This window comes from Chanodichthys erythropterus, chromosome 2, assembly GCF_024489055.1.
Source record: "Chanodichthys erythropterus isolate Z2021 chromosome 2, ASM2448905v1, whole genome shotgun sequence".
In the NCBI taxonomy this organism is placed as follows: domain Eukaryota; kingdom Metazoa; phylum Chordata; class Actinopteri; order Cypriniformes; family Xenocyprididae; genus Chanodichthys; species Chanodichthys erythropterus.
The window spans coordinates 30,009,062-30,068,673 of record NC_090222.1 but is presented as its reverse complement, the minus strand read 5'-3'; the positions used below and the strand labels follow the sequence as shown (position 1 = coordinate 30,068,673).

Below are 59,612 nucleotides of genomic sequence, written 5' to 3'. Positions count from 1 at the left end.
ATACTGGTATGATAATGTATGGCTAATGTAAGAATGGCTGTTTTTATGGGTTATTTTATGTTTTTAATGCATAGGATAGAGAATAACAGGAAAGAAGTGGGAGAAAAGAATGGAATATGATCATGGTGTGACTCATCCGTCCCTGTGGGAAAAGCCTATGTTCTTTACCTGCACTGAGTATAATGTTAGTGTGTTGTAGTAATATGGTATATGCAGCTTGTCATTTTTACAGACTGTAGAAATGAGGTAATATTAACTGAAAATGAATGCTGCAAGGGGCAGTATTGTGTAAACAAAAAATATTATTGTACATATAGTTAAATTTAATATGCCATTAAACAAAACATGTAAGCAGAGTAAATTTTGATCAGAACAATCATCACAAATACAATTCTGTCTATTACAGGATATATATGTATATATTATATGTTTTATATGTTTTAATACTTTTCATTTTCAATGCACTACAGCCAGCAGTGCAGCAACCTTTTGTTTTCTTTCTTTCTTTTTCTTTCTTTCTTTCTTTCTTTCTTTCTTTCATTTTTTCTTTCTTTCTTTCTTTCTTTCTTTCTTTCTTTCTTTCTTTCTTTCTTTCTTTCTTTCTTTCTTTCTTTCTTTCTTTCTTTCTTTCTTTCTTTCTTTCAAAGGTGCCCTAGATTCAAAAATTTTATTTACCTCGGCATAGTTGAATAACAAGAGTTCAGTACATGGAAATGACATACAGTGAGTCTCAAACTCCATTGTTTCCTCCTTCTTATATAAATCTCATTTGTTTAAAAGACCTCCGAAGAATAGGCGAATCTCAACATAACACCGACTGTTACGGAACAGTCGGGGTGTACGCCTCCAATTTTTGCATATGCCAGCCCATGATCAAGAATCAAGACATTAGACAAGGGCAGGCAGTATTAACGTCTGGATGTACACAGCTGAATCATCAGACTAGGTAAGCAAGCAAGGACAATAGCAAAAAATGGCAGATGGAGCGATAATAACTGACATGATCCATGATTACATGATATTTTTAGTGATATTTGTAAATTGTCTTTCTAAATGTTTCGTTAGCATGTTGCTAATGTACTGTTAAATGTGGTTAAAGTTACCATCGTTTCTTACTGTATTCACAGAGACAAGAGCCGTTGTTATTTTCATTATTAAACACTTGCAGTCTGTATAATTCATAAACACAACTTCATTCTTTATAAATCTCTCCAACAGTGTGTAATGTTAACTTCAGCCTGTTAGCCACGGAGCATAGCCTCAAACTCATTCAGAATCAAATGTAAACATCCAAATAAATACTATACTTACACGATTAGACATGTTGCATGACGAACACTTTGTAAAGATCCATTTTGAGGGTTATATTAGCTGTGTGAACTTTTTTTATGTTGTTTAAGGCAAGCACGAGCTCCGTGGGCGGAGAGCATGAGATTTAAAGGGCCACACACCCTGAATCGGCTCATTTCTAATTATGCCCCAAAATAGTCAGTTAAAATAATTAATTAAAAAAAAATCTATATATTTTGAGCTGAAATTTCACAGACACATTCAGGGGACACCTTAGACTTATATTACATCTTTTAAAAAAAAGTTCTAGGGCACCTTTAATATAATTAAACCTGGTTGAGAACTAAGGCACTACAGCATAAATCCTCATCACCATTTTACTGTTTTTGAACGAAAACTATTAAAAATATGAAATATTTATCTTCTCTTCTACACCTGTTGCAGGCCTGCATTTAATTATTTCTTTATTAAATAATGCTACTAATAATGCTAATTTCATAGCAGTTTATGGTAGCCTAATATAGAAATAAAAACTACAAGGACTAACATTGGCTGAATCAAACAAATCCATAAGCTTCTCAAGTCTTTCTACAGATTATTCATCTTTCTTTTCTTTTTTTTTTTTAAATGGAAATGATCACACTTTTGTGTTGCCGTGTAGCCGGTTTTATGTCCTGAAGCTTTTTTTCGGTATTGTTTTTCATATATACAAGGAAAATTCTTTGTCATGATGCGATCACTTTAAAATCATTTTACAATAATTTATTTTAGCTCCATACAATTACAGAATTTGTATGAAACTATAGGTTTCCCCATAATAACAGCAAGCCGGTAGATGTTATGAAACTGTTACAAAGGTATATATAAAGATGCTCAAATGAAATACAAGAACAGTCTGGAGAGTAGGGAAAGCATTTTTTAATATGGCGTATTAAGTATTTCATATTTACTACAATTTGCATTTTCCATTCCAATTTTCATCAGAGGTCTCAGTCTCCTCCTGTCTACTGACAGTTTTTTTTTTTTTTTTTTTAATTATAAATCTTTGATGTGAATCATTGAGGCTCATTCACACAACCAACTTCCAAACACAAGAACCTTGGCCCCAAAAAGGGACACTTAAACCAAAAGTATAGAAGTCATTGCATTAGATTACAACGTTTTGCAAAGACTGATGATTGTTGAAAGCATGTATCAGAACACAAATAGAGAGAGAAGTGGTACCAGTAGTACCAGCATCACAAAATAAACTCTCAAGCTCTGAGCAGCGTTACACAGGTTTCCCTCACAGCATTTCATGTAAACACCAAAGCCAGCCTGTAATCCCAGAGATTGTGTTGCATTCGTCCCACAGAACAACTTGCTTGTACACCCTTTCCTGGTCGCCTTCTTGCCATCGATGTCAACTGCGAGAAAAAGAAGAGTCGGTGTAAAGTCCTAATTAAGACTATTAATCTTTTGCAGTGACATTCTATGTATGATTTCAGTAAAACATGGCTTCACCTGTTGTAATAAAGCACTGAGTCTCATCACCCTCACAAGCCAATGTTTTTGAGCAGTCGGTGGCATTGCAGGTGAAACATTTCTTACCGTTGAGAGGCTGTTGTGGCAAGTCTGTACAGGTTACATAATAAAGGATGAGAAAACAAATCAAATTGACCTCAACCCCATATAACACCTATATATGAATATATATAAATTCTATAAATTCATATTTAAAATACTATAATTAAATAACTTAAAAAAAGGACCTCATACACAAAGTACCTGGTGCATTTTGAATGTTGCAAAGCTCTGCATTACAGCATTGGGAGTTGAAGGTCACTTTGCTTTGTCCAGAATTCAAGCTCCCGTTAACACACAAATAAGGATCTGCGCAGGTCCTCGTGCTGTTACTGTCTATTTTTCTGCCATCTACTAGGACCAATATTAAAACACCTTCAGTAACAAAACCTTAACTTACACTTTTTTCATAATCATGTTATTCTTACACGAGTATATGTTTGTGGTCATGGAGCCACAACGAGATGGACAGGTTACAGTATTTGTGCATACTCCTGATGGGCCTGAACATCCGAAACACTTCAGTGCCAGTGCTAAAAAAATTAGATAAATAATACATTGATAAGTCCGGTATTAGTATATGTTAGCAAAAGAAAGAATCTTTTATTTAAACAAAATTAAAACAAATAGTAGACATTTAAAGTAAACTGCGCACACTTTACCTTCAGAGAAAAAAGCACAGGTGAGAAACAGAGTGATGTGCAGTGCCATAGTTGGATTGAGTGAAGGATCTCAGTCAGCTTGCCAGGATGAGTTCTTATATATGCATTTCAACAGGCCTGTTTTGCATTACGCAAAGCACTTATCTGCCTAATTTCATCCAGAAAGTACATTTGTTAAGCAGAATGTTAAGAACTTGACCTCAAGGAGGAAAAGTACAAATTTTGGAAAGGTCACATTTATTTATATGGCGCGTTATGAAGGTATGACAAACTAACAAAAACATTTTTACAACATTTATTAATCTTGATGAATATACTTGTATTAATATAGTACTGATTGATGATAATTTATGTTTGTTTTTAACACATTAGCCTATAGTGAGAAAATAATATCACAGATTAATAAATGATTGATGTAAAATCTTCATGTTGACATGAAACCTATGGATTATGTTAACAAGCTAAACCTTGTTGTGAAGTGTTACCTGAATTTCTTGGGCAACATTTGAATAATGAAATGAAAGTGAGGTTCAGTGTTGTTTTGGGCCCCACTGACTTTCATCATGTAGACAAAAGTGCTTCAAAATATATACTTTTTTGTATGCATTACATATAAAGTCAATATAACACATTCATAATATTTTCCCTTTAAAACATCACATCATTTCAGAATTGAAAACACAGTTTGAAATGTATTTTATTTTTGCATTTACAGATATTTCACAAAGAAAATGACACTGACTATAGTGCTTTTTTTAAATTACACTTTATATTACATGTCTTTAACTACTAAGTGTTTACATAAAAAATGTTAGGTAGAATGTGCTCAGTGTGTTCATGTTGTCTTGGAAAAAGGTTTTGCTGCTATTGAGGTGAGATACGGGTAAGGTTAAGGTCAGGTTTGGTGGTCTGGTTAGGTTTAAAGGTGCTAAAGAGGATGTTTTGTTTTATACATTTTTGCAATATTACTTGAAACTGTCTTTACTAACTGATACAAGACTATTTATTAGGTGCACTGAAAGAAATAATATTAATATTCATCATCTGTGCACGAGGTAGGGCCTTAAAAACACCAGCCAATCGTTTATGTGTGATCATCGCGTAAACGATTGGCCCTCTGGCTTGTCAGTCACTGCCATGACGTTCCTTGTGAGAGACGTGCACACTCCAAGTAACTTTCCACAAGCGCCGCATGCAATGTTTTTGTCAGGAGTAACAACTGTAGATTATGAGTTACCTGCGGTGAGTCCGACATAATGAATCCACTAACAAGACACAGCGAATCCCGGTGGTAAACACTCGTGTTCCAATACTCGTGCATGAGTTTTGGGAGGCGTTCCCTTGAAATGAGCTGTGAAGGAGGGGGGTTGTTCTTACGCATGTGCTCATTTCAAAAACTCACTAACAGTCTTTGGATTCTCAGTCAACGAAAAGATCCTCTTTAGCACCTTTAAGTGTGGGTTATGGTGTAAGTGCAGGGTCAACAGAGTAATTATAGATGTAACAGAAATGGATTACAGCTGTAATTACATGCAAGTATGTAAAAACGTAGTGCATTGTATCAAATTATTAATTTAAATACTAGTACATAATAAAGAGCTAATATAAAGAGGAACCTTTTTTTTTTTTTAAATTTAAATAGCCTACATGAAATGTGTCACACATTTATCACAGATGGCTTGTCTTATCCTATAACTATGCATTTTTTATAAGAATGCAAATGTCATGTTTACATAACATGTATATTTATTCCCCTGTTTTTGCATTTTTCTTTGACGCTGCCATAGTTAAAACAAATTCTTGGGATGATTCAAGGCCATGCGTGACTGATGCTAAGACTTTCGGTGTGTCAAGGTTACTGAATGCTTTCTATTGTAATTTTTTCATTTAATCATTATTTCTGTAAATAAAATGGCAATTGAATCGTGAAAATGCAAGTTTGGATCATAATTGTGTCAAAAAGTTATTTTTAGAATAATGTAATTATTTTTTGTAGAGTATGATCGGAACCAAAAGGCGACATTGCGTTTCCTCATCGGTCTATTTTCGGGTTCGTACCGTTTGGCTCACACAACAGTCTGGTACCTGTGGACGCTGACATCTTCAATTTAAATACTACAATATTGTAGAAAGAATATAAATGGGTTATGTTGCTACATAGTTGCATCATGTCAGTCGACATTGCTATTTAAACTAGGATTGCCGAGTCATTTATTAGTAAGTTATGGCTGTCGACAGTCCGAATATGTGAGCTAATTGTCATTAGTCATAGTTTTGATATGTAATGTTCCTACCTTTTTTAAAAACTATAAACGTTAGAATGGCAAATATTCGTTTTGAACATTAAGAAAGTGCTTTCAAAGCTCTGCAAGAATAGTCATAATAGTAAGAAGTCCAGCACTCAGTATATTAGTATTTAGCAAGCAAGCATGTCGGAGTCCGGTCACAGTCAGCCCGGTATGTACGGACAGGGAAGGAGGAGGAGGCGACGGCGAGACCGAGACCCAGGACCGCCGGGTCAAAACCTCTCCGGCCCCAGTCGTGATCGAGACTATGTTCCCCGTGAGCGCAGGGTGAGACTGTGTCTAAACTTACACAAACATGATTTTTCAATGATAAGCTAAATATATAATTGATATAATTTTTTCTACTCATTGTATTTGCTATTATAACTCGCTTTGTGCCCTGGGGGTCCCTGGCCTCCAATTTGAAAAACTGGCAGAAATGTTGTATTATTATTATCATATATTCTCAGGATGGGAGTGAGGAACCTACAGGACCTCTTCTACAGAAGACCCCCATTATTCTTGCTAAACCTCCTGGAGAGCGAATAAGTGTATAAATATAATTTGTTAATCTTACACAAAAATTCAAGTGAATAGCTTAGGTTTGTTTTTTATATAAAACTACTGATGTGTAAAATTGTCTTTGTTCGGTTTCAGTCCAAATCAAGTGCTCCAGCGAGTGGAGCCCCGTCTTTGGAAAAGCCAATCATGCTCATTAAGACCAGAGATGAAGGGGGCAAACCTGGGAACACTCCTGATGTGCCTCCTTCAGCCTCAGGTGCAGGAAGTGTCAAACTTGAGAGGGAAGGTCAGCGGCCAACTCAACCTGTGTATCAGATCCAGAACAGAGGCATGGGCTCAGCTGCGTCCGGTGGAGCTGTGGATCGTCAGTGATTTTCTCATGTTTTGCTCCTTAAGGCCCCGATATACTCAAAGCGAAGTACTTTTTCGTTCATCACTTTGGGAGAAATGACGCTTAGATGAATATGTTAATATGAGCTACTCGCTTTCCTTTAAATCACAAAATAAACACAACAAAAATGACAGCGATGAGAAAACAGCAGTTAAGAAAGCATCTGATCATAGAGATGAGGATGTTTGCACAAGCTCTGAAATTCAACACTAGTAAAGTCCTGAAATGAACACCAGATAAACTTCATTTTGGCCTGATTTTTGCTTTAAGTATGTCAGAGCCTTGAAAGTCACCACAAATCTTCTTTATTTATTGACATTTTTAAACATAACAAAAGCCCACAGTACATATAAACCTACACCTACTTAAATAAAAAAATAAGAATTTGGATTTCATGGTGAATTAGACTCATCTTTATAATGACAGCGGTAGTTTCAATGCAAATATTTACACAGCTTTAAACCGTTGTGTGTGTGTTTTTACTTTTTGATTATTTCTGTGATAAACTAATCATCTTTCACCATGTGATTTTCAGCTGTGATTGGCCAGACTAAGCTCCTCCCCCCTGAGAAGATGAAGCACAGCATTAAGCTGGTGGATGACCAAATGAATTGGTGTGACAGCGCTATGGAGGCAAGGGCATGTTTATTCTGTTAATAAATTAATAATAGTTGAGTGAATGTATGCTGAATATGTGTTTATTGTGTATCTCAGTATCTGCGAGACCAGACGGATATGTTGGTAGTGGGAGTTATTGGGCTACAAGGCACTGGCAAATCCACAATCATGTCTCTCCTGTCTGCTAACAGCCCTGAGGAGGACCAGAGGTAAGTCCTTCATCAGAATCATGATTCTGTATTTGTTACCAATTTATTTGCCTTGTATTCCACTTCATTGTTATTACGTTTCACCTATCGATTCTCTGTTAAACAGGGCGTATGTATTCAGAGCTCAGACGCAGGAGATCAAGGAGAGAGCTGGGAACCAGAGCAGTGGAATTGATTTCTACATCACTCAGGAGAGGGTCATCTTTCTGGACACACAGGTCAGACTGTAGAGTCACACAGAACCACGCTGTTTTCAGAATGCAGGCTACTCAATAACATGTTTTTTGTCATCTTCAGCCGATTTTGAGCCCTTCTATTTTGGATCATCTTATTAACAATGACCGCAAGCTTCCGCCTGAATACAACCTTCCACATACATACGTGGAGATGCAGGTGTGTTGTTGTCATGTACCATTTTACTAATAATTTTGTATAATATAAAATAATATTATATATTAATAATTACTACAGTATATGTTTTAATATGATTAATAATGTCAGATGTTTACATGTAGTATTCTATAGTTTATATGTCATGTACCATTTTACAATATAAATAATAAAAATATTCTGTAATTTTAAGTAAACTGAAATTCTCCCTTTTCTTTTTCCCATTTCCAACTGTTTGGTTTAGTCTCTGCAGATCACTGCCTTCCTCTTTACCGTATGTCACGTTGTGATTGTGATTCAGGACTGGTTCACTGATATCAACTTGTATAGGTATGCTGAAATTATAATGACATGGAAATCATTTAGCACAACATTTCAACAGTTAGTTTCATTACTCTATATATATATATATATATATAAATAAATAAATATATAAATATATATATATATATATATATATATATATATATATATATATATATATACACAGTCCAAAAGTTTGGAACCACTAAGATTTTTAATGTTTTTAAAAGAAGTTTCGTCTGCTCACCAAGGCTACATTTATTTAATTAAAAATACAGTAAAAACAGTAATATTGTGAAATATTATAACAATTTAAAATAACTGTTTTCTATTTGAATATATTTCACAAAGTAATTTATTCCTGTGATCAAAGCTGAATTTTCAGCATCATTACTCCAGTCTTCAGTGTCACATGATCCTTCAGAAATCATTCTAATATGCTGATCTGCTGTTCAAGAAACATTTATGATTATTTATATATATATATATATAAAATTTGTGGACGGTAAAATATTTGAGTCTCATATTTCATTGTTCAAATTGTAATATAAATGTCTTTACTGTAATTTTTTATTCATTTAATGCATCCTTGCTGAATAAAAGTATTACATTTATAATACTTTTAACAGTAGTATTACCAGCAAAACTGCAAAAGACAATTTGACATCCGATTTGAGCATTCATCGTGTCCAGACTGAGATGCATCTGTAAAAATCTGACTGGAAAAGCATTTCAAACCACCTCCATATGTGGTTTGAATCAGATTTGAAAAAAATCTGATTTTCTGTCCAGACTTTAAAAAATACCCCATCTGGATAAAATCTGGATATGCAAATAATGCAGATTTTTGCTGGCAGTCTGAACATGGCCTTGGTAACAAATAGACAATAAATTATCTTAGGGACTACAGACATTCACAATTCCAGCATAGGAAACTGGTGACTCTGTTGCCTAAAAATGTTGCCAGGTTTCTGCAGACTGCTGAGATGCTGAAACCCTCGACTCCATCTGCCAGTCACGACAGCACAGGCTCCTCAGGGGCAGATGATGGCTCTGAGTATTACCCCCACATAGGTAGGAAAACAATTAATGTTGATTATCATCCAAGTCATGTACTGAGCTATAATAAATTGTACTTTAAAGGTGCTATAGAGGATGTTTTGTTTTATACGTTTTTGCACTATTAAACAATATTACTTGAAACTGTCTTTACTAACTGATAAAAGATTATTAGGTGCACTGAAAGAAATAATATTAATATTCATCATCTGTGCACGAGGTAGGGCCTTAAAAACACCAGCCAATCGTTTATGTGATCATCGCGTAAATGATTGGCCCTCTGGCTTGTCAATCACTGCCATGACGTTCCTTGTGAGAGACGTGCGCACTCCAAGTAACTTTCCACAAGCGCCGCATGCAATGTTTTTGTCAGGAGTAACAACTGCAGATTATGAGTTATCTGCGGTGAGTCCGACATAATGAATCCACTAACAAGACACAGTGAATGCCGGTGGTAAACACTCGTGTTCCAATACTCGTGCATGAGTTTTGGGAGGCGTTCCCTCAAAATTAAAAAAAAAAACCTCACTAACAGTCTTTGGTTTCTCAGTCGACGAAAAGATCCTCTGTAGCACCTTTAACATTCATAATGTGTGAAGCTGCTGGCAAATGCTCACAGATTTGGTTGTGTATGAGAGTATAACTCGTGTCTTTTCTTTCTGTTTTCATAGTTTTCTTGCAGAACAAAGCGAGGAGGGAGGAGTTCTGTCCACGAAACCTGAAGAAGATGCATATGGCAGTTGACAAGCTTATGGTCCATTCCCACCTAAAATATAAAGGTCAGTCCACTTTACATGACGGTAAACAAATTCATTAACACCACATGATTGGTGGTTTGGTGTTTGGCTGATTGACTTTTTTTTGCTTCTGGTTGAAGGCACATTATCCATGCTGGATTGTAACATATTCCCAGGACTGAGTCGAGACTACTTGGAGGCAGAAGTCAATCTTTTCCTCTTACCTATGATGGAGAATGATGGTGAAGATGCTTTGACAAGAGCAGGTCAGAAAATAATTGTTGTTAGGCTAAGTTTCAGAATTGTAGCATAATTTCAAGGAACAAGCCCAAAGAAATCATTTTGTGTGTCATAACCAAAAGTCTTCCCGGATGTCAAGAGCCATTTTCTGTACTTTTTTTCTTTTTAGTGAAATAACATTTTTAGTGCTAAATACTGCTATTCATTAATATGTTTATTAATTAGATGTTTTGTTACCTATAAGGGGCTTTCACATCAGATGAATGTTTTCATAGTTCCTATAACTATTGGCGGAAATTTTTTGGAATGTCTGCTAATTTAAGTTCTTCTTCAGAGTAGCGTCTAACACAGCGCAATAGGAATTACCAGTGACGTAAGTGTACGTTGATTGGCCGAACGCATGCCATACAAAACATCGGCACCCACCATATTTTGCCCTAGATTAAAAAATTTAATTTACCTTGGCATAGTTAAATAACAAGAGTTCAGTACATGGAAATGACATACAGTGAGTCTCAAACTCCATTGTTTCCTCCTTATATAAATCTCATTTGTTTAAAAGACCTCCGCAGAACAGGCGAATCTCAACATAACACCGACTGTTACGTAACAGTCGGGATCATTAATATGTACGCCCCCAATATTTGCATATGCCAGCCCATGTTCCTAACATTATGAAAGGCATTAGACAAGGCAGCTGACATGATTCATGATAACATGATATTTTTAGTGATATTTGTAAATTGTCTTTCTAAATGTTTCGTTAGCATGTTGCTAATGTACTGTTAAATGTGGTTAAAGTTACCATCGTTTATTACTGTATTCACGGAGACAAGAGCAGTCGCTATTTTCATTTTGAAAAACGTGCAGTCTGTATAATTCATAAACACAACTTCATTCTTTATAAATCTCTCCAACAGTGTAGCATTAGCCATTAGCCACGGAGCACAGCCTCAAACATCATTCAGAATCAAATGTAAACATCAAAATAAACACTGTGCTTACGCGATTAGACATGCTGCATGACGAACGCTTTAGATCCATTTTGAAGGTTATATTAGCTGTTTGAACTTTTTTTATGTTGTTAAGGCAAGCGTGAGCTCTTGGGACGTGGAGCACCAGATTTAAAGGGCCACACACCCTGAATCGGCTCATTTCTAATTATGCCCCAAAATAGGCAGTTAAAAAAATGAATTTAAAATAATCTATGGGGTATTTTGAGCTGAAACTTCAGACACATTCAGGGGACACCTTAGACTTATATTACATCTTTTTTTTAAAAATGTTCTAGAGCACCTTTAAAAAGCAGTGTAAACACACAGTTCTCACATACTTACTCCACAAACTAACTCCACGAACATGGAAAACAGATAAATTGACATTTTATTATTGACATTGTTGAATGCCATGCTTAAATGACGTCACTGTTGGCCAGCTTATGTCACCTCAGAGTTCCTATCGCCGGTGCGAATGCAACCAGGAAAATGGCACTAGGGGAATTTTTCATTCTCGGGGAGTCGCCCTGGTTGCTAGTTGTTCCTATAACTAACCAATGAATAAGCCCCTATATATAGCTCTCATATTGTCAGAGAGCACATGCATGTAGCTCTTTAAAATGACACAACAGATTTTTGTATCTTTCTCATGAACACTATGGATAGTTATCCTTTTCCATGATTCTCCATTGTTCTTGATGAACCTACTAAGTTCAGTTGAATTTGTTCTGTATCTTTTGTGCACCAGGATCAGGCCCCCCTCTTTTCTCTCTGCTGCCTGGTTACAGAGGTCATCCCAGCTTTTCTTCACTGGTTTCTAAATTCCGCAGTCAGATCCTGGCTATGTCCCGCAGTCAGCTCTCACACACAATCCTCACTGAGAAAAACTGGTAAAGCACATCCCAGACATAATGCTTCTTCCTTTTGGAACTGTATTCTTTATTTAAATGTACATTTTTACGTCATTTTGAATGAAATATTTCAATTTAAAAAACATAATTTCCATTTATGCATGTATATTTGATGTCATATTAAGAGAATGGATGTGCTGCATGTGTTTTTACAGGTTTCACTATGCAGCTAGAATTTGGGATGGTGTGAAGAAGTCATCTGCACTCTCAGAGTATAGCCGGCTGCTGTCGTAGACATGATGGTGTCACAAAGCCGTTCATTGTTAAAGAGGACAGGGCCTCTGCTCAGATGATTTCAGTCAGGAGGCATTTCTCAGAGAGAAGATTGGGCTGCTGAAGGGCAGCAGCGTTGAATGAGGTTCAGGCTTCTTCTGTGAGGCCTGGATCACAACAGTGGAGTGCTTTACAGTTTGGGAGGAGTTGTATTCTGAGTTGTTTATTTTATGAAAACTAGCAGGTGCTTGACGAGGTCCATCCAATCATGTGCTAAACTCATTGTTATTGCATGAGATGACGTGCAAAGATGTTAACAATTTTATTTATATAGTAAAAATGTGAAGAGGCCTGTGATTTTTATATTTTATTTAGCTGATGTAAATGAAACAGTATGATACAGCACATGTTGTGTTTGAACAAAAACTTGTAACTTAGATGCAATTGCAGCATGATTTTTTTCCATATAAATGATTTATGTTAATAAATAAAAATGTTACTTGTTTCATCTTTAATTTCTAGGTGGTTTAATTTAATTTTATCAGTCAATATTCCATTTTTTTCCATTTGTATCTACTTTTTTTTTTTTTTTTTTTTTTTGTGGAAAATTATTAAATCATCATTAATTATTTATTATCACATATTTGTACTCAAAGTAATCATAATTACATGAAATCCTGTATATGATAATAAAAATAATTATATAGGACAAATTATTTTAAATTTATGGTTTTAATACATTTGTTTTTAAATGTTTGAGCAACATAACATCAATGCGTATATATATATATATATATTTATAAAATCTTATTGTAAACTTTAGACACCTGTAATCAAAATGCTAAATGAAGAAAAAAAAAAAAAAAAAAAAAAAAAACGTCGCGCATGCGCAATACATAGACTTGTTGTCCGGACGAATTTAGGAGACGGACTCGCGCGTGCGCACATTGTCTGGGGGAGGAGCCAGAACCAAAACACGAAAATTATTAATGAAATCGTTATGTTGTAAGTATACGCGTTGGTAAGGAAGACTCCCGTTTTCAACTCAGTTTACATACTATACAATATGTGAGAAATATACTACAGTGAAAGGTCTGGCACCATCTTGTTCTTTTAAATGTCAGGTTGCTTATACAGGTTAAGATATGTTATTAATTATTTAATAAAGTGTGATATCCGCCCTACCTGGCATAACGTGATTGTTATAATTTGACAGAAAAAAAATTTAACTGCACATACACAGACCACACCCTCAAAAGTTCCTGGAACAAGATTCAAACTGATTTTAAATTGAAGGAAAAGTTGTATGATATTGTGGGTCGTTGAGATACTGTAAGTTAAACAGGGTACGCCAGTGCAGGTATATGTAGATTGTAATAATGTTACACCTTTTTGTGTGCTGGTTACATATAGTGTTTCCCCCTTTTTTTTCAGCCTAAAGTAGCTGCACAAGAGTTGGCATGGAAGTCTTACCATGTGAGGAGGTGGAGCGTGTTACTGGTTCCAAAATACATTTGCAGCAAGGTGGTTACAGTCAACAGTCTGTAAGTGGTGCTATGCATTCCCTATACACGTGAAAACATCTTAGGGCTCGTGTCTTTCAACAGATGTTCTGGATTGGGGCAGAAACGTTCCGAATTACATGCTTTCCAAATCAAAGTCATGCACATGAGCAATGAAGCATGCTAAATGTTCTAAAGCCGTTTTTAGATTGCTTCGTAGTAGTGTGACACAAGTATTACTTTCAGGGATCTATTCTAAAAGTTCTGGTGGAATGCACAGTCAAAAAGATGATTGCTGTAGTTACAATGTTGCATTTAGTGCCATTGTGCTCTTAAGCTAAATGTTTAGACTATTCTGTTATATAATTATCATTTTCACTAGGAAAATAAGTTGATAAGAAATACAAATGTTTCTGCTGATATATACAGTATCACTGAAGTTTGGGGTCAGAAACTTTTATTCAGAAAGTCTATGAAAAATACAAAAATGATACAAAAATATTTCTATTTCAAGTAAATGCTGTTGCTTTAAACTTTTTATTTATTAAAGAAGCCTGAAAAAGGTTGCACGGTTATTAAGCAGTACAATTGATAATAATAAGAAATGTATCTTGACACCAAATCAGCATATTATAATGATTTGTGAAGGATCATGTGACACTGAAGACTGGAGTAATGATGCTGAAAATTCAATTTTGCCACCACCGCAATAAATTACATTTTTAAAATATATTAAAATAGAAAACAGGTATTTTTAATTGAAATAATATTTCACAGCATTACTGTTTTTACTGAATTTTTGATAAATAAATCCAGCTTATATATTTACAGCATATATGTTTACATTACTACTAATCTCAGTTTAACAATTTTCTACATTTCTTCACTGAATGCAACCAAACCTTAATATTTTTCTCTATTTTTGATGTTTCACTCACTCCATCTCCAGGCCATCCAAACAACTTGCGCTAAAGTGGAAGCATGACATCATCCCCCCCATTTTCTGCTCTCTTATCAAATGCGCACTGCAGAAAATACTAGTTTTCACTGAATTGTTTTCTTGGTTTTTAGGAGTATTACAAAACCACCATCTCAACATATTACGGCTTCTCGGACGACTCCAGTGATGAGGATGACTACAAAGCGCCACTTGCAGTTACAAGTGGGGAAAGCTCAATGTGCTGTGTTTGTGGAGACAGCATCCCCTTTCTGGGTAACATGATAGAGCACTTCAAGACGCACACAGCCGAGGTGCATTGTCACCTGTGTCGAGCAAAGTTTGGACGCGTAATGTCGCTGGCGTTACACTTAAAAAATGCCCACCCAAAGCACAGTCTCTTGTGTGAAATCTGCGGAGCTGTCTTTAGTTGCACGTGGCATCTAAACGGACATTTGGGAAAGCATCGGAAAGCTGCAATGGAGTTAAAAACTGTGGTTAAAATGGAAGAGAAAGAAGAAATTCGCATCAAAGAGACCATAAGCTGCATTGATTTGAGAAGAACAATCTTGAGAGATCATTCATATTGTATCTCAGCACAAGCAGCTAAGAATAACACTTCCAGTGACATCCAGAAACGCATTGACAATGATACAAACTGCACAAATCAAGCCCCACACATCAAAACAGAAACCGAAAGTTTGCCTATTATTAAAGATGAACAAATTGATGCCTCCAGCTTGTCCTCACTCCCTTCGAGCCAATCAGAGCCACAGCATCTTCGCTTTGGACTCAAGAAAGAGAATGATCATGAGGATGGGCTTGGAGAAACTGTAGCTTACGTGGTGGCTGCAGAGGAGGAAATTAGGCTGGCAGAGGATGGAGAAAGTACTGATTCTGATGGCGACGCAAACCCTGATTCACTACCCCCTGGTGACACGGCGTACAACCCAGACGAGGACCTCAGCTCAGGGTCTGACGACAGCGACTCAAACTGCATCTCCAACAGGCGTCACCAAAAGATAAAGAAAGGGAAGCAACAGACACCCAACAGGAAAAGACCTGCAAGTACAAATCTAGGGACAATCAACATTGCAGAGCAATTTGGGTTTCAGTCTGATTCTCCCTTTTGTTGCTATGGCAAATTCGCTAATATGGAGAAACACATGGACGATTGCAGGAATAAGGTGATGTTTGCGTGTTGCCTGTGCAGTGTGGTATGTGCGAATGAAGAGTTGCTGCTGAAGCACACAATCGAAAAACACCCAGCAGCTGGGTATATCTGTGCGTACTGCCACAAAGTTTTCCCTAGACAGGAACATTTCAAAAGTCACATCTGTGGGAAAAGATCTACAGGAGAAATTAACTTGCCAGCCTCCTCTGTATCCCATTTACCCATCGTGCCTTTATCTGATAGCAGTGGTCAGGGAAGACCTTTCCCCCCTACTTTGAACGCCAATCAGAATACCATTAAAATTATCAAAATAACTCAGACAGTAACCAAAGCTTCAACGGCACCTGATCCTCCACCTGCGGTGGCCACTTTGGGATCAACCGAAGTTCTGACGCTGCACCACCTGCTTCAGACAACTCCTCTTGGCACCGCTAAGGTGACTGATTTGGTTCCTCAAGTTGTGGCTATGCCGCAAACTCTTGTCAGGCCCAATTTTCTTCCAAGTTCTTGTGTCGCTCGCCCGAAAGTTCCCGTCCATACACCTTCAGTAGTGCGTCCCTTGCTGTCAAATCCCGCCAGGGTGACTCTTCGTATCCCTACCTCTTCCAATCCACCTCTTCTAACTCCAGTCATCGTATCCTTCTCACCCACTGTGAACGTCTCTGCTCCCACTCTTGTATCAGCCAACAAGCCTGTTCTGAGACAAACATCAGTGGCTAATATTAGACCTCTACCTGCAAATATCCTGCCGATGTCCTCCGTTACCTTTCCCACCTTGGTTAGTGCTCTTACCGGGAACAACCATCCTCGGGTTCCTCCTGCCCAGGTTCAGGCTCCGTTACAAATAGTGGCCATGTACATGAACCACAGCAGGGATTTGGCTCTTCCTAAGCAATGTGAGCAGAGCTGGCGCTCCAAGACCATCTTCTCCTGCCGTCACTGCGGTGCCGTCTCGAGACAACCATCGCTAAGCGTGCGTCATCGCTACTTACACCGCGGATCAAGGTTGTACAGATGTCAGTGCGGAAGGTCGTTCCAGCAACAGCTGCATTTGCTGAGGCACCAGGTCCAGCATGCGGAGTCGGTCCGATTTGTTTGTGCACGGTGTGGAAATACGTTCGAAGGGGCGCATAAATTGACCTGGCACAAACGGAAGCATAAAAAAGGCAGGCGGTGCGCAAAAAAGAAATGCAAGGTGGCTTTTGACTGTAGATGTGGACAGATGTTTGCAAGGCCGTCTGCATTGTTGTGGCATATGCTTAAAAACTCCAAACGTCCCAAACGCACAAGAAAAAACTCATCATCTGTCTCTCTCTGAATAGTTTGAGTAAATGAGACACAAGTAAGACTAAAAACTGTTCTTTGTATCTACAATGTTTGTTTTATGTTATCAATGGTGGTGGACCTGATCCTTTTTTGTACACTGACGACTTTGAAGGCCAAATCCATAATATGGTAAATGGTGACAATTTATAGGGTTAGTTCACCCAAAAATGACAATTCTGTCATTAATTACTCACCCTCATGTCTTTCCACACCCGCAAGACCTTCGTTCATCTTCGTAACACAAATTAAGATATTTCTGATAAAATCCGATGGCTCAGTAAGGCCTGCATCACCAGCAATAACACTCCCTTTTTCAATGCCTAGAAAGCTACTAAAAACACATTTAAAACAGTTCATGTGACTACAGTGGTTTAACCTTAATATTATAAAGCGACGAGAATACTTTTTGTGCACCAAAAAAAAAAAAACGACTTTATTCAACAATATCTAGTGATGGGTGATTTCAAAACACCGCTTCATGAAGCTTCGAAGCTTAATGAATCATTTGTTTCGGATCAGTGGTTCGGAGCGTGTTTCAAAACACTTAGAATGTAACAAAGCCTCGTTTACTGAAATCATGGGATTTTGGCTCTCTGAATCACTGATTCAAAACAAATCATTCGTAAAGCTTCAAAGCTTCATGAAGCAGTATTTAGAAATCGCCCATCACTAGATATTGTGGAATAAAGTCGTTATTTTATTATTTTTGGCGCACAAAAAGTATTATCGACGCTTTACAATATTAATGTTGAACCACTGTAGTCACATGAACTGTTTTAAATATGTTTTTAGTAGCCGTCTTGGCATTGAAAAAGGTTATTGCTGGCAATGCAGGCCTTACTGAGTCATCGGATTTCATCAAAAATATCTTAACTTGTGTTCCGAAGATGAACGAAGGTCTTACGGGTGTGGAAGGACATGAAGGTGAGTAATTAATGACATAATTTTCATTTTTGGGTGAACTAACACTTTAAGCCCAATGAAAATACTTGTTTCAAAAGAAATGTAATGTGAGCAGTGCACTGGTAATCCTTCATATAGATTTCTTTCACAAGTTGAAGGGATGTGACTACTAAAAGAATGCTCACTAACTGAAAATATTTTAAGCAAGCACTCATTTATTAATGACCAAAGAAACATACAACACATTTTTTTTTTTTTTTCATTTTTATAGGGTTTTTCTGTCATACGTCAGTGATTTGATTCTAACCCATTTGTAATAAAACTGTACATAAACACACAGAGAAGTTTATCTCTTGCTGTGTTTTTTTTATGGCTTATTCATCATAATATAGTTGGGAAAACACAAACTTGTGTTAACATGAGATGGCTTTATTAAAATGTGCAAAAATAATGCTGTAAACTTTTTTCATTCATTTTTTATGCAGATTTCACAATACAACATGCAAAACTGAATTCCTGATCAACTTATCTCGAATATAAGGCAATAAAAATTTTATGTTTTGCTTCACTATATTTGTTTTTAGTTCCTGTATAAGCAGCAACGGTTAATGATTGGTCAAATAATGAGTTGGGTGGCATTCATATGCTTTCCTTATATCAGCAGTTTCAGATGGGTGAAGACTAAAAGAAACAGGAAAAGAAATAGGCCTACATACAAGAGATCTGACCTCTATTCTTATTCCCATTGCCCTGATATAGTCATTATGCTGCATATACATCTAAATATTCTGTTCTGAAAATTATTTATCCCAAACAATAAAAGACAAGCATAGTCTTAATAGGAATGATGGCCAAATGTGCAGCACTTACTTTTGTCCACCAGGAGGTGTTATCAGAGAGGACTGACAGCCTCTGTCTTAATGAACAGGCTCGAGCAATAAAGATTTTTCCGTTACACCAATATTCTGAAGACCATAATGTACGAAACCTTTTCATGGTGCAATTAGAGCCGCCACATACCATCATTCAACAGATGCCCTGTCAGGTTAAAGAGCTGATGGAAATTCAAGTCATTCCCAGATTTTTTATTAGTGAGCTGTGGGTGCAGGTGGTTCTGCCTAAATTAGGGTCTTTTTTAATATAACAGTGTACAAGGGCAACAGTCAATGAGGAGGTCTGGCTTATTCTTGGCACCTAACTACTATTTATCCGACTTACCTTTTAAAAAGTTGCCAGCAAGTTACAAAAAAACCTTCATCAATGTGTCATTCCCAGGTTGTATGCACATTTAAATGTAACTGTAAAATAGTTTATCAAATTAGATAGCCTACATAAAATTATAATCAAGCTGGTCAACGTGATTCATACTTCCAAATTTTGAGATGAACAACTGAGCTTCAGGTGTTTTCTTCAGTTTGGGAATGACTAACTTCCCCAGTATCACCTAGAAACAGGAACTATAAGAGAAGCTGATAGTTTGTAAAAAAAAATGTACATCCTTTCTGTGACTTTCACAGTGATATATCACTCTGAGACCTGTGCGATTGTGTTACAAGAAATCGGAATTTGTTGCTCTTCTTTTTGGTATCAATTATGAACTGAAACTCTGAATCAAAAGTTTAAAGTAACCAAAATGGCCTTTTCTCAAGTTCATGTTTGTAGAATTGAGGAAATGTTCATAAATACTCAAAGCAGAAAATAAAACAAGATGTCTGCTCTGGTTCGTAAAAAGTTCCCATCATAAAGTTCCTTCTTCGGTTCAAGTGGTTTGATTGAAGAACACTCAGAGGATAGCCTTCCAAAGAGATGTCACAGGTCACCTGTGTAGAGACAGAGCCAGACTTTACACCTTATTTGTATAGGATAAGCTACCTACGGTGGCCGAGAGAGCTCAACGCGCTGCAACTGAAGAAAACGCATGCAAAAAGAAAAAACACCAGCAAATTAAGAAAACATTTTCTTCAGTTTGACAACACATGCTGCAAATTCTCACAACGCAACCAAATACAGGAATGCGCTGCAAATACTTATAACGCAAATATGATCAGGATGTTAAAGAAAACCAAAAAACTCAACTTTCAGGTCATCACAACACCAATGACGGGTAGACAATCTAGACATTGAACAATAAGCATGGTTCGTCACTTGTTGTGAGCAGGCACGTGCACACATAGACATCAAAGGGGGCTTGAGCACCTGCACTTTTTCTTCCTCGAGAGAAAATGCCCTTTCAAATACATTCATTGATTAATATATTCAGAAATATATATATGGAACCATTTCTGTTGCTAAAAAAGAAACCTTCATTCTATATTAATATTAACATAAACATAAATAGAAAAATTTTATGGTGAACGCACGCCACACGGCATTCATTCCTGCATGCACCCCACCTCATGTTGACTGCTGGCTGACAAGTTATAACAACTATGCCCGGGGAAAGACAACAGCTGTCTGCCGATGAGAAGTGAAAAAAAAAGAAGAAGCCCAAGATGAATCTTGTGCATCACTTTCAGGTAGCCTATGTATGTTCACAAACATGTGAAAATTTTGGCTATTCAAAGGTAAAATTATTTATACGTGTTTAACACTGCGTTAATAATTTGACCACCAGCAACGCATCTGCCTGATTTGACACTAATGCAATTTTTGTCATTTTATAATTTCAGTTATTTTAATGTGCTATGCATTTTCTAAGGATGCACAATTTATTAAAACCATTTAAAAATCATAATTCAGCATAGCATAGTGCTAGCATTTTATTTATACACAATAGAATACATCAATAAAAGTTTCAATCCTCACTATGAGTTTGCATGTTTTGATGTCCACATATTCTTGTTCAATAAATTACAGTGGCTACAGCATTTCTGTCATAAAGAAGTGGCCAAATATTATTATTTTTTAAATTAATATTACATTTTTAATTAAATGCTGTTTGGCCAAAAATGGATTTGATCATGTGTAACAACAAAAATCATCAGGCTTTTGGCGCCCTCTGCATGTATTTTTTATAATACATATTATGTACTTGTAACATTTCAGGGGAATAGACTCTTGATGTGTTTAAATATGCAGATTAGCTTGTTTTGGTTAATTTAGAAGAAATCTACAGATGCAAAGAGACGGAGGGTAGTAGGCTTATAACAAACACTATCTAAATGTGTATTTTGGAAGTTTTCTTTACATTAGAGTAAAAGAAGACACAAAAGCATAGACCAAAATCTCAAAATTGTCCACTACATACTTGAAAATAGCAGAGTAGAAAACATGCACATTGTGGCAGAGTTTCCTTTTCCATTGCCTGCTCTTGTGATAAACCTAGTGAATACTAAAGAAGACCATAGTATCTGTGTGAACTGATTATTTTCTGAAATCTGTTGAGTATAAAACAATTGAGTATAAGGGAATTAGATTAAATTGGTAAGGAAGTCGGAGTTGTGTTATTATTTTTAACGTTTTGTTTAATTTTTTTTAAAATAAATAATTATGAGAAGTTCCCTTTTTTCACTTGAGCCATTGCCCCCCAAAATGTCTGTGCATGCCCCTGTTTGGTTGCGTTGTGAGTATTTGCAGCACATGTGTTGTCGAACTAATGAAGATGTTTTCTTAATTTGCTGGTGTTTTTTCTACTTGGATGTGTTTTCTACAGTTACAGAGCTTTGTGCTATTTGTAGCATGTTTCTACAATGTAGCATGTGGCATGTTTGCGTTGTGAGTATTTGTAGCGCATTTCTGCATTTGGTTGCGTTGTGAGTATTTGTAGTACGTTTCTGTATTTGGTTGCATTGTGAGTTTGTGTAGGGCATTTCTGTATTTGGTTGCATTGTGAGTATTTGTAGTACGTTTCTGTATTTGGTTGCATTGTGAGTTTGTGTAGTGCATTTCTGTATTTGGTTGCATTGTGAGTATTTGCAGCACGTTTCTGTATTTGGTTACGTTGTGAGTTTTTGTAGTGCATTTCTGTATTTGGTTGCGTTGTGAGTATTTGTAGCACTTTTCTGTATTTGGTTAGGTTGTGAGTTTTTGTAGCGCATTTCTGTATTTGGTTGCGTTGTGAGTATTTGTAGCACGTTTCTGTATTTGGTTGCGTTGTGAGTATTTGTAGCACGTTTCTGTATTTGGTTGCGTTGTGAGTATTTGTAGTGCATTTCTGTATTTGGTTGCGTTGTGAGTATTTGTAGCACGTTTCTGTATTTGGTTGCGTTGTGAGTATTTGTAGCACGTTTCTGTATTTGGTTGCGTTGTGAGTATTTGTAGTGCATTTCTGTATTTGGTTGCGTTGTGAGTTTTTGTAGCGCGTTTCTGTATTTGGTTGCGTTGTGAGTATTTGTAGCACGTTTTTGTATTTGGTTGTGCTGTGAGTATTTGTAGCGCGTTTTTGTATTTGGTTGCGTTGTGAGTATTTGTAGCGCGTTTCTGTAGTTGGTTGCGTTGTGAGTATTTGTAGCGCGTTTTTGTATTTGGTTGCGTTGTGAGTATGTGTAGCGCATTTCTGTATTTGGTTGCGTTGTGAGTATTTGTAGCGCGTTTCTATTTTTGGTTGCGTTGTGAGTATTTGTAGCGCGTATCTGTATTTGGTTGCGTTGTGAGTATTTGTAGCGCGTTTCTGTATTTGGTTGCGTTGTGAGTATTTGTAGCGCGTTTCTGTATTTGTTTGCGTTGTGAGTATTTGTAGCGCGTTTCTGTATTTGGTTGCATTGTGAGTATTTGTAGCGCGTTTCTGTATTTGGTTGCGTTGAGAGTATTTGTAGCGCGTTTCTGTATTTGGTTGCGTTGTGAGTATTTGTAGCGCGTTTCTGTATTTGGTTGCGTTGTGAGTATTTGTAGCACGTTTCTGTATTTGGTTGCGTTGTGAGTATTTGTAGTGCATTTCTGTATTTGGTTGCGTTGTGAGTATTTGTAGCACGTTTCTGTATTTGGTTGCGTTGTGAGTATTTGTAGCATGTTTCTGTATTTGGTTGCGTTGTGAGTATTTGTAGTACGTTTCTGTATTTGGTTGTGTTGTGAGTTTTTGTAGCGCATTTCTGTATTTGGTTGCGTTGTGAGTTTTTGTAGCGCGTTTCTGTATTTGGTTGCGTTGTGAGTATTTGTAGCACGTTTTTGTATTTGGTTGCGTTGTGAGTATTTGTAGCGCGTTTCTGTATTTGGTTGCGTTGTGAGTATTTGTAGCGCGTTTCTGTATTTGGTTGCGTTGTGAGTATTTGTAGCACGTTTCTGTATTTGGTTGCGTTGTGAGTATTTGTAGCACGTTTCTGTATTTGGTTGCGTTGTGAGTATTTGTAGCACGTTTCTGTATTTGGTTGCGTTGTGAGTATTTGTAGCACGTTTCTGTATTTGGTTGCGTTGTGAGTATTTGTAGCACGTTTCTGTATTTGGTTGCGTTGTGAGTATTTGTAGCACGTTTCTGTATTTGGTTGCGTTGTGAGTATTTGTAGCACGTTTCTGTATTTGGTTGCGTTGTGAGTATTTGTAGCACGTTTCTGTATTTGGTTGCGTTGTGAGTATTTGTAGTGCATTTCTGTATTTGGTTGCGTTGTGAGTATTTGTAGCACGTTTCTGTATTTGGTTGCGTTGTGAGTATTTGTAGCATGTTTCTGTATTTGGTTGCGTTGTGAGTATTTGTAGTACGTTTCTGTATTTGGTTGCGTTGTGAGTTTTTGTAGCGCATTTCTGTATTTGGTTGCGTTGTGAGTTTTTGTAGCACGTTTCTGTATTTGGTTGCGTTGTGAGTATTTGTAGCACGTTTTTGTATTTGGTTGCGTTGTGAGTATTTGTAGCGCGTTTCTGTAATTGGTTGCGTTGTGAGTATTTGTAGCGCGTTTCTGTATTTGGTTGCGTTGTGAGTATTTGTAGCGCGTTTCTGTAATTGGTTGCGTTGTGAGTATTTGTAGCGCGTTTCTGTAATTGGTTGCGTTGTGAGTATTTGTAGCGCGTTTCTGTATTTGGTTGCGTTGTGAGTATTTGTAGCACGTTTCTGTATTTGGTTGCGTTGTGAGTATTTGTAGCGCGTTTCTGTATTTGGTTGCGTTGTGAGTATTTGTAGCGCGTTTCTGTAATTGGTTGCGTTGTGAGTATTTGTAGCGCGTTTCTGTATTTGGTTGCGTTGTGAGTATTTGTAGCACGTTTCTGTATTTGGTTGCGTTGTGAGTTTTTGTAGTGCATTTCTGTATTTGGTTGCGTTGTGAGTTTTTGTAGTGCATTTCTGTATTTGGTTGCGTTGTGAGTATTTGTAGCACGTTTCTGTATTTGGTTCTATATAATGTAATATAAACATCTTTATGATCAGATATTTTTATTTTTTAAATACAACACTGAATTATTGAACAGCTACACATTTTTGAACAATTACATTTTCCTATTTTCTTATTAACTAGTAACAATACACATTTTGAACAAATACAGTTTTAAGCAGTATACTGGTACTTAGTGTGCTATACTCAAAAAAAAAAAGTCTGCAAAAATAGGGCACAAATTCTGTGTTAATATGAAGGAATTATCCGTATTGATTTTTCACAGGTGTTTTACCAGTGTTTTAAAATCACACATTACATTTCGTGTTTTAGGGTAACAGATAATGTCCTGGCAGAAAATTATCACTACCTTCTCCATTTTTCTAGTTTTTTTTCTTACAGTGTACCTACCTGAACAATTTTAGGTACAAGTTAATAACATGCTGTATCATAAAAGAACAATTATTATTGAAAAATTGCAAATCAACTTAATTCAAATATGATATGTGTACTGTTAGGCATCTTCGGCTCTCTTCAGGCTGATGTGCTGCTTGGCTGGCTAGCTGTTCAATAACTTACTCTTTTTTGTGTAATTTAGATGAAATTATGCGCTTTTTTATTGTTCGAGTCACTTTTTAAAAGTTGCTAAAAGTTGCCAAATAAATTTTAAAAATAGCTTTATTTATTGCTAGGTGCTTTTTGGAAAAAAAGTTGCTAGGTTAGTCTGAAAAGTTGCTAAATCTAGCAAAAAAAAAATAATGCTAAGTTGGCAACATTGGCATCAAGTGTTGTCAAACTGATGAAGATGTTTTCTTAATTTGCTGGTGTTTTTTCTATTTGCATGGGTTTTCTTCAGTTGCAGCATATTGAGCTCTCCCGGCACACCGTAATAAGTACATAAAGACAGACTGTTGATTGCTGATGCCATTGAACTCAAAAATTGGTGTACAATTTTCACTAAGAAATTTCACTGAAGTAAATTTCACAGATAATTACAAAGAAATGGCAAGAAATGCACTGAATTTTAAACATGACATTTTGAAATTGAAAAATTGAAATAGTTTTTCTTGTAAATGGACTACAATAATCTGTTTATATACAATTTGGAAAAATCATTTTTACAGTGTACCTGTGGTCCAGTCTGCGGCGATGTAGGGCCTGTGTGAGCAGCTCAGAGGTGCTTTGAAAGGAGCGTCCCAGCTCATCTAGCTTCTGCTCCATGGAGATGATTCGCTGCTCAAGCTCATGATAAGAGCTGTTCCAGTTTGCGCTCAGATCACACATGATCATCTGCATCTGTTTGAGGACAAAGTCCATTTCCAGACAATATCCTTTTCTTAGATTTGCTACAGCTGTATTTCACGAGTGTAAGCACATGGGTATAATAAGACACTGGATATTTGGTCATTTTCTCACTCAAAAAATTTGGGATGTACAGTGTCTGGAAGATGACTGTCAAAGTCTAGTTTTATGTGCACAGCCATAAGTAGCAGACGAGACACTGTTAGACATTAAGGTAGTTTTTACAGTGATTTTTATGGTTTCAAAGAACATTTATATGTCTGGGTTAGGTGAATTCCTCTTTTTAGGGCAAAAGGACCTAGACACCCAGTCCGATGTATGTCTTGACTTACCTTCGAGAGATCCACCATCTCACTGGCATAGTCCCTTAACTTCCTCTGCTTCAACCGCAAGTGACGAAATCTAGTCAGAGACAGAAAGACATGTGTTCACTAGTTACATTCATCATCTGGTACAATGGTTTTAAAGGAATTCTGGTGCAATACAGCTGCCGTTGCATCGTCCAGGTGATGGATGCTGCACGTTGGTGGTGGTTGAGGAGATTTAACCTTCCATATGTAAAGCACTTTGAGTACCCAGAAAAGCGGTATATAAATGTAACCAATTATTATTATTATAATTAGTGTTTTTGGACCTTTTTACAGTTAAATTCATGATCCTTGTAACTTCAAGTAATGAAAGTTTTAGCAGTACATTTGTGTATTTCCTGACTTTTGTTGATGTCAGGTTTTTCAACAGGCTGTTATGTCTCTGAATATGCTGTGGCCCAAAAAAGCAAAACGGAAACCAGTTATTGTAGGGGAACCATTAGCAACTGCTGAAGCATGCAGACATGACCAGCGTCCGTAAGTCATAGGAGCAAAAAGAGAACACACCAAAAAAGCACAAACCAGAAGAACCTCTGAACTATTTGGCGGTCTGCTAACTGGCATGCCGTTTTATCTGTCAATGTAGCAACCACTTTCTTTCCAGAGTATTCTTGGTGGTTCTGCTAACTTTAAAACAGGAAGTCAGAAATCCCTCCACCCTAACAAACACAGATCTCATGCATACACACATGGAACATTCTAAGAGCCAGATTCCTGTAGTCATTAACGATGCTAAACTGTGTGGTGTAGATTCACACATCACAGCTTCCTATGCACTGGTCATAAAGGAACTGCAGCCAAAGAGGGCAGCCAGCTGAGCAGCTCTCCCCAAACTCAGCCCTTATCTGCAGGAAGATGTGAGGACAGACTGTAAACAATAAAATGATCAACAATCAGCTGAGAGATGGGGAACTGCCATTTTTGCAATGACCACCAGATAAACAACCACAAGACCACATATTATTCAAGCTGCTTCCACAGCATAAAGTGATCTCTGTGAAACTGACATGCCATGTATAATTTTATAGCAAATAACCAAGTGGAATATGAACAGTTCCCTTGAAGCAATGCAGTGTCCCGATGCAGTCTTACCCAGTGTTTATGAGGTATAAAGGTGATGGTCCAGATTGCATAGTTAACTATTGCATTAGTTTTCTCATATAAGCATTATGATATCTAATGTTTAATTCATATATTAAACATATTAGACAGTCATTCTCATTTGCTGTTTACGTTCAGCGCTTCCAGGATCTATGTCAGAACGCAGACTCATTATTGGCCGGCTCCTGCGTCAGCATCACACGCATGCGTCGTGCTGCTCACGTGATCAGCGTCGGCCAATACTGAGCCGGCATTCCGACGTAGAACCTGGAAGTGCTGAACGTAAACAGCGTAAGAGAATGACACAGAAGAGAGGATATTGTTGAATAAAGTCATTTTTTTTTTTTTTGCGCACAAAAAGTATTCGTGTCACTTCATAAATTTAAGGTTGAACCACTGTAGTCATGTTGACTATTTTAACAAGGTCTTTAGTGCCTTTCTGGACCTTAAAAGTGGTGGTTAAAGGTTTAGTTCACCCAAAAATGAAAATTATGTCATTAATGACTCACCCTCATGTCGTTCCAAACCCATAAGACCTCCGTTCATCTTTGGAACACAGTTTAAGATATTTTAGATTTAGTCCGAGAGCTTTCTGTCCCTCCATTGAAAATGTTTGTACGGTACACTGTCCATGTCCAGAAAGGTAATAAAAACATCATCAAAGTAGTCCATGTGACATCAGTGGGTTAGATAGCATCGAAAATACATTTTGGACCAAAAATAACTAAAAATATCGACTTTATTCAGCATTGTCTTCTCTTCCGGGTCTGTTGTCAATCCGCGTTCACGACTCTGCAGTGACGTTGCTGACGTAAGACGCGCCCGAGCTTCGTTTACAGTCTGAGGGAGACGCACGCTGTAAACAAAACAACCTTCTCAAACATGTTTAAGGATTTCGACACAGAGGAAGACTTGCATTTTTTTTGCTCAGCCATATTTATTTATTTATACCATACATACATTTTCACTGGAGAGTCAGATAACTCTCAGATTTCATCAAAAATATCTTCATTTGTGTTCCAAAGATGAACGAAGGTCTTACGGGTTTGGAATGACATTAGGATGAGTAATTGATGATGGAATTTTCATTTTTGGATGAACTAACCCTTTAAAAGTTGTTCAATTGTATAGTAACAATCAGTGGCGTAACTTTGTTTTAAAAAGTGGGTGGGACAGGAATGTGTATGTGCCATTAGTCCCGAGAGTTAATAAATACGAGGATCCGCAGATGATATCAGATTGTCCTGATGGACTGGTGGCGGTATTTTTGTTTAGCGTGCAAGAGGTTCTGGGTTCTAACCCCCAACCTTGTATGATTTTTTTATCTCATTAAAACCAAAGATGTTCATTAAGATTGTATATCAAGAGTAGGGATATGTTTATGTGTAGCTATTTTGTTTTGTGATTTCAACCTAATAAATAGAGAGTCTCTGCAACAGAGCGGTAGATTGAAGTGCTCGTCCATGTGAACACTGCGCAGTGTGCACAAGCGCCAAGAGAACACTGTTGCGCCTCTGATAGCAGCGACAACGAGGCCTCAACATGATTTCAAAAACAACACATTCTAGCGCCAGATCGCCTATTATTAACTCAAATTGATAATCAACTAGAGGTGTTTATTTTGTATTACATATCCGTGCCGCGAGAGGTTTCAAAAAGTGGACGGGACAATATCGACCCTTTCAAAAAGTGGTCGGGACAAGTCCCACCCATCCCACCTGCAAATTCTGCTATGGTAACAATGTGTATATATATATATATATATATATATATATATGACCCTTGACCACAAAACCAGTCATAAGGGTACATTTTTTGAAATTGAGATTTGAGATCTGAAAGATGAATAAATAAGCTTTCCATTGATGTATAGTTAATACATACATCAATATTTGGCCGAGATACAACTATTTGAAAATCTGGAATCTGAGAGTGCAAAAAAATCAAAATATTGAGAAAATCGGCTTTAAAGTTGTTCAAATGAAGTCCTTAGCAATGCATAGTCCACTCACAAAAATGAATTTTTGATATATTTACAGTAGGAAATTTACAAAATATCTTCATGGAACATGATCTTCACTTAATATCCTAATGATTTTTGGCATAAAAGAAAAATCTGTAATTTTGACCCATACAATGTTTTGTTGGCTATTACTACAAATATACTCGTGTGACTTATGACCGGTTTTGTGGTCCAGGGTCACATATAATGAAATTATATTTTAAAATATTTGTATTTAAAAACGTAAATATATAAATATTACAATTAATTAAAAGAAAGTGTTTTAATTATTATCTTATTATATTATTATCTAAGTATTATTTATAAAATAATTATAATTTTATAAAAAAAAAAAAAAAAAAATTCAATTGCACAAAAGTATTTTGTGTCAGCTACCCACAGATCCTAAGAAACAACCCTCTGCCATTTTTCTCTATGCATGATGTCTAATGGTTGAATGCACACTGTAAGGATCACTCACACACGGATAGCCTCCAGCAGGCATCTCTGATGATGTCGATGTTCTCCGCTGTTGTCCTTTGTCTGGGTGGTGCGATGCAGTAGCCAACATTCTCTTAGCACATCGGCTGCTGCATGCCGAATCTGCGTCACAGAGAGTATAGTTATAGTAATAAGTAATCTATCCATCATAACTGTACAATGATACTCTATTGACAGTCTGTAGGCCATTCCTTAAGTAAACAGTTGCATGTTTAAATTGTTCAGCAGATGGTTGATAAAATACTGATACAACTGTGAATATTATAGTTACACTCAGTAATGGTTATATGATGATTGTGATGTGTAAATGACAAAATACAACACATCAGAGTATTACTAGAAAACCTAGACAGGATGTAAGGAAACTGGTGCGGTTTATTAAGGGAGCAGCCTTGATGGAAACAAAAATGGAAAGATGGGAACGGAAGGACAAGTAATGGTTATTTTGAGGGTGATCTGAGGATGAGAATAGCTATCATAAAGTTATAAATGGGTTATTGACGGTCAAGGACTTTCTTTTTTATTCACACATTTCTCTACTTTCTTTCATTGTATTATTGTCTCTGTGGCTTCCTGTTGAAGACTTGCTCATAATGATGTCACAAGCTCCCTGGCAATTTTGTGTGTTTGTGGTTATTAGTGTGTCCAACTGTGTCCAGATGTCTTCCTTTAAAGTATCATCAAGGTAAATCTTTGCAGGACCTGATGAGTAGGACCTGTGGCATGCACACACACACGCACACATACAAACACACACACACTGACAACACAACAAAACACCCTGTGACAGGATATGGCTTTTGCCAAGTTCAAAGCACAGGTCCAGACCTTTATGAATATGTTGAAGGAATATGGGCTCAGTTGAATTTAACTCATTCAACAGCATTTGTGGCATAATGTTGATTTAAAAAAACAAAAAAACAACAACAACGCACATTTAAAAAAAATCTAATTCAAATCAGATTTAAACTGAGGCAAATATAATACAAGTAAATGTGGCCAATATGTAAACGTTAAAATACAATTTCAGTAATACTGCCTCAAACAATATGTGTTTGACCATGATTTTAGTGTAAAAAACATTGAGTACTACTACTACTTGAGTACTATCTTTTTCTGTATAATGTTTTATCCAATTTTACAACTTTGCCATGACAACGCAACAGCAGAAACCCTAAAATAACTCAAAAAGTGATGATTTAAACAGCTTTACAACTCAAATAATACACAAGTTTTATCAGGAGAATTAATGTAAGCATTAATGTAAGTTAATTAATGTAAATGTAATAAATTAAAGGTGTTAAATTGTGTATATATTTTAAAAACATAATATACATAAAGAACATATATAAAAATCAAATAATTAATAAAATAATAATCATTTAAGTTGTTAAATAATAAACGTAAACTTTGAGTCAGCTTCCCATACAGATCCCACACAGAAAACAGAACAGAAAAAGTACAGGCAGCTCATTACCCAGATATTATCCAGTATTTTTACAGACATTTCCGTTAACCCTAAAACACAATGCAATGAAGTGCAAAATTCTAAATACAGGTAAAAAAACTTCTGTTAAATGAACACAGTTAATTTGACCCTATTTTTATGGATTTTTTAAAGTGTAGATCATTTTGATAATGAGGGAAAAGGTACAATTTATTTTGCTGTAATCAACATTATGTCACAAATGCTGTCAATTAAGCTTAAATCCCAAAATATTCCTTTAAGAACATGTTTTCAGCAGTGGGAAACGATAAAATGCAATTTTCAGAAACACCTGTCAATTCCTGCCCCCTCAACGCAATATGATTTCATTTCCATTTGTGGAAACCAATCATTTACCATCTTCCTCTATGCATTTATTTTGGGGTCTCTCCTCCTTCCCTCTGATAAGCAAACAGATGGATCCTGTTCGAGGAGTACAAGCCACCCGCCTACCCACCTCAGCATCAAGATCCGCTCCTCGGCACCTTCTCTTCTCCGCTCTTTTCCAGTGAATATGCTAACGCTCACTCACAGGACACACATCAGTGCATCTTATTTCCTGTCTGCAGTTAAACTTCTCATAGACTGACACAAGCTCTTTTCCTGACAGGGACCTGATTGTTTCCTCCCTTTGACGCCTTTTGTAGGCTATTAAGAGCTCAGCGGCCGTCTCTGCCTGGCCGTCCTAAGCATTTTCCCACACTGTGCTGCTGTTTGGAATTCCCTATTTAAGGAAAAAATAATATTATAAAAAGCCGCAGAAATCATAACACACGTTCAGTGCGGAAAATAATGCTGCTTCCATCCATGCCTCTGCATCCTCCGGGTCACTGCTTTTTATGTTTCTCATCCGAAACAGAGAGATATTTTTAAAGATTAAGTTAAGCATTCCTAAATGGCTAAACTAAGTCTAATTGTCATTAACGTATCTTTTTTTATTACCACCAAATCAGTCATAAGGAAATGACCAAGTACAAATGTGGACAAAAAGACAATGAAGAATTGAAAGAGAGTGGCATTTACAGGGTGTTTTACTGTCTGTGGTGGTCTGTGTGCTCACCCGCTTGGAGATCTGAATGTCCATCATGAAGAAATGCACATGTTTCTCCCCTTTGTTAAGCGCCAATTTCTTAGTCATGACTGCTACCAACATAGCAGTACATGCCACACCCTGACAACAAACACACAGACATGAGCATGGTTACCATCTGTCTCATTATCCCAAACATGTACTAAGGCATAAAGTATTCAAACCTAATGATATTCAGACACTACACAGAATTCTTTGTAACAAGTGTATAAATAATTGTTGGGGGGATGGAATATAATGGTACTTATTTTATTCAAATCATTTTCAAAATTTAGAAAGCTTTTCCAAAATAATCAAATAACAAAAAAGTGTGTCTCTATGAGGAATGTTTCCATGTAATTTTACGCTAAACAGTTCATTTACCTGAGCTCCTTAATTTGTTGCATTAGAGAAAAAACGATTGAGAGATAAAGAAAGGGAGACAGAAAGAGAGCCAGTTAGTTGTTATGGAAAGAAATAATAGTTAGCAAGCAATGGTTTAATCTGTTCGCTTTAAGGTTGCTTTATGTTACTGACTAAAAGTGCTGAAAACACAAAGGCCTACAGTTTTTCCATAGTTGATTATTCACAGCAGTCAAGGAAAATGGTAAAGTATAATCACAGAACTCCCCTTAGTCAATCATCTTAGTAAGCCAGAATTAATCAATTCAATGGGCAAAATCTTTAATACAACCATCATTTTTCACAAGAGTTTCTCCCTAAATGCTCTTTTATTCTGCTGGCAGACGATGTGAATTCCTCTGTTTTATAATCTGAAATATGGAGATACACATTCATCTTTTGAACTGTCTCCACCCCAGAAGCAGAATTTTCTTGGAATTCATGCAAGATGCAAAAGATACACTACTAAAAACATTTTTATTACTATTTTTTTTTCTTGCTTATTTTTATTAACATATTTAGAATATATATATATATATATATATATATATATATATATATATATATATATATATATATATATATATATATATATATATAAGGAATAATTGAAGACAGGCCATTGAATTCTTAGAAAATAATGCACACCCAAGGTGGTAAAGCCTCCGTTGCTAATTCCAAAATTTTAACTCCTAATTTCAGAACTAGTAACAGAGGCTTGAGCCTTGATCAATCCTTCCAGGATTTCGCAGGACTTTTTTCAGATTTTTGCAACCTAAAATGACTGAATTTGCAGCGGCTTTTCACAAAATTTGCAGCAATATTTACAGCATGTTTTCACGGTTTCACAGAGATCATTGCCTCTAGTGGTGGAACATTGAAATTTCAAAACATTTCGAAACACTTATGACGTAACAAAGCCTCATTTATTAAAATCACGTGACTTTGGCAGTTTGATACACGCTCCGAACCACTGATTCGAAACAAAAGATGCGGAAAGCTGTGAAGCTTCATGAAGCAGTGTTTTGAAATCGCCCATGACTAGATATTGTTGTTTTTTGGCGCATGAAAAGTATTCTTGTTGCTTCACAATATTAAGGTTGAACCACTCTAGTCACATGAACTGTTTTAAATATGTCTTTAGTAGCTTTCTGGGCACTGAAAGTGTTAATTAACTTGCTGTCAATGGAGCCTCACTGAGCCATCGGATTTTATCAAAAATATCTTAATTTGTGATCCGAAGTAGAAATTAAGGTCTTACGGGTGTGGAATGACATGAGGGTGAGTAATTAATGACAGAATTTACATTTTGGGGTGAACTAGCCCTTTAAGTTCTAACATGGCACCAGTACCTGATTTGGCAGTGCTGTGAGGACTGACAGAAAAGCGCTTAGTTTGAGTTGAGATGCAGATAATAGCCTATTAACTTTTATTTTATTATTAATGAATATTAAAAATATAGGGTGTGGAAATGGCTAATAAGCCAATAAGTGCTCCTCTGCAGCATCTACTACAGTGGTAATTCATTCTTTTTTATTTCTAAATAAGTGTTTGCTTTCTTACATCGTGAAACCTTTAGTTTTACAAATGGGGACAAACTATGAAATATGAACAAATAATGTTTTGGACATCACATTAAAAATGACAAAAGTTGTTGTGAAGCACTTAAAAGCACTCAAAAAGATTAGACCATTTCTGCCACAAGTTATTTCTGTTAGTGTCTGGTTTCCAGATTACACGTGCGCTGGGAGGAAACCGCTTGAATTCACCACAGAATTAATAAAATCGCTGTGAAATCTTGTGTGAAGCATTTAGGTTAAATTAAAATAAAAATAAAAATTATTACTCACCCTCATGTCATTCCACACCCATAAGACCTTTGTTAATCTTCGGAACGCAAATTAAGATTATTAATTAGTTATTAGTTATTTTTGTTTAAATCCAATGGCTCCGTGAGGCCTTCATAGCCAGCGATGACATTTCCTCTCTCAAAATCAATAAAGGTACTAAAAACATATTTAAATCTTTTCATGTGAGTACAGTGGTTCAATATTAATATTATAAAGTGACAAGAATATTTTTGGTGTGCCAAAAAAACAAATAACGACTTACATAGTGATGGCCGATTTCAAAACGCTTCGGAACGTTATGAATCAGCGGTTCAGAGCGCCAAAGTCACATGATCCGAATCATGATTCGACACAGAAGAATCATGTGTGTCGAATCATGTGAGGTTTAAGCTTAGAGCAAAAACAATTTGTCATTTAAAATTTTATTTATTTATTTTTACTAAATTGCACAATTATATTTATCTTTTTGGACAACAAGAAAAATGCAGTTTTTTTTTTTTTTTTTTTTTGTGGAGGTGGTGAACATGCAAGACTGAATGAACATGTGAACTCACAGATGCTCCATCATACTTCCAGTTGATGGGTAACAGGTGATTATTAAAGCATGCCATTGGAAAAGTCTCGTCTTTATGTGGAGAAAGTGATTTACATGAGGCAGCCAGGCATTTTGAACACTGAATGAACTACAGGTGAGAGGCAATCCCCCACTAATGAACACCCCGTATACTGTTCCAACTGGATTAGGAAACTTTTTTTCTGGTTTTCCAAGTCTTGGGCACAGGTTGGCACACCCTCCTGATCTAGTGGCGCCAAATGCTATAAACCACCTAAAAATGGCAATGGTGGAAAGTTTTCTCTAAAAAAAAAGGGGAAAGCTTATAAAAGCACTGAGCGAGGGAGAGAAAGAAGAGTGAAGGATTATTTTCCACTGTGTCAGGGAGGTGTCTGGCTTTGGCTTTAGCCCCATGCTCCTGTCGTGTGAGCCCCGTGCTCCTATCCTGCCGGCTTATCTTCCCTGATCGGAAATGAGGGATGGAGAGAAGAGAAGGGCGGACAGTCCGGTGCAGATGCAGCTGCCTGAGTCAGAGTGAGGCTGGAAACCCAACCCTCAGGAACATACACCACAAATTCACAACACATACTGGCACAGGCTCTTACTGTCACCGTAAACATTCCGGAAAACGTTACAATAAGGTTCCATTTGTTAACATTCATTAATAAGAACTAATAATGAAGAATAATTCTAAAGCATTATTAATCTCAGTTAATGTTAATCACAAAATTTAGTGATACATTATTAAAACCAACACTTTTATCTGTTGATACTATTTAATGGACCTAAGCTAACATGAACTAACAAAGAACAGTTGCATTTACATTTACTATTAACATTAAAAAAGATAAATACTGCAACAAATGTATTTCTTATTCTTAATGTTAGTAAATGCATTAACTAATATTACACTACTTAATTTTAATTACGTAATAATAAAATAATGTTATTATTTCTTTTATGTATTTTAATATTTATATTAATATTTTAAAATAATAATATTATTTAACAAGCTCCTCGTTGTAAACTTTTGACATGAAATTAATACGTATTGACTATATTTTCAGCCATTCGTTCTGAAATGATCTTGTACGGGTGTAACCAAAGTACTTGGTTTACAGACAAAACAATCTGTGTATCGTATTGCTAAATCATTCCCTCCCTCCTTCACTTACTGAACTCTATGCTCAGATACACCCACATGCAGTCAAACCCTGAGAGTTCATATTTAATCATTGTTTAATACCTTCATAACGCCTTAACGATAAGATTTTAACATTATAGGCTACAACATATAAGCCAAATTAACAAAAAATTATTCATTTGATATTTGTTATAATGCAACTCGTTCATTCAGATCACCTCGCAATATAAGTTTCTTAATCATGTTTGAACAGCCTCTGTATGAGAGATGACCATGATTCTATTTAAAATCATAAACTGTCAACACAGCATCATAGTGGGACTCCAATATCTCTTGTCAGGAAGGGTGGAAGAACAGCTGGAACTGTACAAAAAATGTGTCCAGAAGGATGTGGATCTCATAACTCAGTCACAACGCTTTATGTGTAATTAAGCAGAAGCTGTGACAACTACAGACACTGATTTACATAAAAAAAAAAAAAAAAAAAAGAGGTGGGTACCATTTAGAAGCCAAACGACTTACAAACTACATACATGCTTGCTAAAAATGTGCTTTTAAGAAAATAATTAATTGATTGAATATATATATATATATATATATATATATATATATATATATATATATATTGAATTGGACATAACCAGAAAATGACTCATGGTTCATTTGGAGTAACGGAATGATTCACTGACAGAATGACTCTGATTCAAAGCACTAGTTCATGAGCGATTTTGTGAATCTTTTTGATTAAAACGAACCGGTGCATAAGAGTCATTTTCCACTACATCACGGCTCATGCTGTGATTGTTGTCATGACAATATATCGTATATATATTTATTTATTTATTTTTTTGTATGCCGATATAGCTGACTAAACCACATATAGTCACACAACTAAATTATTGTTAAATTTGCGACTAGTCATAGTCTGGAGCCCTATAATGTGTTCAGCTAACAATGCATGGTTAAAAAGTCATTTGATAATGCTAAACATATTCTATTGCTTTACTAAACCAAAGCTATGGAGCTTAATTTATTACTCTTGTCTTCTTTAAGTGAACATATGTTTTACTAAACATGTTTAATTCTCTAATAAATACCACACGTACAAAGCACAAGAAAAGCGATTTAGTTATGTTGTCAATAATTTCATCATTTATTGCATTTGTCTAAAATTAGCACTAGTAGACCTACAGTATATAGCGGTACAAACACGGCTAACTTAGATTAATATTTACCATGACTCCTGTGAAGAGACACACCAGCTTTCCACAGCTGGTGTGAGGGGACACATCTCCATAGCCCACTGTGAGGAAGGTGATGGCTATGAGCCACAGTGCTGTGTCCATGCCACCTGTCTCTACCTGCTTCTGCCTATAGGTGGAGACAGAGAGCGGCTGTGTAAATAACTCAGAACAAAAGAAAAACTAGGAACATCTACTTCTTAAACTGAATGAAAGGAATGACTCATAGTGTTAACTATCTAATCCCTAAAAAAATACACTAGAATGTTTGAAATCTGACGGTCAAAAAATGAGTGCTGAAGAACAATTTGTTTGTTCCTGAAATGAATCTATTTGAAACAAATGACCACAACTCAAATTGACCATCAACATCAGAAGCAGCATGATAACACTTGATGAGCTGTAATGAGTCTAAAAGCTATAATAAATACTGTTGCATATGTGTTTTTCTCTACAAGTAATTGCACATTCTGTACCTTTCACACAGTCGCAGCATCCAAGCAGCGGAGAGCCAGAAGAACATAATGAAGACCAGAAGCGTGCGGGCCGGATACTTGTTCATTAGCACCTTGAGCACAAAGCGGAAACTGAAGTTGATGTTGTTGAGGGAGCCAATGCTCCTGTAAGAGGCGCTGAGGAGCACCTTGCTGTGTAATAGGACGGCTCTGTGCACGAGATACAGTCTCAGGAACATGAGGGCTGACAGCAGCAGCTCCACATCGAGCATGACTTCTTTGTGACTGGAGGACAAGCAGAGGGGGGTAGAGGAATTTTGCTCCGGCTTCCCCCCTAGTCTGTCCCCCATATCTGGCCTCAGGTAGATGGCCACAGGATGAATAGCACAGACAATGAGCTCCAGGGAGATGCCAAGCACCCGGTTACTTGTCATGGCAATGCGCCAGTCCACCTGGTTGTGGTCAATGATGAAAAGCTTGAAGAAAGGAAAGAAAAACAGAGGCAGGATGTGTATCAACAAGAGAATCACTTGATTGATCTCATAAGGAAGCAATGATTAACAAAGTATGGCAGAGACGAGAAAGTGAGCAAGACATTCTTGATTCACTGTAAGAACGGAGCCAAAACAAACACAGCCCCGCCCTCCCTGATAGGACGTCCAGCTGTAAACTGTTTTGCTTGTGAAGGACAAGTGTGTCAGTGAAACTACTCAAAACCATAAATCACAAATGAATGCCTCATTAATTACATGACACAAAAATATTAAACATGACTTAGAGCTGAAAATGAGTAACACCATATTAATCAACAGCTGTCTTGGATAACATCAGACAGTTTGAAAAGTACATGGACCAGAATTTGGTTGTAAGTGTAATTGTTGCCTACATTTTCTCTGCTACACTTATTGTACCAGTTCCATCTGCTGCAAAATCTGAAAAAGTATGCCAGTCTGCACTGTGAAATTTTTCCCATCCATGAGGTCATTGGATGCAATGACAAAAGATGTAACGTATAAGCATTTTAAATGAATAGATTTAACCATAAAAGAAGGCACAAAAAACAAAATCAGGTTTATAGAGAGGAAAATTCATAATGCTTGAACTGCACCAAATATACAAAATTAACTGTAACATAAATAATCATACCTTAATCTAATCCCAATAATGTAAGGGATAGTCTGTTTCTGTGTTCTTTGTATATTTGAGTGGGTTTTCATATGTTTAGTTCTGTGTCCCAGTTTTCAATTTACTTTTATGGATTTTCATTGTTTGATTATCGTCTGCACCTGTTGTTCATTTAGTTTGTCTGTGTATTTAAGCTTTGTGTTTAGTTCAGTTGATTGTCAGTTCTTGTTGGGTGTATAACAGTTATTCTGTTCTTGTTTTAAGTGCTTTTGAGTTCTGTTTAATAAATTTGGATACTGCTGCGAATAGATACGTTTTCTCACCTTTATTAGAACTGTTTGCTGACAAATAGAGATTCATTCGTAGTAGGGTTATTTTATTGTAGGTGCACCCCAAGTGGTTCCAGGGAGAAATCAAAAATATTACAGATAAGAATAGTAGAATTAAATTAAATTAAAATAAAGTTAAAATAAATCAATTTTGGAAAAGTGTTCCTATAGTTCTTTAGATCATGGTTTGGATTAAGGTTAGATTTGGTTTAGGAGTGTGTTTATGGTTACAATTGATCATTCTTCTAGAAGCGCATTTGTGCGGTCAGGCATCGATGTTGGCGAGAAGACTGGCTCGCAGTCTCCGCTCTAATTCATCCCAAAGGTGTTCTATCTGGTTGAGGTCAGGACTCTGTACAGGTCAGTCAAGTTCCTCCACACCAAACTCGCTCATCCATGTCTTTATGGACCTTGCTTTGTGCACTGGTGCGCAGTCATGTTGGAACAGGAAGGGGCCATCCCCAAACTGTTCCCACAAAGTTGGGAGCATGAAATTGTCCAAAATGTCCAACCCCTGAAAAACAACCCCACACCATAATCCCCCCTCGACCAAACTTTGCTTGACCAAACTAGGTGCTTGATTTTATACACATGTGGCCATTGAAGTGATTGAAACACCTGTATTCAATGATTTGGAGGAGTGTCCCAATACTTTTGGCAATATAGTGTTTGACTGCATAAAAGTAAATGGGTAATTGGGTAATACATAAAATGGGTAATTCTATTGGTAAGACATTTTGGGACCAGACAGAAAAAAAAACTTTTCTTTAAAGAAGGTTTTGAACCTTTTGTACACTACTGATTACACAATGTGTACAACATGTGGTTGCATAAGTTCCTTCTAAAATAGGAATCACAACTGAAAAAAAATAACAATACTCAACAGTGACTTTGAGTAGTCTTTCTTTGAAAATCATTGACCTTAATATGGAACAGTGTACATATTTCAATGCATGATATTAAATACATCAGCCCATATGAAATCCTGTATTTATTTGCTGCCATAAGAATCAAGCAAGTCCATTAATCCTGCTGCAGACATTCAGAGATTTTGTCCATTGAATGAGGCCTTTACATTGATGATGAGGAGCGCAATATGAGTCCCATGGGAACACGGTTAAGGGTTTGCCAAGCACAGGGAATAGGGTGGGGGTTGGGATGAACTAAGGGAGATGTGAGATCGTGTAAAAGCAGGTGATGTCTTGGCAGAGTGGGCTGATGGAGACATGTGCTGAGGTACTTAAGACTAGCAGGGGGCTTTTGGCCAAATTACATGCTTTCTCAAACTACATCAGATTTCAGAAGACAGACGTTTACATGATACGCACCAGAAGACGTTTACATGATACATACACTCTTGAAGACCCAGAGTGAAAGACTTTTTCTGTTCTATCACCCTTTTTTACTTTCTCATTTGCCCTGTTTTTTACTCTTTAATTCTTCTGTTCCTTTTCTTTTTTGCTTTCATTTAAGTTTCTTTAACCAAATGAGTCACACAAAGAATCACATAGTGAGTTTTACACAAGTTTCAATCACAAGTTTTAACTGACATTTTTTTACTTCAGTTTTTTAAGTTTAAAAACCCTGAGGTCCGTTTGGCCCCTATATTGCTGACTCAGTGTGAGGAGTTGAGATAAGCCCCACCTGCTCCTCACACTTCCCTTCTTATCTCTGTACTGCACTTGCACTTGCAGATGCTATGAAGAGTTTTCTGAATTTGACTCTGTTAAATTTAGTTAAGTTTCTTTAACTGGCATCAATCTATTTTCTATTTAACAATTATTCTTTCTTGCTTTAATCAAAGTGACATATAACACATTTAGGAATTGTAGTCACACTACCAAATGAGCATTTTCCAGTATAAATTTGAGTTAGAAATTTTTAAGGGCGGTAGCGGTTCTGGCTTATTTGGTGCCCAAGGTGAAATAAGACATGTCCCCCCCTCACAAGTGCATAGAACGAAGTTTGAGCATGCACTCGCAATATCTGAGCAAGAGCAGAGCCATGAGACCACTGTATATTGAAAGCGTGTGTCCAGTTTTGTGCAAGAGTGAAGGAAATCCGTATGCGAGCGGAAAGATTCATGCTCGCGCAGTACATGGATGGAGTGTGTTACAATGCACTCACAATATTTTTGGTTAAAAAAACTGCTTCAGATGAACTATAAAGAAGAGAGGAAAGTTGTGTCTAAAAGCTGCATGTGTGGGCAGTGCCCCAGCCGCCCGTTGCCACCCTAGGCAGCTAACAATATTGCCCATGTCAGGATCCGTCACTGGTTAAGGGTAGGAATCTTCTAATGTATTGGGTTACACTATCTAATCCTGTACTTTAACACCTCTCATGACATGATATTACACATCATAAGATAAACATATCCCAACTGTGTGAAATCTCATATGTATCTTATTGCTAGCAAGAAGTTTATGCCGATGTGTACTCATTTGGTCTCTTTTGTAGAAGTCAACATAGATAACATCAAGTGGCATTTCATTTAAATCAGTATGACACTGCAACAGAAGAAACTAGAAGAAAAGGAACTGACAATAAATGAGCATGAAAAACACTTAAAGGGTTAGTTCACCTAAAAATGAAAATTCTGACAGAAAATTCAAAGTCAAACATGTTTGGAACTAAGGTGTGTAAATCACGATAGAACTGTCATTTCTGGGTGAACTGTCCCTTTAAGAATAATATCTAAAGACATTCAGAGATTAAGAAGAGGCAATTCAACAGATTCAGATTGGACAAAAACACTCACTCTGATGTCTTTATAATGGAAGGCGATGATGAGAATGAGCAGACACCCAGTGGAGAAACTGATGAGACCGTTTATGGAGAGGGCATATATGGATCCCTGGAGAGAACAGATAAAACACAAAGAATGACAGTGAATTTACAATACAGGTTACAGTGTGGTACTATTGGCCAATGTGACAACTGAAAAATATTACTTAAAGGGTTAGTTCACCCAAAAATGAAAATTCTGTCATTAATTACTCACCCTCTTGTCATTCCACACCTGTAAGACCTTTATTCGCCTTCGGAACACAAATTAAGATATTTTTGATAAAGTCTGATGGCTCAGTTAGGCCTGCATTAGCAGCAAGACAATTAACACATTCAAATGCCCAGAAAGCTACTAAAGACAAATTTAAAACAGTTCATGTGACTACAGTGGTTCAACCTTAATGTTATGAAGCGATGAGAATACTTTTTGTGCACCAAAAAAACAAAATAACGACTTTTTTCAACAATCTCTAGTGATGGGCGATTTCAAAACACTGCTTCATGAAGCTTCGAAGATTTATGAATCTTTTGTTTCGAATCAGTGGTTTGGAGTGTGTATCAATGTGCCAAGGTCACATGAACCATTGAAATTTCAAAACGTCTCGAAACACTTATGACGCAACAAAGCTTCGTTTACTGAAATCACGTGACTTTGGTAGTTTGATACACTCTCCAAATCACTGATTCGAAACAAAAGATTTGAAAAGCTTCGAAGCTTCATGAAGTGGTGTTTTGAAATCGTCCATCACTAGTTAAATAAAGTCGTTATTTTGGTGCAAAAAAATATTCTTGTCACTTCATAATATTAAGGTTGAACCACTGTAGTCACATGAACTGTTTTAAATATAACTTTAGTAGCTTTCTGGGTATTTGAAAGTGCTAATTATCTTGCTGTCAATGGAGGCCCCACTGAGCCATCAGATTTTATCAAAAATATCTTAATTTGTGTTCCGAAGATGAACAAAGGTCTTACAGAAGTGAAACAACATGACGGCGAGTAATTTATGACAGAATTTTCATTTTTGGGTGAACTAACCCTTTAAATACAAAAGTAATTTATCAGCAATTTAACATTTTTCTAATCTTATTTAAGACTGGATTTTTTTTTTGACAGCAAAAGGAAGTTTGTTTTGTTTACTCTAACCACCATGTTATGTAGTCAGGATAAGAAGTGAAAATCAGCATTAAGCTTATATGCCATTAGAGGTCAAAACTCAAATCCATTATTCAAAAGGGCGCTAATTATGCACTAAATGATGTGGAAAGATGCAATATGACCTTAGGCAGTGTGAGCAACACAAAGGGGAGGGAGACAAAATGTGGAAAAACTTGCATAAATAGCCAATTTTCCTGCATAACCTGTTTTCCAAGAGAATGGTGCGCTTAAATAAATGATCGTGCCTGGAAGATCGTTCTGTTAGCATGTGGTCCTTCTCCATACCAATGCCTCTAAAATAGCATAAAACAAATATATGCATTGCTATGCAAATTCAAGAACAAATGCCATTACATTTCCAGAAGAAAATGTGCAAAAATGATATTATTATACCTATTCTGAAATATAGTATGATAGTTTTATAGAATTGATCACTGAATGAACTTAAAAACATCATATTACATCAACAAAACTAAATTTAAGAGTTTGATAAGGTAGAAAAAAGCTCCTTAAGGTAGCAGCCACTTTTTACAGTGTAAATACTAAAGAGTTACCTAGTTTTAAATCTCAGATAGGGGGTGACCTATGAAGTGGAGAGAACCCTACCACTTTTTTGTTGTGTTGAGCAAGGAAGTTAACCTCAGATAACGCCGAGGATACCCTGTTGTACACTTCAGGTTTCTTTGGAAGAAAAGCATCTGCTAAATGACCAACTGGCTATCGGATGTCCGGCTTTAGGTGGAATTCTGTGAATCATCTCTGTGGCCAACAGATCATGTTATGCACTAAAGTTGAGTCAGACATGTTGAAGAAGGCTGACAGTGTATTTTGATAAAGATATCAATGGTGAATTTAACAATATGAGAGAATACATTTCATAAAGAAAAATCTAGCATAACCAGACCAAGACCAGGTACATAATTCAAGTGAAAAATTCAATTTATATCACCAATCAGTGAATGCTTAATGAATGGTTGTATAAAGACTTGGCAACTTCTTGTACACAGTTCGGCTCAATTTTAACTACACAATCGTGATAAGCATCTATAGAAACAATCTTGATATTGAATATATAAAGTTGCTTTGTTGGTATGGATTGTACATACATTGTTATAAAAGCTTCCCACAAATATTGTTTTTATAAAAAAAGGAATGATTTCCTTGTGCAGTGTTCATGTTAATGTGTATGAATGCAACACACCAACATTAAGGAAACAGTAATTAAAGCTTACGGGGGGTAGCGCTGAAGTTTGTTTTGACCACTCCAATCACCATAGTATGTGGACAGGATAACACGTGAAAATCAGCATAGTGCTTATGTCCCGTTTGAGGTCAACACTTAAATCCATTATTCAAACAGGCGCTAATTATGCACTAAATGGTGTGGAAAGATGCAATAGGCAGTCTGAGCAGCACAAAGGGAGGGGGGACAAAATGTGGAAAAACTTGCATAAATAGCTGCTTTTCCTGTATAATTTGGTTTCCATGAGAATGGTAAGCCGTCACGGTTGCAGAAGTAGGCTATGCTTTGGAGGTGCAAATTAATACTTACTCTAAATTGTCTAAAAAAACATAGATTTTGTCTAAAGAAAACAGATGAAAACACTGATTAGCTGTCAGTCAGGGCGGTAAAACTCTTCAGTCACTAACGTTGACCTATTTCGGGGTGAGACTGCAAAAATAGAGATTATGTATTATGTAAACAATATTAAAACAATGTTTTATAAACATTCTATAAAATATTGATACTTGGTTTAAAGGTTTAAATGAACATGTAAGCTTTATGATGTTATCAATGCTAAAGAAATAACGACTTTAATTTCACATGCAACCATACACAGTAAATATGAGTTGTTTCAAAATCAGGTGATGTTTTCAAATGAGGTTTTTCTCACAATAACATAAAGTACATTTAATGAATTCTTCAAATCAGTGTTTTCATACACTTATAAAAATGAAATCACAGCAAGATTTACTAATAATTTTTTTTAAATGCAAATGTCTTTCTTGTATAAAAACATCATAATCATGCATTTCTGTAGCTCAGACAGTAGTAGAGCATGGTGCTAGCAACGCCAAGGTCATTGGTTCAAATCTCAAGGAATGCATGAACGGACACAATGCAAACTCTGACTGCACTGTAATTCACTTTGGCTATAAGTTCCTGCATAAATGTAAACAGTCAGACAATATAGTAACTACTTTGGGACACATGGCAGGTAATAAGTGACTGCATTTCCTGTGTTATTTGGACCTCAGTGACGGACAGGTCATTTTATGTGCTAAAGTTGAGATGGACATCAGCTCTGAATTTAACAGGGGCGATTTTACATGTTGCATTGTGCTTTATTTGTATGTTCCTTTTTCACCTTAACAGTATTAATGAATCTCTTTCTTGTGAATATATAAACATATTTGACCAAATAGACCTGCTATATAGAGTCAAAATTATCATTAAGAGATGTATCCTCTTTTGTCCAACCTGCTACACTGGGAATATGATTTGTCAAGTATCTTTATAAAAATTACTTGATTTATCCAAGTCAAAACAAGATTTAATAGGTTTATCACTAAATCAACCCAGGTAGCAATAGTGCATTAAGGTAACAACATCTATCCACTTTTTACAGTGAAACACAATGTAAAACCAAGATATTGCTTTAAAATATTACTTCAGCAACGAAATTTAGTTCCTTACTTCAACTACATTTTAAAACTATTTTTTTTTTAAATAGATTTTTTTTTTTAATTTGTGCAAAATAAATGATTGTAAATATCTAAGAAAAAACTTTTCTTTTAAATTTGGGTGATATTTCCTCTTATATTAAATATCATTTTACCCTCTAAAGTCCAGAACTGATGTTCCATCCATAAATTTCACCACTTGTCTCAAGCGCGCTACCGTTACCTGTATTTCAGTATTGCTGTATACTTACTGGTTGATACACTACTGGGCACAGCTCAGCGTGTAATACCATCAGCAGAATGCCTAACAACGCGGTTCCCAGTGCCCACGCGCAGAGGCGCTTCTTGTCCTCCAACAGGAACTTTCTGTCACGCAGTCTGTAAAGATTCCCCCCCTCGATCGGACTGAGTCTTTTCCCCGTGTGGGAAAGCGGTACTCTTATCTCCGTCGTCTCTCCGTTATGGTTGACAAGCCCATCACAGTTTCTGCCATCCAACTTGGTGTCCAAGTGCGCGAGGCGAGCGGTCATCTCCATAGCGCGCGCTCTTGTCTTCAGTCCACACAGACCTCAGTCGCCTTGTTCTCCATCCTATCCTTCCCCCTCTCCAACCAAAATTTCGGAAGGCATAGCACGTTGGACTCGAGCAGTATTAGGAAGCACAAAGTGAAGTGTGCGCTGCTACCTGCGATCTTTCACTAACACTGTACGCGCCTCAACATTTGACTGCAGCCACACGGGTCTGTGGGTAGGCGCTCTGAATCTGTACACTATGAAGCAGCGCTCTTACGTATGCTGTGTATGGACTACAGCAACTTCATCTTGAAGTAGTGTTTCCTCATTTGATGAGTGTGGCATACGTTTTTCTTCGTTTGCTGCAATTGTAATGTTTTTATATTTTTATATTTTCATATTTGTCAGTGCTCCATAACAGTTACAGTACAAGATCAGTGGAAACGCGTGACTAAATAGAAGTTATGTGGCAGACTGAAGTTTCGAACAAATCACCACACTGTCAAGTGTTAGAATTAAGTTTTAATATCTCATATTTGCGCTCTCAGCAGCAAAGATATACGAAGTAGCCTACAGTCCATATAGTCACTGGGTACCTCTAGTGGGAGACTCGTTTAGTGCAAGACTAAAGGTTTAGTTAACTGTCTAGTGCTCCATTACACCATGGTAGACTGTTTTTTTTCTATTTAATGATTTTATAGGTAGGCCTAGGCACAATCTGTTCCCGCGTGACACAAGTTGTCATTTGGCGCTAATAGACCTTCTTTTTCCACCCCACAAAATATTTCTTTTTTGTTTGAAATGAAGTGATAAATAGGCTACTGACAGCATTTGGCATGTTGTACCTTCCAATAGTGGTCGGCTACCTTCCAATAACTGTAAAAAAAGAAAAAAAAATGTACACAGTAAAATGCCATTTTCCATTGAAGGAGTAATACCATAAAAAAACTGCATTCTGGGTAATATTTGTCATTAGTTCACCCAAAAATAATGTCATGTATTACTCACCCTCATGTCGTTCTACACCCGTAAGACCTTCATTCATCTTCGGAACACAAATTAAAATATTTTTGATTAAATCCGATGGCTCAGTGAGGCCTACATTGAAAGCAATGACATTTCCTCTCTCAAGATCCATAAAGGTACTAAAAACATATTTAAAACAGTTCGAGTTCAGTAGTTCTAACTTAATATTATAAAGCGACGAGAAATAACGACTTTTCAACAATATAGTGATGGGCCGATTTCAAAACACTGCTTCGGAGCTTTACGAATCGAATCAGTGACTCGGATCTCCTATCAAACGGCTAAACTGCTGAAATCACGTGACTTTGGCGCTCCGAGTCACTGATTCGATTCGCAAAGATCCGAAGCAGTGTTTTTAAACGTTAGTTCACCCAAAAATTCTGTCATTTATTACTCACCCTCATGCCGTTCCACATCCGTAAGACCTTCATTAATCTTCGTTGTGTTCCAAAGATTAATGAAGGTCTTACGGGTGTGGAACGGCATAAGATATTTTAGTTCAAATCCGATGGCTCCGTGAGGCCTCCATAGGGAACAATGTCACTTCCTCTGTCAAGATCCATAAAGGTACTAAAACACATCTAAATCAGTTCATGTGAGTACAGTTGTTCAATATTAATATTATAAACCGACGAGAATATTTTGGTGCGGCAAAAAACAAAACAAAATAAGGACTTATTTAGTGATGACCGATTTCAAAACACTGCTTCGAAGCATTATGAATCAGTGTATCGAATCATGAATCGGATTGCGGTTCAAACCCGCCAAACGGCTGTAATCACGTGACTTTGGCGCTCCGAACTGCAGATTCGATACACAGATTCACTGTGCTCCGATGCTTCTTGAAGCATTGTTTTGAAATCGGCCATCACTAAAATAAGTCGTTATTTTGTTTTTTTGGCGCACCAAAAATATTCTCGTCGCTTTATAATATTAATATTAAACCACTGTACGCACATGAAATGATTTAGATGTGTTTTTAGTAACTTACCTTTATGGATCTTGACAGAGGAAGTGTCATTGCTCCCTATGAAGGCCAAACGGAGCCATCGGATTTGAACTAAAATATCTTAATTTGTGTTCCGAAGATTTAATGAAGGTCTTACGAGTGTGGAACGACATGAGGGTGAGTAATAAATGACAGAATTTTCATTTTTGGGTGAACTAACGTTAACCCTTTTAAGTCGGGCCGTCACAAGTCGTTATTTATTTATTTATTTATTTTTTTGGCGCACAAAAATAATCTCGTCGCTTTACAATATTAAGGTAGAACTACTGAACTCGCAATAACCGTTTTACATATGTTTTTAGTACCTTTATGGATCTTGAGAGAGGAAATGTCATTGCTGTGAATGCAGGCCTCACTGAGCCATCGAATATCATCAACAATATCTTAATTCGTGTTCCGAAGATGAATGAAGGCCTTACGGGTGTAGAACGACATGAGGGTGAGTAATACATGACATTTTTGGGTGAACTAACTCTTTAAGAAAGAGGACTATAGGCTTTCTTGAAAACGACAGATAATATTACCCACAATGCACAGTAATATGTAATATACTGTAAAAACAATGCATTCTGGGTAATAGGCTATTACCCAGACAAATAATGTTACTCAGAACGCATTGCTTTTACTGTATATTTTTGTTTCAATGGTAAACGATATTTTACTGTGTAAATTTGTTTGTTTTTTCAGTTATTTTTTTTGTGTATGGTTGCCAAGTTGCACTTTTTGGGGTTGAAACATATGGCGTAATTTGTTTGCTTGTATGTAAAAATATGCTTTAAGACCCGGGAGCCTTTGTTTATAGTTCCTTTCTGGAGACAAGCCTCAAAATTGGGGACATAACCAACTGCTCACAACAGTTGATGCTGTTCAACGGTAAGAAAAGGACATTTTTAAAAGACTGACAGCTGATTTAAAGCATCTGATAAAGATTTTCCCTGTCCTGAATAGAGCAGAAAGACCATTTGGAAGATGAAATATCAAACTGCCACTTCCATTATGAACTCAGGAGGAACAGGAACTCAGAAACTAGACAAGCATGGCCACAAAGTTTGTTGATCTCTCCTCTTCGTTTACAATCCCACTACTTCAAACTCACTGAACTGAAGCAGATTCTATTTCTATGCTCAAATCCTTGCCTTTCTTCCTCTAGGAATGACGTAATGACCTTGGGCCATGTGACGCACTCACCCCATGTGGATCCTTCCGCCAGGGCATCCTGTAGCACAGAACTTACAACAACCATACAAATAAGTGTTTAGTTCAACACACTCTAGGAGCTCACGAAGAGTAATACATTTCTGGGAAGTTTTCACCACATATGTGGCCTGATTTCAGAGGTTAGAAGATCTTAAGAGAGGTTACAGAGATCCTACAATCTTTAGCCTTCACAGGAACTAATTAAGTCTCCCGAAACTCCAAAATCTTCAACTAGCCAGTCAAGAGCAGCTATATGGAAAGATTAAACAAACATTTCCAAAACATTTTTTTTTTTAAAAATGCATTCATTTTAAATCAATGAAGAATACTATAAAAGCACAGAATTCCAGAATCAAATAAACCAATAAAAATTGGGTTGGGTAAATATTTAGATTTTATCATAAACAAATAAAAATAGAAAGCGTTTGTTACTGTTTCAGTAATAAAATATATATTTGTAACAGATCAGTTGAACATAGATTGAAAACAGATCTCATTACTCTTTTGCTCAAACAGAAGCAATATTTACAGTGATTGCATAACAACAAAACATTATTTAAAAATTACAGAGAAAAAAAAGCACAAATAAATATGCATTTGCAAAGAAAACAGGCAGACGTTTGCAAAAATAGTAAAGGTGTTATAAGTTTAACATACAAAACTGCACACAATTAATTTATACACAAAAATAAACATAAAACAAAGGTAAAAATCCAGTGTTGAAAGACACTTTTATGTTATAATAGTTTCAATGACAGTTTAAAAACTAAATCTAAAAAGGTAGATTATAAAAACTTTTTTAAATAATTAAAAACATATGACAGCACTAGTGAGATGAGGACCCTATACACTTTCACATGCAGTTTTACAAAACAGATACTATCAAAAGCAGAAAATCTATTATGTACAATCAACATCAAGACTCTAGCAAATGGAAGAAAATGAAATGTGGAAATATGGCTTAAGGCAATGTATACTACCACCTAGTGGTATTGGAATAAATTACAATAAAATTATTACCATTTAGCAAAGGTAAAATTGTGCACAGAATCTAGTATAATTAATTAAATAACATTTATTTATTATTATTATTATTATTAATGCAGTCATCTCTACATCTTGAGCACATATGATTATCTTAGTGGAAGTGAAAAGGTTCATTCACATTAGTCAGAAACGGTAGCTCATCCTCTTGCTCTTTGGCTATAGGAGTTGATTTTTTTGTTATAGAAACGCTATAGGGAGCTTGGTGCTTTCAGAGGTATTACTGACTTAATAAACTATCAGACCTGAGCTGAACTGCTGGTAATATTTGGGAATACTCATTGCATACTATTGTTTGAAATAGACTGAATGAGTATTTCAAACAGTAACTACATTCACTCAAGGTTTTCTATTGCATGAAATGCCTCTCAAACATTCTTTGAATAAAAAAGTTACCAAAACATCTAAACGTTCACTACAGAAGCTGGTGGAAAAGCTGTGATTTCCATATCTATGAATAAAAAAATTTCAAGTATGCAGCAATCAACTTTGGCAAAATTGAGAAATAATTCCTGTAGTTTTTGATCAAGTAATAACAGATTCAGTGTTTTGTGCAAGAGCAGTTTAAATATATTGACTGACCCAAAAAAATCTAAATAACGATAGAATAGGTTAAAAAATATATATATGTTAAATAGTTGGCATGCTTGTCACTATATCTCAAGTTTACAATTTCATTATGATAAGCTATAAAGTTCCCTGCAGTAGCAGATACGTCTCACATTTTAAATATACTCTAACATACCAGGTGTATGTGCTAATTAGTTTGGAGCTCTTTACCCTTTCACTGTCCCCCAGGTTTGCAGGGTAGCGTGAGGCACAATGAACTGAGGAGGGGCTTTGGGTACGACATAGTAAGTGAACAAAGGAGAAGGTGCCGGTGCACATACGGTCGTGAAGAACACGCCACTCTTTTTCTTGTATTGGGGCCACATCGGTGCAGGGTTATAAAAGTAGTGCGGGCCAGGGATCTGTTGATGAAAGAGAAAATATTTCAGCTTTATGACTTGTCTTAGGCCTTTTATTCAAAGGTAACAGTTTGTGTTCAAAAAGTACTGAGAAAACAAATCTTGCCAGAACAGTTTATTTCTAAAATAGAGACAGAGGTGAATGGGTTTTTTGCTCTTGCTAGTAATTCCAACATTTCAGCCTTCCTCATATAACTTGAGTGTAGTTTGCTGAAGTGAACTTGAAGCAATGCATCATGGTATTTACCTGAGCTGTGGGAAACTTGCGTCGCCCTTTTGGCTCCCTTGCTTTAGATCTCGTTGTATAAACGGTGTTCTCCACTCTTCTTCTCTCCTCCATTTTTTTTGTTTCGTCCTCTTTCACCTCCTCTTCTGTATCACTTGAGACTGCTGAGCCGCAGTCAGATGAGGTCGCTGAGTGGTAGTCCGACGTATCCAGATTCACAGAATCCACTTGGCTAAAAGTGTCATCCTTATTCGTGTGCTTCTCCTCATCCTCCACTTTAGCAAATTGAGCCACTGTAAAATATCTGCCGTTCTCCCCAGACCTAAAGGGGAACATTTGAATGTAAACTTTTACTTTAATATAACTAGCATTAGATTGCGCTTCACAGAAAATATCATATTCATAAAAAGCCCCATAGGAACAGTTCTTAAAGAACTTACCGCACACACACCTCCGACGGGTCGATCCATATTGTTATCTCCCGAGGAAAGCCTAACTCACTTGGCTTTAAGCCGCTTTCCACGCATGCTTTTGACACTGATTCATCACAGGGAATACTATCATTTATTCTGATGCATCTGAGAAATTACAGGAGAGAGTAAAAATAGTCATAATGTGAATGCTATGTACATTTGTAGGTCTTTCAAGATATGACCTCATGTATGAATAATTTCCACTTCGACAACAAATTAAATGATTTCTTCACTTTTTTTTGTGAAGAAATCATTTAATTTTGTGGCAAAAGTTTGTGGTCAGTAAGATTTTTTTAAAGAAGATTTAGATTTTAAATAAATGCTCTTTTCAACTTTCTAATAATCAAAGAATGCTGAAAAATGCATCGCTGTTTTAAGACAAATATTTTCATCATTGATAATAATTAGAAATGTTTCAGCATATTAGAATGATTTCTGAAGGAACATGTGACTCTGAAGACTGGAGTAATGATGCTGAAAATTCAGCTTTGATCACAAGAATAAATTACATTTTAAAATATATTCAAATAGAAAAAAAATATTTTAAACTAATAATATTTCACAATATTACTGTATTTTTGATCAAATAAAGGCAAGCATAAGAGCATAAAAACATATAAATGATAGCGTCAATTTTGAATGATAGCGTATTTTGAGATAATGCTGTCAAAGCTATTTCAGATAGTATTTATTTAATATTGCTTTGATCAGCGCATTATAACAGTAACAATGTTCGGTTCACTTAGTTTTGTCGTGGCCTTAAGTTTAATGCGTAAAAAAATACTTGCATGGCCATAGCAACCTGGCATTATGGAGATACCTGTATGCCTGTCCTTTGCTGGGGTTGTCTGGGTACCAGTGGTTTGAGAACTTTTCAAGCAGAAGCTCTTGTAATTTAGTAGCGAAAAGTTTGGCTTTAATTTGATCTACACCTCCACGCTCCACTGCCAAACCTTTCAGAAAGTTCACTCCAGCACTCACTTCTCTCTTCATTCTCATCTCTGCAAAGAAAAACAGAAAAAAGAAGAAGAAACATCAAAAGCTGAAATTCATCTCTGGGACTTTATTACATTCAAAAAACCCAAAGTTAGGACATAATTTCTGATTGACATCCTTTGGTTAAGTCAAAAAGTTCTAACATTCTTATTTAGAATATTGTATTCAGTGTAAAAGTGAACTACGCAAAAAGACTAAAAATATAAAGCAAATATACAGGCCTGAAAAAAAAAGAATGTTTTGCTTTTAGGTTTAAATAAAAAGCATATTCGTTTTCAGTCACTAGCCAAAAAACAATAAAACATGCCTTGTCAAATAAAGAAATTCCCATGTTAAACCACAACCTGAAACATCTACACATTTGTATAGGTCATCTCTATAAGCATCTCTGATAGGGGAACTTCCCTAAGCACGGTTTTCTCTTTCCTCTGACACCTGTTGAAACTGAAGTGTCAGCTGTTAGTCAGCTCCACCACATGTAAAGACTTGTTATACTGACAGAATGAACATAAGCCATAATTTGCATTAAAGGGAAATCAGATACAAATAAGGAAATATAGTCGCTCTTTTCCCAACAGCATATTGCTAAATAAGGTTCACAGTTGCAAATTAAGAGATATAAAAGTGCAAATAAACATGCATCCTTTGGACTCACAATTCAAATTAGGCCATAGACTAATGTTCTTTAGCCTAAACTCTCACTAAGAAAAACAATAAACTTATTCAATTAACATCAAATTAAACTTTTTATTTACCTTGCGAAACATGCTGGCCTACTTATGACAAGTCTTTGTTAATTCCAAGAAAAAAAAGAAGAAAAAAAATCAGATTTACATCTAATATTTATATAACACTAATTAAATCAAATACATATCTGCCATTCTAAACATGCTGGCTCAGGTTATTGTATTATGCAACCTTTGAGCAACATGCTGTGAGTCTACTCAGACATTAGTCAGAAGGCTGATTTGAGTGACACAATAATAAGTCATTCAAGCGTAAGTCTCTAACAATGCACAAAGGGCTCAAATAGAGCTCAGATTAATTATATTTCCTTTCGGCTACTTGTGATAGAATCTGCGAACTAAAGTAAAGCAGAATGTCATGTGCATAGGTTCAGATGGGTGACTGGTGAGCAGGTCAACAGGTGCTGAAAGTTTTGTCTAGGCTATGTTAACGGCAAACATTATATTCATGTATGGGAATTTATTTTAAAGAGGAGAGGTTTTATTTGAAGTATAAATCACAGCTGGTTAAAGTTTATTAACTAGTAGCAGCCAAATGTTCTATTCCAAATATTCTATTCATACAGCATCAAATATTCTACTCTATTATTACAGTCTATTAAAACGGATAGGTCTATTTAAAAACTAAGTTTATGAGCTCATTACTGTATAAAGGACTAAAACACGCAACGTACTGAAGAACTGCTATTCAGTCACGTGCTACACGAGCGCCACATGCAACACTAAAGATGTTCAAGCAAGTGTTGGGAAAGTGCATCATCGGAAATTCCCAAAGAGAAAACCCCAAAAATCATGTATGTATGTGTGTGTATAGAGTGAATAACAGAATTATGATATATGATAAAATTATATACTGTATGGTGTAATGTATCTTTTCCAGACTTTAATATATTAGGCTAATATAACGATAATAATGTTACTAACCAATTGAAGTAAGTACGGTCAAGATAATCGGAGTTTAACATTTTACATACATCACATTTATGTTTTGGCAATTTTACAGCTTGATCCCTTAACTTGTAGAGAACAAAAAGAAAGAAAAACTTAAACAATTATTGTAATGATGGATGGTTCTTAAGGTAATTCCTTACCGTTATAAGCTGAATCCAAAACGACTCGATGTGTTTCGTTCTCTTTAGTTCTACTTCCTCAAAAGTGTTTTGTCCAAATAGGCTGATAGCCTGAGTAAGCACGTTGCTTCCTTGTTGTAGTACATCAATGTTCCACGTTTCTTCAGTCGTGTTGGGCTCGGTCGACCATCTAGCGCGTCATTTTACCGTCAATGATTAGCATATGACTCACTTCCTTGTCCATACTGTACAGCTTTACACCCTTTTTTACTACAAGCAGTCATGTCTATGATTATGACGCTGATTCACCCCAAACCCAAATATGGTCAGTGCTAGTGTTCTAGGAAGTAGGATTAAAAATATAAAAATCAAACTGGCCAGAATATTTATCAATAGCCTATGATGATTTTAAGAAGACATTGTAAAATATTATCTATTTAAATGTATAGTTTTATTCCTGTTGTGTGTATGCTAATAGTTTGGATTAGTTTCATAATAGTCTTTTTTTTTTTAATGTAGCTACTGCTAAACCTGATTTTGAAGCATGTTAAATTATATACGTAACAATTGTAAGAAAGGCTGTACAATAGTTTTTTGAATTTAGTATTTTTCACGTCATTACATTGTTTACAGCATAAGAAACAAATTGGGGGAAAAAAAACATTTTTGAAAAATTATATTTTATATTTATATGTTATGCTATGTCCTCTGAACACCTAGACAAAGTTGTTTAAGAAATAAAATGACATGAATTTTTTTTTTTTTTAAATCACCAATCAATTTTTAGGCTTCAGGATTTTTTTAACCAAACTTTGTATAAAGATGATTCTCAGCTATGTTTTGAAAGATAGAACGGAATGAATCAACAAACCATTTTACTTTATGCAATATGTGGTAAAATAGTCATATATGGATTTTCCCATTCAATATAATGTATCTATACACTGTATCTAATTTGCATATTAATGTGTTCTTCGAGCAACATGTAATGAAAAAACAAGTGTAATAATGGGAGTAATAATTGGCAACATTTTCATAATAATATCTAATAATTAATAGGAATATTGATATATAATTTATTTCCCTATTCACTTGTTGTGTCTCCTAAAATGCCTGATGAACATGATTTAAGTCCCAGTGTCCTCTACAGTGGACATGTATAAAATCTATGTCCTGTTTCATAACAGAAAGTTATATTTTGATTTGAAACCCCATAACATTTTTCTTAGATCGTGATTTATGACAAACAATTTGAAAATAATTCAATTTAAATGATAATTACAAAATATTATATTTCCATAAGAGTGCTAATTTTGATTTTCAGTCATATTTAAAGACCAAGGAGTTGTTGTTGTCATAGTGAAACCTCTGCAAAAGCCCTGAATGTGCTCTTTACAGGACATCCAGACTTACATGATGTCAGAGAAAATCACTAAAATATAATGTCCACTATAGAGGACAAAAGTCTATTCCTGGGTCCCAGGACGGTATACATTTCCAAACACAAAAACAAAATAAGCTACATCAATCATCAAAACCAGAAACATATACAAGTATAATTAAATAAATAAAAAACTTATTAAGAAGTTATAGAGTGATTTATAAATTATGATGAAATTACTAAATAATCAAGTTCATAAAAAGAAAGTGAGAAAGTCTTTTGAAGGCATGTAAGGAAAGAGTCTCTTCAATAACACTGAACCATAGTATTATATAACCATTATATTGAACCGGCACTATATAAAAAGCAATAGCCATTTGGAGTAGAATTACATGACTTCAAGACTGATAACTGTTGACAGAGTGTGAACTTCTCCTGATGTGCAGCAGATGGCAGAATTGATCCCTTCTTTTTTCTGTCATTTCTGCTGCTTTCTCCTCTGTTGCCCTCTGGGTATTAAGGATCTGATGTAAGAGCGTGTTCATCAGGCTGCATGTGAGATCAGCTTGCTTATATTGAAAATGGAAAACGTCCTGATGGTAGGTATAAATTCTAGAAAACAGCATGAGATAAACGGTATAATTGACATCATTCCTTCCCAGTCACAGTCAGTCACCTTTACACAGTCAGATCCTACAGCATGTCCCAGATGCTAAATGATGAGGAAATGATAGCTAAAAGAAAGGGTGGACACAGATTTAAAAAGAGAAAGAGGATCAGATGGTCATTACCAATATTCAATAAGTTTTTTACTGGTAGTGCAATCAGGGGAATAATAATTCTGCCTCCATGCTGTAACAGGAATTCATGAACAAAATGGGAAAACAGTGTGATTTCTCCTCATTTTCTCCTCCTTCCATTGTCTTTTCCTACCTGTTTTTGGCTCCAGATTCCTTGTCAGTGGGTTATTCCGGTCCTCAGCTGGTGGACTGATTGGATTTTTCCTGTATGCGTTTGAACATGCAATTAATTTGGTCAAAGAGCCATGGGTGATTTGGCATCCCACCTGAATTAAGAGTGTGATGCATTCCTTTGACCTGGCACCTCGATTAGCCCTTGAGTTTAGTGTTATGACATTTATACTTGGTTTGCATTTGGTTCTTTTTTCTTTTCTTTTTGTTCAGGATGAACTACATCTCGAATGCGACATTTTAGCCATTCATGATAATTTCCCCAAATTTGTGTCTTATCAAAATATATTGTTTTTTGTGAGCCTAACCAGCCTAGCAACAGTGGCTAAACCAATGGCGTGAGTTTGGGGTGGGGCTAACTGGTTCATTGACCAATTGCAAAAGCGGGGACATAATTTTTTTGCCATTTTAGCAAATAATTACATAGTTTTTTGGTTAGAATTTGTGCCAGTTTGACTATAGCACCATAGAAATTACACAATTTACTCACACGCAAAGATTTTAGACACAAAAAACGACACAAAAATGCACATAATGACAAGCATGGGAAGTGCATAAAGAAAAGAGAATATGATATTTGCAATCCAAAGAGTTTTGTTATCTATAACTTTATTATTGTAATTAAAAACAGTCTTAAAGTTATTATAGTAAGTTCACCCAAAAATGAAAATTCTGTCATTATTTACTCACCCTCAAGTTGTTCTAAACCTGTATGAATTTCTTGTGCTGAACACAAATGATATTTTGAAGAATGTAGGTAATCAAACAGTTTTTTGTCCCCATTGACTTCCATGGTATTTTTTTCTATACTATGGAAGTCAATGGGGACCAGCAACTGTTACCCATATTCTTCAAATTATCCTCTTTTGTGTTCAGCACAAGAAAGAAATTCACATGTTATACCATATGACATACCTTCATGTTCAACAGAAGAAGGAATTTAATGCAGGTTTTGAACAACTTAGGGGTGAGTAAATGATGACAGAATTTTTATTTTTTTATTTCTTTAAGAAGAGTTTTTATTTGCAATCTTTTATTTTTTAATTACATTATAATTAATTTTGGTCACAAAAGACACAAAAGTCACTCCATAATTATCCACAACAATAACAGAGGTCAAAAAGTAGCTTGAAGGGTTTTTTTTTTTTTCACTTACTGCTACCAAGGCAAAATAGATCATATAGATCATATTACCTCATATTAGAAATCTTTGCTTTGTTCGTAGCCACAGGAAATTATCAAGGATATTCTTTATTGCCCAGCCTGAGCTTTGCAACAATATATGATTTCTACACTGGCACATAATATCTGAAGGCAGGGTGTATATATATATATATATATAAGTATAAAAAACTAAATTACAGACAACAATTAAAATAAATATTTGTATTGTAAATGCATTATACAATCATTTTGCAATATAATTAGAGCTGGATGTACTGTAATATTTTAATAATAATATTTAAAAATTTAAAATTTAGCATTTTAATAATTTATTTGATTATGTGTATTTTTTATCTCTTAAAAATAACCACTTTAGAATCCATTTTGTATCATTGAAGCCCACAAACACAAATGCTGTCTGTTAGTTGCTTTGCCTTTAAAAATGTATCGATTTCCCGGGCTCCCAGCAAGCTTAATGCAATCGATAGCGATGGCCTTTCAAGATCAGCACCAGTATAAGCATACCATCCTCTCATGCACAGTTACCTCTACAGAGCAACACACACTCCCTCTGTATCCCCCTCACACCCCCAGGTAATGATTGTCCTTGAGCAAAAGAACAGTTTGTCTGCATTAGGAGTGAAGTGTTCCTAATGGGATTGTTCTCCCACTCTGGTAATGATGTTATGTATGAAGGGCCAGTTTGCTTTCTATAATGAAGGTGAAAGGGATTGCAGCACACTTCTCTTTGACCTCTGTTATCTACCCTATCTTTTCTCCCCCTTCCATCCCACCTCAGCTCTCACCAAT

At 36.1% G+C, this 59,612-nt stretch overlaps 4 protein-coding genes across 10 annotated transcripts; 2 read left to right on the top strand and 2 right to left on the bottom strand.

The window, feature by feature from the left end:
• Positions 1-5,578: 5,578 nt before the first annotated feature.
• On the top strand, positions 5,579-12,923 carry smg9 (SMG9 nonsense mediated mRNA decay factor). Of its 2 annotated transcripts, none has more exons than XM_067395617.1 (13): positions 5,579-6,088; positions 6,271-6,351; positions 6,458-6,686; positions 7,249-7,346; positions 7,428-7,540; positions 7,647-7,758; positions 7,838-7,933; positions 8,175-8,260; positions 9,201-9,307; positions 9,964-10,071; positions 10,206-10,295; positions 12,013-12,154; positions 12,331-12,923. In XM_067395617.1, the coding sequence occupies exons 1-13, from the start codon at positions 5,945-5,947 to the stop codon at positions 12,407-12,409; spliced, it is 1,485 nt and encodes a 494-aa protein (XP_067251718.1). In that variant the 5' UTR covers positions 5,579-5,944; the 3' UTR covers positions 12,410-12,923. The 2 variants fall into 2 exon arrangements, with proteins under 2 accessions (XP_067251718.1, XP_067251711.1); XM_067395610.1 differs by having other exon boundaries at positions 10,170-10,295; positions 12,331-12,922.
• A 427-nt stretch (positions 12,924-13,350) lies between these two features.
• Positions 13,351-17,557, top strand: si:dkey-79d12.4 (uncharacterized). 4 transcript variants are annotated; one of them, XM_067395584.1, is made up of 3 exons: positions 13,351-13,393; positions 13,823-13,932; positions 14,962-17,557. In XM_067395584.1, exons 2-3 carry the CDS (start codon positions 13,849-13,851, stop codon positions 17,317-17,319), a joined length of 2,442 nt encoding a protein of 813 aa, XP_067251685.1. In that variant the 5' UTR covers positions 13,351-13,393; positions 13,823-13,848; the 3' UTR covers positions 17,320-17,557. The 4 variants fall into 4 exon arrangements, with proteins under 4 accessions (XP_067251685.1, XP_067251692.1, XP_067251703.1 ...); XM_067395591.1 differs by having other exon boundaries at positions 13,378-13,480; XM_067395602.1 differs by having other exon boundaries at positions 13,385-13,409.
• A 655-nt stretch (positions 17,558-18,212) lies between these two features.
• On the bottom strand, positions 18,213-46,801 carry kcnn4 (potassium intermediate/small conductance calcium-activated channel, subfamily N, member 4). 2 transcript variants are annotated; one of them, XM_067395560.1, is made up of 9 exons: positions 46,271-46,797; positions 42,150-42,245; positions 37,959-38,413; positions 37,477-37,612; positions 32,284-32,394; positions 29,718-29,839; positions 26,098-26,167; positions 25,593-25,759; positions 18,213-20,050 (listed from the first exon to the last, which is right to left on the bottom strand). In XM_067395560.1, the coding sequence occupies exons 1-9, from the start codon at positions 46,553-46,555 to the stop codon at positions 20,047-20,049; spliced, it is 1,446 nt and encodes a 481-aa protein (XP_067251661.1). In that variant the 5' UTR covers positions 46,556-46,797; the 3' UTR covers positions 18,213-20,046. The 2 variants fall into 2 exon arrangements, with proteins under 2 accessions (XP_067251661.1, XP_067251670.1); XM_067395569.1 differs by lacking the exon at positions 18,213-20,050 and having other exon boundaries at positions 25,620-25,815; positions 46,271-46,801.
• A 3,319-nt stretch (positions 46,802-50,120) lies between these two features.
• si:dkey-79d12.5 (maternal B9.15 protein) lies at positions 50,121-55,472 on the bottom strand. 2 transcript variants are annotated; one of them, XM_067395546.1, is made up of 6 exons: positions 55,308-55,472; positions 54,226-54,258; positions 53,295-53,475; positions 52,442-52,579; positions 52,023-52,323; positions 50,121-51,778 (listed from the first exon to the last, which is right to left on the bottom strand). In XM_067395546.1, the coding sequence occupies exons 3-6, from the start codon at positions 53,471-53,473 to the stop codon at positions 51,584-51,586; spliced, it is 813 nt and encodes a 270-aa protein (XP_067251647.1). In that variant the 5' UTR covers positions 53,474-53,475; positions 54,226-54,258; positions 55,308-55,472; the 3' UTR covers positions 50,121-51,583. The 2 variants fall into 2 exon arrangements, with proteins under 2 accessions (XP_067251647.1, XP_067251639.1); XM_067395538.1 differs by lacking the exon at positions 54,226-54,258 and having other exon boundaries at positions 55,308-55,471.
• Between the last annotated feature and the right edge of the window lie 4,140 nt (positions 55,473-59,612).

What these genes read in the sequence shown, in the direction of transcription:
- smg9 (XM_067395610.1), top strand. Translation starts at nt 5,945, where the DNA reads ATGTCGGAGTCCGGTCACAGTCAGCCCGGTATGTACGGACAGGGAAGG. An exon ending in ATGTTCCCCGTGAGCGCAGG is followed by an intron (nt 6,089 to 6,270) that starts GTGAGACTGTGT and finishes ATATATTCTCAG; the next exon opens with GATGGGAGTGAGGAACCTAC. An exon ending in GTCCGGTGGAGCTGTGGATC is followed by an intron (nt 6,687 to 7,248) that starts GTCAGTGATTTT and finishes TGTGATTTTCAG; the next exon opens with CTGTGATTGGCCAGACTAAG.
- si:dkey-79d12.4 (XM_067395584.1), top strand. Translation starts at nt 13,849, where the DNA reads ATGGAAGTCTTACCATGTGAGGAGGTGGAGCGTGTTACTGGTTCCAAA. An exon ending in GTGGTTACAGTCAACAGTCT is followed by an intron (nt 13,933 to 14,961) that starts GTAAGTGGTGCT and finishes CTTGGTTTTTAG; the next exon opens with GAGTATTACAAAACCACCAT.
- kcnn4 (XM_067395560.1), bottom strand. Translation starts at nt 46,555, where the DNA reads ATGGAGATGACCGCTCGCCTCGCGCACTTGGACACCAAGTTGGATGGC. An exon ending in ACATTCAGATCTCCAAGCGG is followed by an intron (nt 29,840 to 32,283) that starts GTGAGCACACAG and finishes TCTGTGACGCAG; the next exon opens with ATTCGGCATGCAGCAGCCGA. An exon ending in CTGCTGGAGGCTATCCGTGT is followed by an intron (nt 26,168 to 29,717) that starts GTGAGTGATCCT and finishes GTCTCTGACTAG; the next exon opens with ATTTCGTCACTTGCGGTTGA.
- si:dkey-79d12.5 (XM_067395546.1), bottom strand. Translation starts at nt 53,473, where the DNA reads ATGAGAATGAAGAGAGAAGTGAGTGCTGGAGTGAACTTTCTGAAAGGT. An exon ending in CCGTCGGAGGTGTGTGTGCG is followed by an intron (nt 52,324 to 52,441) that starts GTAAGTTCTTTA and finishes GTTCCCCTTTAG; the next exon opens with GTCTGGGGAGAACGGCAGAT. An exon ending in GCAAGTTTCCCACAGCTCAG is followed by an intron (nt 51,779 to 52,022) that starts GTAAATACCATG and finishes TTTCATCAACAG; the next exon opens with ATCCCTGGCCCGCACTACTT.